This window comes from Leptodactylus fuscus (genome assembly GCF_031893055.1).
Source record: "Leptodactylus fuscus isolate aLepFus1 chromosome 5 unlocalized genomic scaffold, aLepFus1.hap2 SUPER_5_unloc_1, whole genome shotgun sequence".
Lineage (NCBI taxonomy): Eukaryota > Metazoa > Chordata > Amphibia > Anura > Leptodactylidae > Leptodactylus > Leptodactylus fuscus.
Window position 1 is genome coordinate 939,034 of NW_027439806.1, and position 72,089 is coordinate 1,011,122.

The 72,089-nt window shown below is 50.9% G+C and overlaps 3 protein-coding genes across 3 annotated transcripts in view; 1 reads left to right on the plus strand and 2 right to left on the minus strand.

The window, feature by feature from the left end:
• The first annotated feature begins 10,438 nt into the window (after positions 1-10,438).
• Positions 10,439-27,068, plus strand: LOC142186354 (insulin receptor substrate 1-like). The gene is made up of 4 exons (XM_075261183.1): positions 10,439-12,697; positions 20,172-20,464; positions 23,051-24,869; positions 26,981-27,068. Exons 1-4 carry the CDS (start codon positions 12,373-12,375, stop codon positions 26,986-26,988), a joined length of 2,445 nt encoding a protein of 814 aa, XP_075117284.1. The 5' UTR covers positions 10,439-12,372; the 3' UTR covers positions 26,989-27,068.
• Positions 27,069-35,034: 7,966 nt separating this feature from the next.
• Positions 35,035-44,571, minus strand: SAP25 (Sin3A associated protein 25). The gene is made up of 6 exons (XM_075261181.1): positions 44,539-44,571; positions 41,827-41,912; positions 41,645-41,724; positions 36,918-37,049; positions 36,576-36,670; positions 35,035-35,331 (listed from the first exon to the last, which is right to left on the minus strand). Exons 1-6 carry the CDS (start codon positions 44,569-44,571, stop codon positions 35,035-35,037), a joined length of 723 nt encoding a protein of 240 aa, XP_075117282.1.
• A 17,810-nt stretch (positions 44,572-62,381) lies between these two features.
• LRCH4 (leucine rich repeats and calponin homology domain containing 4) overlaps positions 62,382-72,089 on the minus strand; it is an 18,691-nt gene continuing 8,983 nt past the window's right edge. The window contains exons 9-19 of the mRNA XM_075261182.1: positions 71,855-71,958; positions 71,719-71,780; positions 70,622-70,762; positions 70,480-70,533; positions 70,262-70,310; positions 67,905-67,947; positions 67,732-67,812; positions 67,557-67,648; positions 67,302-67,439; positions 67,140-67,217; positions 62,382-63,236 (exon numbers count right to left, since the gene is read on the minus strand). Of these exons, the coding sequence (XP_075117283.1) occupies positions 63,003-63,236; positions 67,140-67,217; positions 67,302-67,439; positions 67,557-67,648; positions 67,732-67,812; positions 67,905-67,947; positions 70,262-70,310; positions 70,480-70,533; positions 70,622-70,762; positions 71,719-71,780; positions 71,855-71,958 (1,076 nt within the window). The 3' untranslated portion in view covers positions 62,382-63,002. The remainder of the gene's footprint in view (positions 63,237-67,139; positions 67,218-67,301; positions 67,440-67,556; positions 67,649-67,731; positions 67,813-67,904; positions 67,948-70,261; positions 70,311-70,479; positions 70,534-70,621; positions 70,763-71,718; positions 71,781-71,854; positions 71,959-72,089) is intronic.

A 72,089-nucleotide genomic window follows, 5' to 3' on the forward strand; every position in this document is an offset into this window, starting at 1 on the left:
ATAATAAGTGTGAGCAGTGTACACCCTGTATAATAAGTGTGAGCAGTGTACACCCTGTATAATAAGTGTGAGCAGTGTACACCCTGTATAATAAGTGTGAGCAGTGTACACCCTGTATAATAAGTGTGAGCAGTGTATACCCTGTATAATAAGTGTGAGCAGTGTACACCCTGTATAGTGAGTGTGAGCAGTGTACACCCTGTATAGTGAGTGTGAGCAGTGTACACCCTGTATAAGTGTGAGCAGTGTACACCCTGTATAATAAGTGTGAGCAGTGTACACCCTGTATAGTGAGTGTGAGCAGTGTACACCCTGTATAATAAGTGTGAGCAGTGTACACCCTGTATAGTGAGTGTGAGCAGTGTACACCCTGTATAATAAGTGTGAGCAGTGTACACCCTGTATAAGTGTGAGCAGTGTACACCCTGTATAGTGAGTGTGAGCAGTGTACACCCTGTATAATAAGTGTGAGCAGTGTACACCCTGTATAGTGAGTGTGAACAGTGTACACCCTGTATAATAAGTGTGAGCAGTGTACACCCTGTATAGTGAGTGTGAGCAGTGTACACCCTGTATAATAAGTGTGAGCAGTGTACACCCTGTATAATAAGTGTGAGCAGTGTACACCCTGTATAGTGAGTGTGAGCAGTGTACACCCTGTATAATAAGTGTGAGCAGTGTACACCCTGTATAATAAGTGTGAGCAGTGTACACCCTGTATAATAAGTGTGAGCAGTGTACACCCTGTATAATAAGTGTGAGCAGTGTACACCCTGTATAATAAGTGTGAGCAGTGTACACCCTGTATAATAAGTGTGAGCAGTGTACACCCTGTATAATAAGTGTGAGCAGTGTACACCCTGTATAATAAGTGTAAGCAGTGTACACCCTGTATAATAAGTGTGAGCAGTGTATACCCTGTATAATAAGTGTGAGCAGTGTATACCCTGTATAGTGAGTGTGAGCAGTGTACACCCTGTATAATAAGTGTGAGCAGTGTACACCCTGTATAATAAGTGTGAGCAGTGTACACCCTGTATAATAAGTGTGAGCAGTGTACACCCTGTATAATAAGTGTGAGCAGTGTACACCCTGTATAATAAGTGTGAGCAGTGTACACCCTGTATAATAAGTGTGAGCAGTGTACACCCTGTATAGTGAGTGTGAGCAGTGTACACCCTGTATAATAAGTGTGAGCAGTGTACACCCTGTATAGTGAGTGTGAGCAGTGTACACCCTGTATAGTAAGTGTGAGCAGTGTACACCCTGTATAATAAGTGTGAGCAGTGTACACCCTGTATAATAAGTGTGAGCAGTGTACACCCTGTATAATAAGTGTGAGCAGTGTACACCCTGTATAGTGAGTGTGAGCAGTGTACACCCTGTATAGTAAGTGTGAGCAGTGTACACCCTGTATAATAAGTGTGAGCAGTGTATACCCTGTATAATAAGTGTGAGCAGTGTACACCCTGTATAATAAGTGTGAGCAGTGTACACCCTGTATAATAAGTGTGAGCAGTGTACACCCTGTATAATAAGTGTGAGCAGTGTATACCCTGTATAATAAGTGTGAGCAGTGTACACCCTGTATAATAAGTGTGAGCAGTGTATACCCTGTATAATAAGTGTGAGTAGTGTACACCCTGTATAATAAGTGTGAGCAGTGTACACCCTGTATAGTGAGTGTGAGCAGTGTATACCCTGTATAGTGAGTGTGAGCAGTGTACACCCTGTATAGTGAGTGTGAGCAGTGTACACCCTGTATAATAAGTGTGAGCAGTGTATACCCTGTATAATAAGTGTGAGCAGTGTACACCCTGTATAATAAGTGTGAGCAGTGTATACCCTGTATAATAAGTGTGAGCAGTGTATACCCTGTATAATAAGTGTGAGCAGTGTATACCCTGTATAATAAGTGTGAGCAGTGTACACCCTGTATAATAAGTGTGAGCAGTGTACACCCTGTATAATAAGTGTGAGCAGTGTACACCCTGTATAGTGAGTGTGAGCAGTGTACACCCTGTATAATAAGTGTGAGCAGTGTACACCCTGTATAATAAGTGTGAGCAGTGTACACCCTGTATAGTGAGTGTGAGCAGTGTACACCCTGTATAGTGAGTGTGAGCAGTGTACACCCTGTATAATAAGTGTGAGCAGTGTATACCCTGTATAGTGAGTGTGAGCAGTGTACACCCTGTATAATAAGTGTGAGCAGTGTACACCCTGTATAATAAGTGTGAGCAGTGTACACCCTGTATAATAAGTGTGAGCAGTGTACACCCTGTATAATAAGTGTGAGCAGTGTACACCCTGTATAATAAGTGTGAGCAGTGTACACCCTGTATAATAAGTGTGAGCAGTGTACACCCTGTATAGTGAGTGTGAGCAGTGTACACCCTGTATAATAAGTGTGAGCAGTGTACACCCTGTATAGTGAGTGTGAGCAGTGTACACCCTGTATAGTAAGTGTGAGCAGTGTACACCCTGTATAATAAGTGTGAGCAGTGTACACCCTGTATAATAAGTGTGAGCAGTGTACACCCTGTATAATAAGTGTGAGCAGTGTACACCCTGTATAGTGAGTGTGAGCAGTGTACACCCTGTATAGTAAGTGTGAGCAGTGTACACCCTGTATAATAAGTGTGAGCAGTGTATACCCTGTATAATAAGTGTGAGCAGTGTACACCCTGTATAATAAGTGTGAGCAGTGTGTACCCTGTATAATAAGTGTGAGTAGTGTACACCCTGTATAATAAGTGTGAGCAGTGTACACCCTGTATAATAAGTGTGAGCAGTGTACACCCTGTATAGTGAGTGTGAGCAGTGTATACCCTGTATAGTGAGTGTGAGCAGTGTACACCCTGTATAGTGAGTGTGAGCAGTGTACACCCTGTATAATAAGTGTGAGCAGTGTACACCCTGTATAATAAGTGTGAGCAGTGTATACCCTGTATAATAAGTGTGAGCAGTGTATACCCTGTATAATAAGTGTGAGCAGTGTATACCCTGTTGTCACGGAGCAAAGGTATACGTCTTCCTCCGGATGGTCTTTTGAATCAACAGGGACGCAAGAGGTCGGGAGACAACAGCAATTTATTGTAATCCACAAAGTTAGTAGCCGGCGGCGGTCACATCAACCGTAATAACAATAAGTCCACAGAAGTCACAATCCAATGATAGCTTTGGTTCCTTGGTCCTGTAACTAAATTCTGGCTCTCTGCAGAGCTGTGCACAGGCCGGCTAACACATACTAACTGCTAGCTATATACTATATACTAAACTGTTACACCTATACCTGGGGGTGGGAAGGGCTGAGCCACAGATCCTTCCCCCCTCACCTATGCCAAGGAGAGCAGACTCCCTGTCTACTATGGACAATGCACCATCCAACATCTTCTTGGAGACACTGATCAGATTATCTCCACCCATTGTCCTCACTGGTCCTCACTAGTTAGAGGTATTTGCATACAATGTGCTAACACACTAGACCCGAATCAGCCAACTACACACTGATGTTTACAACAGGTTAGAGAATACATTCCACATGAAATATATATTACACATTGCCTATTGCCGGACTCTAACCATCCCGTGACAACCCCTCCCCCTCTCAAAACATGTGCATGACACAATTGGCCTACACAGGTAAATTGGGGAATGCACATCAGTCTCTATAGCTCATATGTCTTCCTGCCGGGATAACCCATCCGCGTTCTGGTGTTGGTTCCCTCGGCGGTACTGAATGGTAAAGTTGTAGGTTTGAAGGGCTGGCATCTGTCAGAAAATCCGGTGGATCCATGTTGGCTTCTCCCTGAGCTTGGCTTCGGGTCACTGCTCCCACAAAGTGGCACTGTAGATTTCCAACATCGTTGCCTAATAGAACATCGGCCGGCAGCCCGCTCATCACACCAATTGTGCATCGTTTTGGTCCATAACCATAGTCGAGTTCCACGGTAGCTTTAGGAATACGTCTTTGAGTACCCCCTGCCAACTTGATAGAAATGCCAGGACCCTCCTCTAGGGCCTCGGGTCGCACAACTCGGGGGTCCGCTATGTCACGGAGCAAAGGTATACGTCTTCCTCCGGATGGTCTTTTGAATCAACACGGACGCAAGAGGTCAGGAGACAACAGCAATTTATTGTAATCCACAAAGTTAGTAGCCGGCGGCGGCCACATCAACCGTAACAACAATAAGTCCACAGAAGTCACAATCCAATGATAACTTTGGTTCCTTGGTCCTGTAACTAAATTCTGGCTCTCTGCAGAGCTGTGCACAGGCCGGCTAACACATACTAACTGCTAGCTATATACTATATACTAAGACTGTTACACCTATATCTGTGGGGGGGAAGGGCTGAGTCACAGATCCTTCCCCCCTCACCTATACCAAGGAGAGCAGACTCCCTGTCTACTATGGACAATGCACCGTCCAACATCTTCTTGGAGACACTGATCAGATTATCTCCACCCATTGTCCTCACTGGTCCTCACTAGTTAGAGGTATTTGCATACAATGTGCTAACACACTAGACCCTAATCAGCCAACTACACATTGATGTATATAACAGGTTAGAGAATACATTCCACATGAAATATATATTACACATTGCCTATAGTATAGACTCTAACCATCCCGTGACAACCCCTCCCCCTCTCAAAACATGTGCATGACACAATTGGCCTACACAGGTAAATTGGGGAATGCACATCAGTCTCTATAGCTCATATGTCCTCCTGCCGGGATAACCCATCCGCGTTCTGGTGTTGGTTCCCTCGGCGGTACTGAATGGTAAAGTTGTAGGGTTGAAGGGCTGGCATCTGGCAGAAAATCCGGTGGATCCATGTTGGCGTCTCTCTGAGCTTGGCTTCGGGTCACTGCTCCCACAAAGTGGCACTGTAGATTTCCAACATCGTTGCCTAACAGAACATCGGCCGGCAGCCCGCTCATCACACCAATTGTGCATCGTTTTGGTCCATAACCATAGTCAAGTTCCACGGTAGCTTTAGGAATACGTCTCCGAGTACCCCCTGCCAACTTGATAGAAATGCCAGGGCCCTCCTCTAGGGCCTCGGGTCGCACAACTCGGGGGTCCGCTACCGTTAGGAAAGCTCCCGAGTCCCGGAATCCAACAACTGTTCGACCATCCAGTAGGACCTCCTGCAAGTGCTTCCGCTGAAGGTTTGCGGGATGTGTGGCAGAAGGCTGAATCCCATAGACCCCTGGAGGTGGAACAGATGGGTCATTCATGGGGTCATCTGGAAATGGGGCCAAACTTTCTGTCCTAGGAGTGGTTCCCAGGTAGTGAATAGGCCGGGATGCCACGGTGGCCCGTGCCCCCATGTTAACAGGGCAACTAGCTTGCAAATGTCCAGGCCGCCCGCACCCAAAACATCTGCGCTCTAGCATTCTTCCAGTAGGTCGTTGTCTAGGGACAGGGTTGTTCATAGCTGGAGGCCGATGGGCTGGGGCAAAGGTAGAGGGGGAATTGTAATCCTGAGGCCGGGCACGAAAGGTGGGTGGCTGGATGAAGGGTGTCTGGCGGACTGTGGTAGTTTTCCGCTCCTCTGCAAACAACCTCTTCCACTGCGGCTTGATGGTCAGGCCCTCATCTGCAAGAGAAGCAGCTTGCTCAACTGTGGCTGGGTTCCGTTCCAGCACCCACTCACGGATCTCAGCGGGGCACTGGGAAAAGAACTGTTCCTTAAGTATGACTTGGAGGATCTTATCAACTGTGACAGCCTCCTCTCCTTCTAGCCAGCGCTTGCATGCTTGCTTCAACTTGTGGGCGAACATGTGGAAGGAGCTTCCCCCATTGTAAGACAAAGAGCGGAACTGAACTCGGTAGGTCTCTGGAGTGACTGCATAATACTTCTGCACCGCTCTTTTAATGGCCTCATAGTCCCGCTGATCACTAGGGTCCATGGCTCTGAGAGCTTCCGCAGCCCCATCTCGTAGGTGCCCCACCAGATACCGGACCCAATCCTTCTCTGGGACTTCCATCAGGTGGCACTGGTGTTCGAAGTCCTGAAAATATCCATCAACATCCCCAGCCGCTTCATCAAAGGTCTTGAAGTGTTTATGGGAGACATATGGTGGTTCTCTCACTGTTGGGCTGGGGGTCGACGTTTGATTATAATTCCTCATAGTTATCTCAGCCATTCGCATTTCATGCGCCATTCTTTCCTTTTCATGCGCCATTCTCTGTTCCTCCTTCTCCGTTTCCTGAGCCCTCTGTAACGCTCTACTCCTTTGCTCTGCAGTTGCTCCTAGCCCCAGCACTGCCAATTCCTCCTCATACAAAACAACCCATCTGCTCTTTTGGGTCTGTACCTGCCACTCCCGTATCTCTCCAGTCTCCTGGGGGCAGCCCTCCTCATGGTCGCTTTGCAGGGTCATCTCCTCCAGTGCCTCGATCAGTTGCTCTTTCGTTCTTCCCTGGTAACTCAGGTTTAGTTCCCGGGCCCTTACTTGTAGACTTGCCATAGTCCAGTTCCTGTATTCTGAGGTTGTGGCTCCATTAATCGCTGCGCTGCTGTAGTCCATCTCGCTGTCCGCTGTTGATCCCACCGCTGCCAACCAGTTGTCACGGAGCAAAGGTATACGTCTTCCTCCGGATGGTCTTTTGAATCAACACGGACGCAAGAGGTCGGGAGACAACAGCAATTTATTGTAATCCACAAAGTTAGTAGCCGGCGGCGGCCACATCAACCGTAACAACAATAAGTCCACAGAAGTCACAATCCAATGATAACTTTGGTTCCTTGGTCCTGTAACTAAATTCTGGCTCTCTGCAGAGCTGTGCACAGGCCGGCTAACACATACTAACTGCAAGCTACAACTATATACTAAGACTGTTACACCTATATCTGTGGGGGGGGAGGGCTGAGTCACAGATCCTTCCCCCCTCACCTATACCAAGGAGAGCAGACTCCCTGTCTACTATGGACAATGCACCGTCCAACATCTTCTTGGAGACACTGATCAGATTATCTCCACCCATTGTCCTCACTGGTCCTCACTAGTTAGAGGTATTTGCATACAATGTGCTAACACACTAGACCCTAATCAGCCAACTACACATTGATGTATATAACAGGTTAGAGAATACATTCCACATGAAATATATATTACACATTGCCTATAGTATAGACTCTAACCATCCCGTGACACGCTACCGTTAGGAAAGCTCCCGAGTCCCGGAATCCAACAACTGTTCGGCCATCCAGTAGGACCTCCTGCAAGTGCTTCCTCTGAAGGTTTGCGGGATGTGTGGCGGAAGGCTGAATCCCATAGACCCCTGGAGGTGGAACAGATGTGTCATTCATGGAGTCATCTGGAAATGGGGCCAAACTTTCTGTCCTAGGAGTGGTTCCCAGGTAGTGAATAGGCCGGGATGCCACGGTGGCCCGTGCCCCCATGTTAACAGGGCAACTAGCTTGCAAATGTCCAGGCCGCCCGCACCCAAAACATCTGCGCTCTAGCATTCTTCCAGTAGGTCGTTGTCTAGGGACAGGGTTGTTCATAGCTGGAGGCCGATGGGCTGGGGCAGGGGTAGAGGGGGAATTGTAATCCTGAGGCCGGGCACGAAAGGTGGTTGGCTGGCTGAAGGGTGTCTGGCGGACTGTGGTAGTTTTCCGCTCCTCTGCAAACAACCTCTTCCACTGCGGCTTGATGGTCAGGCCCTCATCTGCAAGAGAAGCAGCTTGCTCAACTGTGGCTGGGTTCCGTTCCAGCACCCACTCACGGATCTCAGCGGGGCACTGGGAAAAGAACTGTTCCTTAAGTATGACTTGGAGGATCTTATCGACTGTGACAGCCTCCTCTCCTTCTAGCCAGCGCTTGCATGCTTGCTTCAACTTGTGGGCGAACATGTGGAAGGAGCTTCCCCCATTGTAAGACAAAGAGCGGAACTGAACTCGGTAGGTCTCTGGAGTGACTGCATAATACTTCTGCACCGCTCTTTTAATGGCCTCATAGTCCCGCTGATCACTAGGGTCCATGGCTCTGAGAGCTTCCGCAGCCCCATCTCGTAGGTGCCCCACCAGATACCGGACCCAATCCTTCTCTGGGACTTCCATCAGGCGGCACTGGTGTTCGAAGTCCTGAAAATATCCATCAACATCCCCAGCCGCTTCATCAAAGGTCTTGAAGTGTTTATGGGAGACATATGGTGGTTCTCTCACTGTTGGGCTGGGGGTCGACGTTTGATTATAATTCCGCGTAGTTATCTCAGCCATTCGCATTTCATGCGCCATTCTTTCCTTTTCATGTGCCATTCTCTGTTCCTCCTTCTCCGTTTCCTGAGCCCTCTGTAATGCTCTACTCCTTTGCTCTGCAGTTGCTCCTAGCCCCAGCACTGCCAATTCCTCCTCATACAAAACAACCCATCTGCTCTTTTGGGTCTGTACCTGCCACTCCTGTATCTCTACTGTCTCCTGGGGGCAGCCCTCCTCATGGTCGCTTTGCAGGGTCATCTCCTCCAGTGCCTCGATCAGTTGCTCTTTCGTTCTTCCCTGGTAACTCAGGTTTAGTTCCCGGGCCCTTACTTGTAGACTTGCCATAGTCCAGTTCCTGTATTCTGAGGTTGTGGCTCCATTAATCGCTGAGCTGCTGTAGTCCATCTCGCTATCCGCTGTTGATCCCACCGCTGCCACCAGTTGTCACAGAGCAAAGGTATACGTCTTCCTCCGGATGGTCTTTTGAATCAACAGGGACGCAAGAGGTCGGGAGACAACAGCAATTTATTGTAATCCACAAAGTTAGTAGCCGGCGGCGGTCACATCAACCGTAATAACAATAAGTCCACAGAAGTCACAATCCAATGATAGCTTTGGTTCCTTGGTCCTGTAACTAAATTCTGGCTCTCTGCAGAGCTGTGCACAGGCCGGCTAACACATACTAACTGCTAGCTATATACTATATACTAAACTGTTACACCTATACCTGGGGGTGGGAAGGGCTGAGCCACAGATCCTTCCCCCCTCACCTATGCCAAGGAGAGCAGACTCCCTGTCTACTATGGACAATGCACCATCCAACATCTTCTTGGAGACACTGATCAGATTATCTCCACCCATTGTCCTCACTGGTCCTCACTAGTTAGAGGTATTTGCATACAATGTGCTAACACACTAGACCCGAATCAGCCAACTACACATTGATGTATATAACAGGTTAGAGAATACATTCCACATGAAATATATATTACACATTGCCTATAGTATAGACTCTAACCATCCCGTGACACCTGTATAATAAGTGTGAGCAGTGTATACCCTGTATAATAAGTGTGAGCAGTGTACACCCTGTATAATAAGTGTGAGCAGTGTACACCCTGTATAATAAGTGTGAGCAGTGTACACCCTGTATAGTGAGTGTGAGCAGTGTACACCCTGTATAATAAGTGTGAGCAGTGTACACCCTGTATAATAAGTGTGAGCAGTGTACACCCTGTATAGTGAGTGTGAGCAGTGTACACCCTGTATAGTGAGTGTGAGCAGTGTATACCCTGTATAGTAAGTGTGAGCAGTGTATACCCTGTATAGTGAGTGTGAGCAGTGTACACCCTGTATAATAAGTGTGAGCAGTGTATACCCTGTATAGTGAGTGTGAGCAGTGTACACCCTGTATAATAAGTGTGAGCAGTGTACACCCTGTATAATAAGTGTGAGCAGTGTACACCCTGTATAATAAGTGTGAGCAGTGTACACCCTGTATAGTGAGTGTGAGCAGTGTACACCCTGTATAATAAGTGTGAGCAGTGTACACCCTGTATAATAAGTGTGAGCAGTGTACACCCTGTATAATAAGTGTGAGCAGTGTACACCCTGTATAATACGTGTGAGCAGTGTACACCCTGTATAATAAGTGTGAGCAGTGTACACCCTGTATAATAAGTGTGAGCAGTGTACACCCTGTATAGTGAGTGTGAGCAGTGTACACCCTGTATAATGAGTGTGAGCAGTGTACACCCTGTATAATAAGTGTGAGCAGTGTACACCCTGTATAATAAGTGTGAGCAGTGTATACCCTGTATAATAAGTGTGAGCAGTGTACACCCTGTATAATAAGTGTGAGCAGTGTACACCCTGTATAATAAGTGTGAGCAGTGTACACCCTGTATAGTGAGTGTGAGCAGTGTACACCCTGTATAGTGAGTGTGAGCAGTGTACACCCTGTATAATAAGTGTGAGCAGTGTACACCCTGTATAGTGAGTGTGAATAGTATTCTGTATAGTGAGTGTGAGCAGAGTGCTTGCAGCGTGTGTGTATTACACGTGTGTTACATATGGAGGCAGTCTCTGGCAGGGTGCAGTGTACACACACACACACACACACACACACACACTGGGTGTTGCTGCACTTGCAGGCTGGACGGTGAAGCTGCTGCCTTTAGGACCCTGGGCTGCCTGTCATTCAGCTGCTGTCTGACCATGGGAGGGGATTGCAGAAAACAAGTTTAGTTCAGCTGCTGTGTGTGCAGTGTCTGCCCCTGTCCTCCCCTGCTGCCCCCCACACCCATACAATGTGCCCGACACCTGAAGTGCTGCCATGCCTGCCCTGAAGATAAAGCCTGCAGCCCCCTCCTCACCCAGGGGTCCCCCACTGCTGCTGCATGAAGACTGAGCCCCCTGCATGGAAGGAGCAGCCTGCCCTGCAAGGATCCAGGTATTTGCTCCCCCCACCCCCTGTGTGCCAGGGCAGATGGACAGCACTAACCCCTGATCCAACAGGCCAAAGGACAAGCGGAGTGCCAGAGCCCAGCCTGCAGCATGCCAGCCCCCAGCCCTGAGCTGCAGCAGGGGTAAGGGGGGGACGGAGCAGCCAGTGCCAGCAGCCAGCGCCATCCTGTAAGGACACATGTGCAGAGCATGAAGCAGCGGTATGTGGGGCTGAGGCCTAGCCTTTACATGGATGCAGCCCTGTTACAGTGTAGCAGCTGCTCTCCTCTCTAGCTCTGCTACATCGCTCAAGCCTTGGGAAAAATAACATTTTTTTTTTTTTTTTTGTTCAAAAACTTGAATGTGACTTTTCTGTGCCTGTTTTTTGGCTGCTTCACTCAGTAACGCCTCCTGTCAGACGGCAGATTTATTTCTGTCCCCGTCTCGCTTTTTTTTTTTTCCGTATTTTCGAGCAAAGTTGTATTTTCTTGTTGCGTTTTTTTTTTTTCTCAGGTTTTCGGGTGCATTGTGACTTTTTTTTTTTGCGGTCTGACCTAGTCTAGTTTTCTAGTGGGACAGATGGGGAACGCTTTGCACACTTGCATTTAAACATCGCCTTACTTGCAAAGAATGTTTTATGCTGAAGCTGCAAATTTTTTTTTAAAGTGGTAGCGACCTATTTTTTTTTTTATTTTTTTTTTTTCTCCCCTCTCAGGTAATATCTGCCCCGACTTCTAAGCCGCCGGTCACTGCGCGCCGCGAACCATTTCAGTATTTCCAAAGATTTCTCTCCGATCCTCGTCTGATTTTGCGTTTCTAGATTGTGCCTTCTCCCGGCGGCGCTCCGGACGGTCAATCATTAACCAATTACGGCACCTTCACAAAGGGGACTTTTTTTTTTTTTTTCTTCTGCTTCATTATTTGCACATTTTTTACGCGTCTAGGACATAGAAATTAAAAATTATTATAAAAAAAAAATATATATATATGCACTATTTTTTTTTTTTAATTTTGGAGTTTTTTTGCTTGAAATTTTAAATATTTTTTTGTGGGGTTTTTTTTTTCTTGGAACTTCAGGGAGTTGCGGAGACAAACGTCGAGCTTGTTTGTTTCTTTACATTGAATTGATCACTTTTTCTTGGAAGACGAGTCAAGGGGAAAAAAAAAAAAAAAACCTTGTGAATTAAAGTGGCCATTGTTTAGGGCGATCCATTCATTGCCTTTAAGCGGTGCGTTGCACAAGAAGGACTCGCTAATACCTGCCCCGAGGCGCCAGGGCGCTGCTGCCTTGTGAAATTTCTTCTGGCACATGATAGAATAAGGAAATTCACCTAGATTTTTTTTAAAAAAATTATAGAATTTTGAATTTAATTTCTCCGACAAAAAATATTTTTCAGAAATTGCGCACATTTTGGGGTCTAAAGAAGCAAAACAGCACTTTGTAAAGCCAGGAATGTATTTTTTCTCTTTCCCGTGTCGCGGTCAGACGTGGTAGTATAATACCTGCGGCGGGGCGCAGCGCTCTGTAGAAGGTGGCACTGGAAAATTAGGAACATAAGTGTTATCAGGGACGAGGCCAGAGCGGAGAATGTATTAAAGGAATTGGTACTTTGTATAAGGACGTTGTAGCAGAATTTATTATTTTTTTTATTTTTTGGACATGAAATTTAAAAACTAATACCAAAAAACGACAACTTGCTGCACCGACCATGGACGACGTGAAGAAGTGCGGGTATCTCCGCAAGCAGAAGTCAATGCGCAGGAGGTTTTTCGTTCTGCGTAGCGCTGGCTCTCGGGGTCCGGCTCGACTGGAGTACTATGAAAATGAGAAGAAGTTCCGTCTTGGGGACGGCTCCGGGGGGCCACGAGGTACGATCGTCCTAGAGGAGGCCTTCGGGGTCAACAAAAGAGCGGACGCCAAGAGAAGACACCTCCTGATGCTGTATACACGGGACGGCGGTCTGTGCGTGTCTACTGATGGAGAAGAGGAGCAGGACGCCTGGTATCAAGCCATACAAGAACTCCAAGCCCAGGGTAATGACATGGGATACAGGGCCTCCATGTCTGACTGTGTACACAGCAAATCTGCTGAGCCATGAGCAACTCCCACTCCAGACATGGAGGAAGGGCGCAAAGCTATATACATAGTCTAGTGTAGCGGGGTCTGTGCTGTGTGTGTATAGGTCATGGTGTAGTGGGGTCTGGCCTGCGTGTGTATACAGGTCACAGTATGCCAGAAACTGGTCTGTGTGTATACAGGTCATGGTGTATTCGGGTCGGGATTGTCTGTGTATACAGGTCACCCTGTAGCAGAGTCTGGACTGTGCATATATACAGGTCACAGTGGTCTGTGTATACATGTCATGGTGTACCAAGGTCTGTGATGTATATACAGGTGATGTAGCGGGGGGTGTACTGTATATACAGGTGATGTAGCGGGGGGTGTACTGTATATACAGGTGATGTAGCGGGGTGTGTGCTGTATATACAGGTGATGGTGTAGCGGGGTGTGTGCTGTATATACAGGTGATGTAGCGGGGTGTGTGCTGTATATACAGGTGATGGTGTAGCGGGGGGTGTACTGTATATACAGGTGATGTAGCGGGGGGTGTACTGTATATACAGGTGATGTAGCGGGGTGTGTGCTGTATATACAGGTGATGGTGTAGCGGGGTGTGTGCTGTATATACAGGTGATGTAGCGGGGTGTGTGCTGTATATACAGGTGATGTAGCGGGGTGTGTGCTGTATATACAGGTGATGGTGTAGCGGGGTGTGTACAGTATATACAGGTGATGGTGTAGCGGGGTGTGTGCTGTATATACAGGTGATGGTGTAGCGGGGTGTGTACAGTATATACAGGTGATGTAGCGGGGTGTGTGCTGTATATACAGGTGATGTAGCGGGGTGTGTGCTGTATATACAGGTGATGTAGCGGGGTGTGCGCTGTATATACAGGTGATGGTGTAGCGGGGTGTGTACAGTATATACAGGTGATGGTGTACCAAGGTCTGTGATGTATACACAGGTGATGTAGCGGGGTGTGTGCTGTATATACAGGTGATGTAGCGGGGTGTGTGCTGTATATACAGGTGATGTAGCGGGGTGTGTGCTGTATATACAGGTGATGTAGCGGGGTGTGTGCTGTATATACAGGTGATGTAGCGGGGTGTGTGCTGTATATACAGGTGATGGTGTAGCGGGGTGTGTACTGTATATACAGGTGATGGTGTAGCGGGGTGTGTACTGTATATACAGGTGATGGTGTAGCGGGGTGTGTGCTGTATATACAGGTGATGGTGTAGCGGGGTGTGTGCTGTATATACAGGTGATGGTGTAGCGGGGTGTGTGCTGTATATACAGGTGATGGTGTAGCGGGGTGTGTACTGTATATACAGGTGATGTAGCGGGGTGTGTGCTGTATATACAGGTGATGTAGCGGGGTGTGTGCTGTATATACAGGTGATGTAGCGGGGTGTGCGCTGTATATACAGGTGATGGTGTAGCGGGGTGTGTGCTGTATATACAGGTGATGTAGCGGGGTGTGTGCTGTATATACAGGTGATGGTGTAGCGGGGTGTGTGCTGTATATACAGGTGATGTAGCGGGGTGTGTGCTGTATATACAGGTGATGGTGTAGCGGGGTGTGTGCTGTATATACAGGTGATGTAGCGGGGTGTGTGCTGTATATACAGGTGATGGTGTAGCGGGGTGTGTGCTGTATATACAGGTGATGGTGTAGCGGGGTGTGTGCTGTATATACAGGTGATGGTGTAGCGGGGTGTGTGCTATATATACAGGTGATGGTGTAGCAGGGTGTGTGCTGTATATACAGGTGATGGTGTAGCGGGGTGTGTACTGTATATACAGGTGATGTAGCGGGGTGTGTACTGTATATACAGGTGATGGTGTAGCGGGGTGTGTGCTGTATATACAGGTGATGGTGTAGCGGGGTGTGTGCTGTATATACAGGTGATGGTGTAGCGTGGTGTGTGCTGTATATACAGGTGATGGTGTAGCGGGGTGTGTGCTGTATATACAGGTGATGGTGTAGCGGGGTGTGTGCTGTATATACAGGTGATGGTGTAGCGGGGTGTGTGCTGTATATACAGGTGATGTAGCGGGGTGTGTGCTGTATATACAGGTGATGTAGCGGGGTGTGTACTGTATATACAGGTGATGTAGCGGGGTATGTGCAGTATATACAGGTGATGGTGTAGCGGGGTGTGTGCTGTATATACAGGTGATGGTGTAGTGGGGTGTGTACTGTATATACAGGTGATGGTGTAGCGGGGTGTGTGCTGTATATAAAGGGGGTGTAGCGGGGTATGTGCTGTATATACAGGTGATGGTGTAGCGGGGTGTGTACAGTATATAAAGGGGGTGTAGCAGGGTGTGCGTTGTATATACAGGTGATGGTGTAGCGGGGTGTGTGCTGTATATACAGGTGATGTAGCGGGGTGTGTACTGTATATACAGGTGATGGTGTAGCGGGGGGTGTACTGTATATAAAGGGGGTGTAGCGGGGTGTGCGCTGTATATACAGGTGATGGTGTAGCGGGGTGTGTGCTGTATATACAGGTGATGTAGCGGGGTGTGTGCTGTATATACAGGTGATGGTGTAGCGGGGTGTGTGCTGTATATACAGGTGATGGTGTAGCGGGGTGTGTGCTGTATATACAGGTGATGGTGTAGCGGGGTGTGTGCTGTATATACAGGTGATGGTGTAGCAGGGTGTGTGCTGTATATACAGGTGATGGTGTAGCGGGGTGTGTGCTGTATATACAGGTGATGTAGCGGGGTGTGTACTGTATATACAGGTGATGGTGTAGCGGGGTGTGTGCTGTATATACAGGTGATGGTGTAGCGGGGTGTGTGCTGTATATACAGGTGATGGTGTAGCGTGGTGTGTGCTGTATATACAGGTGATGGTGTAGCGGGGTGTGTGCTGTATATACAGGTGATGGTGTAGCGGGGTGTGTGCTGTATATACAGGTGATGGTGTAGCGGGGTGTGTGCTGTATATACAGGTGATGTAGCGGGGTGTGTACTGTATATACAGGTGATGTAGTGGGGTGTGTACTGTATATACAGGTGATGTAGCGGGGTATGTGCAGTATATACAGGTGATGGTGTAGCGGGGTGTGTGCTGTATATACAGGTGATGGTGTAGCGGGGTGTGTGCTGTATATACAGGTGATGTAGTGGGGTGTGTACTGTATATACAGGTGATGGTGTAGCGGGGTGTGTGCTGTATATAAAGGGGGTGTAGCGGGGTATGTGCTGTATATACAGGTGATGGTGTAGCGGGGTGTGTACAGTATATAAAGGGGGTGTAGCGGGGTGTGCGTTGTATATACAGGTGATGGTGTAGCGGGGTGTGTGCTGTATATACAGGTGATGTAGCGGGGTGTGTACTGTATATACAGGTGATGGTGTAGCGGGGTGTGTACAGTATATAAAGGGGGTGTAGCGGGGTGTGCGCTGTATATACAGGTGATGGTGTAGCGGGGTGTGCGCTGTATATACAGGTGATGTAGCGGGGTATGTACAGTATATACAGGTGATGGTGTAGCGGGGTGTGCGTTGTATATACAGGTGATGGTGTAGCGGGGTGTGTGCTGTATATACAGGTGATGGTGTAGCGGGGTGTGTACAGTATATAAAGGGGGTGTAGCGGGGTGTGCGCTGTATATACAGGTGATGGTGTAGCGGGGTGTGTACAGTATATAAAGGGGGTGTAGCGGGGTGTGCGCTGTATATACAGGTGATGTAGCGGGGTGTGTACTGTATATACAGGTGATGGTGTAGCGGGGTGTGTACAGTATATACAGGTGATGGTGTAGCGGGGTGTGTGCTGTATATACAGGTGATGGTGTAGCGGGGTGTGTACAGTATATAAAGGGGGTGTAGCGGGGTGTGTGCTGTATATACAGGTGATGGTGTAGCGGGGTGTGTACAGTATATAAAGGGGGTGTAGCGGGGTGTGCGCTGTATATACAGGTGATGGTGTAGCGGGGTGTGTGCTGTATATACAGGTGATGGTGTAGCGGGGTGTGTACAGTATATACAGGGGGTGCTGTCTGCTGTACGGCCGCTCGCCCTCTCCTTGTACGTTACACCCGCTCGCCCTCTCCTTGTACGTTACACCCGCTCGCCCTCTCCTTGTACGTTACACCCGCTCGCCCTCTCCTTGTACGTTACACCCGCTCGCCCTCTCCTTGTACGTTACACCCGCTCGCCCTCTCCTTGTACGTTACACCCGCTCGCCCTCTCCTTGTACGTTACACCCGCTCGCCCTCTCCTTGTACGTTACACCCGCTCGCCCTCTCCTTGTACGTTACACCCGCTCGCCCTCTCCTTGTACGTTACACCCGCTCGCCCTCTCCTTGTACGTTACACCCGCTCGCCCTCTCCGTGTACGTTACACCCGCTCGCCCTCTCCGTGTACGTTACACCCGCTCGCCCTCTCCGTGTACGTTACACCCGCTCGCCCTCTCCGTGTACGTTACACCCGCTCGCCCTCTCCGTGTACGTTACACCCGCTCGCCCTCTCCGTGTACGTTACACCCGCTCGCCCTCTCCGTGTACGTTACACCCGCTCGCCCTCTCCGTGTACGTTACACCCGCTCGCCCTCTCCGTGTACGTTACACCCGCTCGCCCTCTCCGTGTACGTTACACCCGCTCGCCCTCTCCGTGTACGTTACACCCGCTCGCCCTCTCCGTGTACGTTACACCCGCTCGCCCTCTCCGTGTACGTTACACCCGCTCGCCCTCTCCGTGTACGTTACACCCGCTCGCCCTCTCCGTGTACGTTACACCCGCTCGCCCTCTCCGTGTACGTTACACCCGCTCGCCCTCTCCGTGTACGTTACACCCGCTCCCGCTGTCCTGAGGAGCTGACACTCATTAGGCCCAAAAGCCTGACTTCTGGTTGTCATAGTAACCAAACCTGCATCTTCCAGCGGTGTGTATCCATGGTGACCATGGCGTCACTATGCTTGTTTTTCCTGCAGAGCGTCACACCCTTAACCCTTCTTTTCCAGCATAGCCTTGATTTACATGCAGCAGAAAGGACAGAATGGTCTGCAGATGTGCAGAGAGGTCAGTGGTGTAATAATCTGCAGGACACATCACTATGTAACAGGAGGTAGAGGAGCGATGCTCTGCAGATCTGTAGAGGTTGGTTGTAAATGTGTGGTGCAGGATTGCCACCTGTCGTGGCGTATTGTAGAGTGGCGTTGTGGTGCAGAGTGTCACATCATATCATACAATTATTGGGACAATTATACACTTATTGTGTGGTGTCACAGGGTGCAGTGGGGTGTCACAGGGTGCAGTGGGGTGTCACAGGGTGCAGTGGGGTGTCACAGGGTGCAGTGTCACAGGGTGCAGTGTCACAGGGTGCAGTGTTACAGGGTGCAGTGGGGTGTCACAGGGTGCAGTGGGGTGTCACAGGGTGCAGTGGGGTGTCACAGGGTGCAGTGGGGTGTCACAGGGTGCAGTGGGGTGTCACAGGGTGCAGTGGGGTGTCACAGGGTGCAGTGGGGTGTCACAGGGTGCAGTGGGGTGTCACAGGGTGCAGTGGGGTGTCACAGGGTGCAGTGGGGTGTCACAGGGTGCAGTGGGGTGTCACAGGGTGCAGTGGGGTGTCACAGGGTGCAGTGGGGTGTCACAGGGTGCAGTGGGGTGTCACAGGGTGCAGTGTCACAGGGTGCGATGTTACACCTTTACATACAATAAATGAAATCTCTTTGTTGTTGCCCATAGCGACCAATCATGGCACAGCTGTAATTTTGTACCAGCAGAATACGACATATAAGCTGTGCTGTGATTGGTTGCTATGGACAACAACAAAAAGATTTCCAAATATGTCCCAAATATGTCTCAGTAACTGTATGTAAAGGTACCGCACCGCGACACTGCACCGCAACATGACACCGCACCGCGACACTGCACCGCAACATGACACCGCACCGCGACACTGCACCGCAACATGACACCGCACCGCGACACTGCACCGCAACATGACACCGCACCGCGACACTGCACCGCAACATGACACCGCACTGTGACACTGCACCGCAACATGACACCGCACCGCGACACTGCACCGCAACATGACACCGCACCGCGACACTGCACCGCAACATGACACCGCACCGCGACACTGCACCGCAACATGACACCGCACCGCGACACTGCACCGCAACATGACACCGCACCGCGACACTGCACCGCAACATGACACCGCACCGCGACACTGCACCGCAACATGACACCGCACCGCGACACTGCACCGCAACATGACACCGCACCGCGACACTGCACCGCAACATGACACCGCACCGCGACACTGCACCGCAACATGACACCGCACCGCGACACTGCACCGCAACATGACACCGCACCGCGACACTGCACCGCAACATGACACCGCACCGCGACACTGCACCGCAACATGACACCGCACTGTGACACTGCACCGCAACATGACACCGCACCGTGACACTGCACCGCAACATGACACCGCACCGCGACACTGCACCGCAACATGACACCGCACCGCGACACTGCACCGCAACATGACACCGCACCGTGACACTGCACCGCAACATGAAACCGCACCGTGACACTGCACCGCAACATGAAACCGCACTGTGACACTGCACCGCAACATGACACCGCACCGCGACACTGCACCGCAACATGACACCGCACCGCGACACTGCACCGCAACATGACACCGCACCGCGACACTGCACCGCAACATGACACCGCACCGCGACACTGCACCGCAACATGACACCGCACCGCGACACTGCACCGCAACATGACACCGCACCGCGACACTGCACCGCAACATGACACCGCACCGCGACACTGCACCGCAACATGACACCGCACCGCGACACTGCACCGCAACATGACACCGCACCGCGACACTGCACCGCAACATGACACCGCACCGCGACACTGCACCGCAACATGACACCGCACCGCGACACTGCACCGCAACATGACACCGCACCGCGACACTGCACCGCAACATGAAACCGCACCGCGACACTGCACCGCAACATGAAACCGCACTGTGACACTGCACCGCAACATGAAACCGCACTGTGACACTGCACCGCAACATGAAACCGCACCGTGACACTGCACCGCAACATGAAACCGCACTGTGACACTGCACCGCAACATGACACCGCACCGTGACACTGCACCGCAACATGAAACCGCACCGCGACACTGCACCGCAACATGAAACCGCACTGTGACACCCTGTAACACCGCACCGTGACACCGCACTTTGACCCCACACCGCGCTACATCGTACTGCACCCTGTGATACACCGCGCCATGAGACACCCGGCAACACCACACCATGACACCACACCCGCACCACAGGGTCTGCCCCATTTTACAGCTGCATGAGGTAGAGCTGCGCTGTGATTGGTCGCTCCTTGTTCTGCTTGCTCATGTCCTGCATTCTCTTCCACAGCTCGCTCCCTCTCCACCCCTACAGAAGATGGCGCCACCTGGCCAGGTCCACCTTTCCGAGAGGTCTGGCAGGTGAGCCTGCGCCCCCGTGGCCTGGGCCAGACACGTAACCTCTCTGGTGTGTATCGCCTCTGCCTGACAGAACGCACCATGAGCCTCCTGCGCCTGCGCTGCGACACCCCGTCCGTCACCCTCCAGCTCATGAACGTCCGACGCTGCGGCCACTCAGACAACTACTTCTTTGTGGAGGTTGGAAGGTCAGCGGTCACCGGGCCAGGAGAGCTGTGGATGCAGGTAAGAGCGGCGCCAGAGGGAGGGCTAGATATGGGGCTACTAACATACCGCCATTACTGAGCATGTGCGGGGCTAGATATGGGGCTACTAACATACCGCCATTACTGAGCATGTGCGGGGCTAGATATGGGGCTACTAACATACCGCCATTACTGAGCATGTGCGGGGCTAGATATGGGGCTACTAACATACCGCCATTACTGAGCATGTGCGGGGCTAGATATGGGGCTACTAACATACCGCCGTTACTGAGCATGTGCGGGGCTAGATATGGGGCTACTAACATGCTGCCGTTACTGAGCATGTGCGGGGCTAGATATGGGGCTACTAACATACCGCCATTACTGAGCATGTGCGGGGCTAGATATGGGGCTACTAACATGCTGCCATTACTGAGCATGTGCGGGGCTAGATATGGGGCTACTAACATGCTGCCGTTACTGAGCATGTGCGGGGCTAGATATGGGGCTACTAACATGCTGCCGTTACTGAGCATGTGCGGGGCTAGATATGGGGCTACTAACATGCTGCCGTTACTGAGCATGTGCGGGGCTAGATATGGGGCTACTAACATGCTGCCATTACTGAGCATGTGCGGGGCTAGATATGGGGCTACTAACATACCGCCATTACTGAGCATGTGCGGGGCTAAATATGGGGCTACTAACATACCGCCATTACTGAGCATGTGCTGGGCTAGATATGGGGCTACTAACATACCGCCATTACTGAGCATGTGCGGGACTAGATATGGGGCTACTAACATGCTGCCATTACTGAGCATGTGCGGGGCTAGATATGGGGCTACTAACATACCGCCATTACTGAGCATGTGCGGGGCTAGATATGGGGCTACTAACATGCTGCCATTACTGAGCATGTGCGGGGCTAGATATGGGGCTACTAACATACCGCCATTACTGAGCATGTGCGGGGCTAGATATGGGGCTACTAACATGCTGCCATTACTGAGCATGTGCGGGGCTAGATATGGGGCTACTAACATGCTGCCATTACTGAGCATGTGCGGGGCTAGATATGGGGCTACTAACATACCGCCATTACTGAGCATGTGCAGGGCTAAATATGGGGCTACTAACATGCTGCCATTACTGAGCATGTGCTGGGCTAGATATGGGGCTACTAACATACCACCATTACTGAGCATGTGCGGGGCTAGATATGGGGCTACTAACATACCGCCATTACTGAGCATGTGCGGGGCTAGATATGGGGCTACTAACATGCTGCCGTTACTGAGCATGTGCGGGGCTAGATATGGGGCTACTAACATGCTGCCATTACTGAGCATGTGCGGGGCTAGATATGGGGCTACTAACATGCTGCCGTTACTGAGCATGTGCGGGGCTAGATATGGGGCTACTAACATACCGCCATTACTGAGCATGTGCGGGACTAGATATGGGGCTACTAACATGCTGCCGTTACTGAGCATGTGCGGGGCTAGATATGGGGCTACTAACATGCTGCCGTTACTGAGCATGTGCGGGGCTAGATATGGGGCTACTAACATGCTGCCGTTACTGAGCATGTGCGGGGCTAGATATGGGGCTACTAACATGCTGCCGTTACTGAGCATGTGCGGGGCTAGATATGGGGCTACTAACATACCGCCATTACTGAGCATGTGCGGGGCTAGATATGGGGCTACTAACATACTGCCATTACTGAGCATGTGCGGGGCTAGATATGGGGCTACTAACATGCTGCCATTACTGAGCATGTGCGGGGCTAAATATGGGGCTACTAACATACCGCCATTACTGAGCATGTGCGGGGCTAGATATGGGGCTACTAACATACCACCATTACTGAGCATGTGCGGGGCTAGATATGGGGCTACTAACATACCGCCATTACTGAGCATGTGCGGGGCTAGATATGGGGCTACTAACATACCGCCATTACTGAGCATGTGCAGGGCTAAATATGGGGCTACTAACATGCTGCCGTTACTGAGCATGTGCTGGGCTAGATATGGGGCTACTAACATGCTGCCGTTACTGAGCATGTGCGGGGCTAGATATGGGGCTACTAACATACTGCCATTACTAAGCATGTGCGGGGCTAGATATGGGGCTACTAACATACTGCCATTACTGAGCATGTGCGGGGCTAGATATGGGGCTACTAACATGCTGCCATTACTGAGCATGTGCGGGGCTAAATATGGGGCTACTAACATACCGCCATTACTGAGCATGTGCTGGGCTAGATATGGGGCTACTAACATGCTGCCATTACTGAGCATGTGCTGGGCTAGATATGGGGCTACTAACATACCGCCGTTACTGAGCATGTGCGGGCCTAAATATGGGGCTACTAACATACCGCCATTACTGAGCATGTGCTGGGCTAGATATGGGGCTACTAACATACCGCCATTACTGAGCATGTGCGGGGAGTATAACATTGGGAGAGGGAGGAGGGGGATGTCCCATTAGTTCCCGGGATGATGGCCGGTCATTACAAGGCCATAGTGGTCATCTGTTTGGTCCCGCGGGGGAGAGCGGGCCGGTAGAGGCAGATACTTTTTGATGGCGGACACTCTTGTCCCTCTTGCAGGTGGATGACTCTGTTGTGGCGCAGAACATGCATGAAACCATCCTGGAAGCCATGAAGTCTCTGAGTGAAGAGTTTCGTCCTCGGACCAAGAGTCAGTCCCTGTCCTCCACCCCCATCACTGTCCCCTCCCGACGTCACTTACCAAACCCCCCTCCACCTAGTCAAGTTGGTTTGTCCCGTAGATCTAGGATGGAGGTCCCGGTGGACAGCCCAGCCCCAAAACCTCGTGATCAGAGTCCACACTCGCAGGAAGAGGATGAAGAGAAGCGTCTCCGGGGCGAGGCCGGGCTCCCTCCTGTGGACTACGGCTCGGCCTCCTCCGATGAGTACGGCTCCAGCCCCGGATTTGAGCCACCAACGTTTCTGCCACCATCACCAATGACTGAAACCAATTACATCTCCATGGCGCACCTACGAAGGAGACCCCAAACGTTAGAGCTCGTGTCTCCACCATCTAGTGAGGACAACGGAGGGCGACTTGCTAAGTTAGAAAGTGAGGACAACTACGCCATGATGGGGAAGTGCGAGCCGCGTCAAGACGCCAGCTACATGCCCATGTTACCAGGCAGCAGGTCCTCCCAAGACTATGTGCCCATGACCCCCAACAGCATCTCGCCCCCCGCCCCTATAGAAATGGCCGGCTACGTCATGATGTCACCTCTCGGGAGCTGTTCTCCTGAGGGGGTGAGCTGGCCACCTTCTGGGGAGATGTCAGCAGGCAGCACTGACAGTCAAGCGTCCGATTACATGAACATGTGGCCACTGAGCCGCTCCGCCTCTAGTACACCGCCACCACCCACAGACAGCCTGCTGTACTCTGCCCACCAGCCCACCAGGATCCCGGCCTCCTACCGATCTCTGCCCCGTTCCTACAAGATGGACTCTCTCCCTACGTCTCATCACTCCTCCTCCGACAGTCTAGAAGAAGTGACTAGCGCCAAGATCCGGAGACCGCTGAGTATGTCGGTAGACACGTGGCGGGCCAACACACTGCCTGGAAACTACCGCAGACCACCTAGTCCTGGCGAGTACGTCAGCATCCATTATAGGTGTAAGCCAGAGAAGATAACCAGGAAGGACGACCCCTATCAGGCGGAGTACATCACTATGGACACCCAAAGCTACTATCACCATGTGCCAAATGGGGACTACACCCACATGACATTCGAGCCAGAGACCCCACTCTCTTATGCCAAGATGGCAGCCAGGCCTGAGAAGAAACCCACCACAGAGAACATGGACGGAAAACTGCCAAAACCCATGGTGGAGAAGACACCATGGACACAGTCCGCCATGGAGAAGTCGTCCACGGAGAGGAACTACCGGCCGGCTGTCACCAATGAGAAGAACTTCTGGCCCATTGAGCCCTCAGATGTGTACGGTGCCAGTGCCAAGGGCCTGGGAGAGTCCACCACAGGCGAGGACAAAATCGTGGTGGCCCGATCCTGCTCTGAAGACACTGCCGTGAAGGGGCTCCTGGCCGCGGTATCGGGGTGTCACCTCTACAAGGGCTCAGAACAACGGGGGAAGTTCTCCAGGACGGAGGCTCCTGCCAGGACCAGACACTGCTCCGATGGGGCTACTCTCACTCCACTCAATGGTATTCGTCCTTCAGTGGAAGAGTCCGGACTCAACTACATAGACCTGGACCTGGCCAAAGACGTTGGAGCTACTGCCCCCCTGCCTGCAATGGTAGGATCCAACGTAGTGCCCGCCCTGAAGATGGGGAGCCTGGCACCAAGTCCATGCATCAACACCTATGCCAGCATCGACTTCCACATGTCCGGAGAACTGAGGCGAGGAAGCCGAGACGAAACAGGTACTGACAAAGGGGTGGTGTAGCCGTATGTGATCTGTGGTGTTACATAGGACTGCCGGTGACATCTACTACATTACATAGGACTGCCGGTGACATCTACTACATTACATAGGACTGCCGGTGACATCTACTACATTATCTGTGGTGTTACATAGGACTGCCGGTGACATCTACTACATTACATAGGACTGCCGGTGACATCTACTACATTACCTGTGGTGTTACATAGGACTGCCGGTGACATCTACTACATTATCTGTGGTGTTACATGGGACTGCCGGTGACATCTACTACATTACATAGGACTGCCGGTGACATCTACTACATTATCTGTGGTGTTACATAGGACTGCCGGTGACATCTACTACATTATCTGTGGTGTTACATGGGACTGCCGGTGACATCTACTACATTACATAGGACTGCCGGTGACATCTACTACATTATCTGTGGTGTTACATGGGACTGCCGGTGACATCTACTACATTACATAGGACTGCCGGTGACATCACTACATTATCTGTGGTGTTACATGGGACTGCCGGTGACATCTACTACATTACCTGTATATAGAGAGTTATCACTGTGTTATCTGTGGTGTTACATAGGACTGCCGGTGACATCTACTACATTACCTGTATATAGAGAGTTATCACTGTGTTATCTGTAGTGTTACATAGGACTGCCGGTGACATCTACTACATTACCTGTATATAGAGAGTTATCACTGTGATATCTGTGGTGTTACATAGGACTGCCGGTGACATCTACTACATTACATAGGACTGCCGGTGACATCTACTACATTACATAGGACTGCCGGTGACATCTACTACATTATCTGTGGTGTTACATAGGACTGCCGGTGACATCTACTACATTACATAGGACTGCCGGTGACATCTACTACATTACCTGTGGTGTTACATAGGACTGCCGGTGACATCTACTACATTATCTGTGGTGTTACATAGGACTGCCGGTGACATCTACTACATTACATAGGACTGCCGGTGACATCTACTACATTACCTGTGGTGTTACATAGGACTGCCGGTGACATCTACTACATTATCTGTGGTGTTACATGGGACTGCCGGTGACATCTACTACATTACATAGGACTGCCGGTGACATCTACTACATTATCTGTGGTGTTACATAGGACTGCCGGTGACATCTACTACATTATCTGTGGTGTTACATGGGACTGCCGGTGACATCTACTACATTACATAGGACTGCCGGTGACATCTACTACATTATCTGTGGTGTTACATAGGACTGCCGGTGACATCACTACATTATCTGTGGTGTTACATGGGACTGCCGGTGACATCTACTACATTATCTGTGGTGTTACATGGGACTGCCGGTGACATCTACTACATTACCTGTATATAGAGAGTTATCACTGTGTTACCTGTGGTGTTACATAGGACTGCCGGTGACATCTACTACATTACCTGTATATAGAGAGTTATCACTGTGTTATCTGTGGTGTTACATAGGACTGCCGGTGACATCTACTACATTACCTGTATATAGAGAGTTATCACTGTGATATCTGTGGTGTTACATAGGACTGCCGGTGACATCTACTACATTACATAGGACTGCCGGTGACATCTCCTACATTATCTGTGGTGTTACATAGGACTGCCGGTGGCGTATACACGCCCGGTTCTGATACATCTGGTGCAGTGATTTCGGATGTGACCGCTTTCGCCTGTTCTGTGTTACATTTTGCTGTGATTTCTGGGGGCGGCCGTTCTGATTTTCCGCTGCTGATCGGTACTCGCCGCCCCCTCCTGGCCTTGACCACCAGCAGAGGTGTCGCTTCTATGTGTCAGCAGCAGCTGATAAGGGGGAGTTATGTCCTGCAGTGAGTGACCCCCTCGCTCCCTCACCCAAGTACATGGCTCTGGGCGGAGCTTCTAAAGCCCCTCCTCCCTGCATTTATAACACAGAATTTGGTCTTTAGTGAAAGCTCCACCCTTATCCCCATTCACTATTATCGCCCCGCCCCTCCGCTGATAAAGAATTTACATCTCTTTAAATGTACATTTTTGGATGGATTTTAATGGATTTCTGTCTTTTTATTTCCACAGAATGTTGACAGTGGTGAGGGAAGATGTCGCCGCCTCCTGCTGTACCCCAACTCCTCCTCCTCCCCGCCTTCTCCCCTTCCCCCAACTCCTCTCCCTCTTGCTTTTTCCCTGCCGCCTCCTCCTTCTCTCCCCGACTCCTCCTCTCCCGCCTCTGCTTCCTCTGTTTTCTGCTTCTCTCCCCCGCCGCCACCTCCTCCTCTCCCGCCTCTGTTTCCTCTGTTTTCTGCTTCTCTCCCCTGACTCCTCCTCTCCCGCCTCTGCTTCCTCTGTTTTCTGCTTCTCTCCCCCGCCGCCACCTCCTCCTCTCCCGCCTCTGCTTCCTCTGTTTTCTGCTTCTCTCCCCCGCCGCCACCTCCTCCTCTCCCGCCTCTGTTTCCTCTGTTTTCTGCTTCTCTCCCCTGACTCCTCCTCTCCCGCCTCTGCTTCCTCTGTTTTCTGCTTCTCTCCCCCGCCGCCACCTCCTCCTCTCCCGCCTCTGCTTCCTCTGTTTTCTGCTTCTCTCCCCCGCCGCCACCTCCTCCTCTCCCGCCTCTGCTTCCTCTGTTTTCTGCTTCTCTCCCCCGCCGCCTCCTCCTCCTCTCCCGCCTCTGCTTCCTCCTCCTTCTACTTCTCTCCCCTGCCCCCGTCTTCTGTTTCTCTCTCCTCCTCCTCTCCTGCCTCTGCTCCTCCTTCTTCTCTCCCCCGCCGCCTCCTCCATCTTCTGCTTCTCTCCCCTGCCTCCTCCTCCTCTCTCGCCGCCTCCTTCTACTTGTCTCCCCCGCCACCTCCTCCTCCATCTTCTGCTTCTCTCCCCCGCCGCCTCCTCCTCTTTCTGCTTCTCTTCCCCGCCTCCTCCTCTCTCGCCGCCTCCTTCTCTCTCGCTGCCTCCTCCTCCTCTCTCGCCGCCGCCGCCTTCAGCTTCTCTCCCCCGCCACCTCCTCCTCCACCACCAATAAATTTCCGTTCATATTTGCACTTTGTCCACATCTCACAAGTGACGCAAAATATCAGAACTGGACGAAACAGAAGTAATCTTGTGCCTTTTCCCCGTATCGCGGGATTATTGCAAACCTAACGCTGAATCGTTGCCATAGTGACCGCGACGTCATTAATGAGGAGTCGTCAGCAACAAGGACAGAGACATCCGTGAGGACATTAACCCCGATGTTACCGGAGCAACCGCCAAATGTCACCCCCCGAAGGAAGGAAAGAAAAGCAACAGCTCCACTTTCAAAATGGCTTCTTTGCGTTCCTTTCGTCCATATTTAGGACTCACAAAATGGTGTCAGCACAAGCTGCGCAGACTCCCGTAGGTACGATGTCGTCGTTGTCAGGAAATGACAACCACACAAAATGGCTGCTCTCATATTCCCTGCGCTAGGGGCGGGGTCAAAGGTGTCGAAAGGGATTTACAGTGTTTTACCAAAACCTCACTGTGTGCGGCGCGGCCCCCGTGTGTGGGGCGGCGGCGGTGGCGGCCATTTAGTGAGTGGAGCCCTCTGGTGCTTTACTAGTTGTAGCATTGACTTCACTGCGAGGTACGAGGCACCGGCCGCCTCCTCACGGCATCGCCATCCACAAAATGGCCGTCAGGAGCGCAGCCGTGCTCGAAGCGTGTGTGTGTTCTGTCCGTTTTAGGTGAATTTTGGGAAATAATGAAATCTAAGTTTATGAAGATGATATAATAATAATATATGTAGAGTATTATCGCCGCCATCTCTGGGGGAGAGCGGGGGGTTAGAACTCATCTCTGTCCTGGGTCAATAATATAAGCTGGTCCCCCCCCCCTTATATTGTGTGTAAATGGAACATTCCAAGTGCTGATTGGGGGTGGGACAAATCTGAGCCAATGAGAATGTTCGCCTGCCATAAGCTTGTCCTGTGTTTTGGTTTGTAGATATTCTCCATGGCAACGCCTAAGCTCCGCCCTTCATGAAGGGTTTGCAAAATGGCTGCTGTCGGCGAAGCGGCCGAATCACAGGAGAAGGCAGTGTATAAGCTATGTCTAAATAAAGTGTCTGAACAGCAACCACACCGCCATCTTGTGTCCTGTATACAACCGGGGAGAGAGTGCTGCTGCTCTCTGGTGTCAGCCATACCAGCAAGAAGGGAGACCTCCATATTATATAGTAGTGATAGAAGGGGCGGGGCTGTGACTACCTCTCAGACATGCTATATACAGGGGGCGGGGCTGTGACGACCTCTCAGACATGGTATATACAGGGGGCGGGGCTGTGACTACCTCTCAGACATGCTATATACAGGAGGCGGGGCTGTGACTACCTCTCAGACATGCTATATACAGGGGGCGGGGCTGTGACGACCTCTCAGACATGGTATATACAGGGGGCGGGGCTGCGACTACCTCTCAGACATGATATATACAGGGGGCGGGGCTGCGACTACCTCTCAGACATGATATATACAGGGGGCGGGGCTGCGACTACCTCTCAGACATGATATATACAGGGGGCGGGGCTGTGACTACCTCTCAGACATGATATATACAGGGGGCGGGGCTGCGACTACCTCTCAGACATGATATATACAGGGGGCGGGGCTGCGACTACCTCTCAGACATGCTATATACAGGGGGCGGGGCTGTGACTACCTCTCAGACATGATATATACAGGGGGCGGGGCTGTGACTACCTCTCAGACATGGTATATACAGGGGGCGGGGCTGTGACTACCTCTCAGACATGCTATATACAGGGGGCGGGGCTGTGACTACCTCTCACACATGATATATACAGGGGGCGGGGCTGTGACTACCTCTCACACATGATATATACAGGGGGCGGGGCTGTGACTACCTCTCAAACATGCTATATACAGGGGGCGGGGCTGTGACAACCTCTCAGACATGGTATATACAGGGGGCGGGGCTGTGACTACCTCTCAGACATGGTATATAGAGGGGGCGGGGCTGTGACTACCTCTCAGACATGGTATATAGAGGGGGCGGGGCTGTGACTACCTCTCAGACATGGTATATAGAGGGGGCGGGGCTGTGACTACCTCTCAGACATGATATATACAGGGGGCGGGGCTGTGACTACCTCTCACACATGATATATACAGGGGGCGGGGCTGTGACTACCTCTCAGACATGATATATACAGGCTGGTTGTCAGTAATAGGGGGCGGGGCTGTGACAACCTCTCAGACATGCTATATACAGGGGGAGGGGCTGTGACTACCTCTCAAACATGATATATACAGGGGGCGGGGCTGTGACTACCTCTCAGACATGGTATATACAGGGGGCGGGGCTGTGACTACCTCTCAGACATGGTATATACAGGGGGCGGGGCTGTGACTACCTCTCAGACATGGTATATACAGGGGGCGGGGCTGTGACTACCTCTCAGACATGATATATACAGCTGGTTGTCAGTAACAGGGGGCGGGGCTGTGACTACCTCTCAGACATGCTATATACAGGGGGAGGGGCTGTGACTACCTCTCAGACATGCTATATACAGGGGGCGGGGCTGTGACTACCTCTCAGACATGCTATATACAAGGGCGGGGCTGTGACAACCTCTCAGATATGGTATATACAGGGGGCGGGGCTGTGACTACCTCTCAGACATGGTATATAGAGGGGGCGGGGCTGTGACTACCTCTCAGACATGGTATATAAAGGGGGCGGGGCTGTGACTACCTCTCAGACATGATATATACAGGGGGCGGGGCTGTGACTACCTCTCAGACATGATATATACAGGGGGCGGGGCTGTGACTACCTCTCACACATGCTATATACAGGGGGCGGGGCTGTGACTACCTCAGACATGATATATACAGGGGGAGGGGCTGTGACTACCTCTCAGACATGATATATACAGGGGGCGGGGCTGTGACTACCTCTCAGAATTGCTATATACAGGGGGCGGGGCTGTGACAACCTCTCAGACATGGTATATACAGGGGGCGGGGCTGTGACTACCTCTCAGACATGGTATATAGAGGGGGCGGGGCTGTGACTACCTCTCAGACATGGTATATAGAGGGGGAGGGGCTGTGACTACCTCTCACACATGATATATACAGGGGGCGGGGCTGTGACAACCTCTCAGACATGCTATATACAGGGGGCGGGGCTGTGACTACCTCTCAGACATGGTATATACAGGAGGCGGGGCTGTGACTACCTCTCAGATATGATATATACAGGGGGCGGGGCTGTGACTACCTTTCACACATGATATATACAGGGGGCGGGGCTGTGACAACCTCTCAAACATGATATATACAGGGGGCGGGGCTGTGACTACCTCTCAAACATGATATATACAGGGGGCGGGGCTGTGACTACCTCTCAGACATGATATATACAGGGGGCGGGGCTGTGACTACCTCTCAAACAAGATATATACAGGGGGAAGGGCTGTGACTACCTCTCAGACATGATATATACAGGGGGCGGGGCTGTGACTACCTCTCAGATATGATATATACAGGGGGCGGGGCTGTGACTACCTTTCACACATGATATATACAGGGGGCGGGGCTGTGACTACCTCTCAAACATGCTATATACAGGGGGCGGGGCTGTGACTACCTTTCACACATGATATATACAGGGGGCGGGGCTGTGACTACCTCTCAAACATGCTATATACAGGGGGCGGGGCTGTGACTACCTCTCAAACATGATATATACAGGGGGCGGGGCTGTGACTACCTCTCAGACATGATATATACAGGCTGGTTGTCAGTAACAGGGGGCGGGGCTGTGACAACCTCTCAGACATGCTGTATACAGGGGGCGGGGCTGTGACAACCTCTCAGACATGATATATACAGGGGGCGGGGCTGTGACTACCTCTCAGACATGCTATATACAGGGGGCGGGGCTGTGACTACCTCTCAGACATGGTATATACAGGGGGCGGGGCTGTGACTACCTCTCAGACATGCTATATACAGGGGGCGGGGCTGTGACTACCTCTCAGACATGGTATATAGAGGGGGCGGGGCTGTGACTACCTCTCAGACATGATATATACAGGGGCGGGGCTGTGACAACCTCTCAGACATGGTATATACAGGGGGCGGGGCTGTGACTACCTCTCAGACATGGTATATAGAGGGGGCGGGGCTGTGACTACCTCTCAGACATGATATATACAGGGGGCGGGGCTGTGACTACCTCTCAGACATGCTATATACAGGGGGCGGGGCTGTGACTACCTCAGACATGATATATACAGGGGGCGGGGCTGTGACTACCTCTCACACATGCTATATACAGGGGGCGGGGCTGTGACTACCTCAGACATGATATATACAGGGGGAGGGGCTGTGACTACCTCTCAGACATGATATATACAGGGGGCGGGGCTGTGACTACCTCTCAGAATTGCTATATACAGGGGGCGGGGCTGTGACAACCTCTCAGACATGGTATATAGAGGGGGCGGGGCTGTGACTACCTCTCAGACATGGTATATAGAGGGGGAGGGGCTGTGACTACCTCTCAGACATGATATATACAGGGGGCGGGGCTGTGACAACCTCTCAGACATGATATATACAGGCTGGTTGTCAGTAACAGGGGGCGGGGCTGTGACAACCTCTCAGACATGCTATATACAGGGAGCGGGGCTGTGACTACCTCTCAGACATGGTATATACAGGAGGCGGGGCTGTGACTACCTCTCAGATATGATATATACAGGGGGCGGGGCTGTGACTACCTTTCACACATGATATATACAGGGGGCGGGGCTGTGACAACCTCTCAGACATGATATATACAGGCTGGTTGTCAGTAACAGGGGGCGGGGCTGTGACAACCTCTCAGACATGCTATATACAGGGAGCGGGGCTGTGACTACCTCTCAGACATGGTATATACAGGAGGCGGGGCTGTGACTACCTCTCGGACATGCTATATACAGGGGGCGGGGCTGTGACTACCTTTCACACATGATATATACAGGGGGCGGGGCTGTGACTACCTCTCAAACATGATATATACAGGGGGCGGGGCTGTGACTACCTCTCAAACATGATATATACAGGGGGCGGGGCTGTGACTACCTCTCAGACATGATATATACAGGGGGCGGGGCTGTGACTACCTCTCAGATATGATATATACAGGGGGCGGGGCTGTGACTACCTTTAACACATGATATATACAGGGGGCGGGGCTGTGACTACCTCTCAAACATGCTATATACAGGGGGCGGGGCTGTGACTACCTCTCAAACATGATATATACAGGGGGCCGGGCTGTGACTACCTCTCAGACATGATATATACAGGGGGCGGGGCTGTGACTACCTCTCAGACATGATATATACAGGCTGGTTGTCAGTAACAGGGGGCGGGGCTGTGACAACCTCTCAGACATGATATATACAGGGGGCGGGGCTGTGACTACCTCTCAGACATGCTATATACAGGGGGCGGGGCTGTGATAACCTCTCAGACATGGTTTATAGAGGGGGCAGGGCTGTGACTACCTCTCAGACATGATATATACAGGGGGCTGGGCTGTGACAACCTCTCAGACATGATATATACAGGGGGCGGGGCTGTGACTACCTCTCACACATGCTATATACAGGGGGCGGGGCTGTGACTACCTTTCACACATGATATATACAGGGGGCGGGGCTGTGACTACCTCTCAAACATGATATATACAGGGGGCGGGGCTGTGACTACCTCTCAAACATGATATATACAGGGGGCGGGGCTGTGACTACCTCTCAGACATGATATATACAGGGGGCGGGGCTGTGACTACCTCTCAGATATGATATATACAGGGGGCGGGGCTGTGACTACCTTTAACACATGATATATACAGGGGGCGGGGCTGTGACTACCTCTCAAACATGCTATATACAGGGGGCGGGGCTGTGACTACCTCTCAAACATGATATATACAGGGGGCCGGGCTGTGACTACCTCTCAGACATGATATATACAGGGGGCGGGGCTGTGACTACCTCTCAGACATGATATATACAGGCTGGTTGTCAGTAACAGGGGGCGGGGCTGTGACAACCTCTCAGACATGATATATACAGGGGGCGGGGCTGTGACTACCTCTCAGACATGCTATATACAGGGGGCGGGGCTGTGATAACCTCTCAGACATGGTTTATAGAGGGGGCAGGGCTGTGACTACCTCTCAGACATGATATATACAGGGGGCTGGGCTGTGACAACCTCTCAGACATGATATATACAGGGGGCGGGGCTGTGACTACCTCTCAGACATGATATATACAGGGGGCGGGGCTGTGACTACCTCTCAGACATGATATATACAGGCTAGTTGTCAGTAACAGGGGACGGGGCTGTGACAACCTCTCAGACATGCTGTATACAGGGGGCGGGGCTGTGACTACCTCTCAGACATGGTATATAGAGGGGGTGGGGCTGTGACTACCTCTCAGACATGATATATACAGGGGGCGGGGCTGTGACTACCTCTCAGACATGGTATATAGAGGGGGCGGGGCTGTGACTACCTCTCAGACATGATATATACAGGGGGCGGGGCTGTGACTACCTCTCAGACATGATGTATACAGGGGGCGGGGCTGTGACTACCTCTCAGACATGGTATATAGAGGGGGCGGGGCTGTGACTACCTCTCAGACATGATATATACAGGGGGCGGGGCTGTGACTACCTCTCAGACATGGTATATACAGGGGGCGGGGCTGTGACTACCTCTCAGGTCCTGTATCTCTTGCATGTGTTGCTTCTCTGGCTCCTCCCCTATGTTCTCCTCTTTGTCCAGGACCCCTCCCCCGCCCGCCATGTTGTCTCTGTATATATATCTGTAGTTATGTGTTCCATACCCTACTATATATAGCGCTCTGGGATTGGGGGATGGGCTGTCCTGTCTCCTCAGTATATATTTGTTATGCCGCCGCCGCCGCCGCCGCAGAGAAGACTCAGACAGGATTATATTTTGATGGTTCTTGTTTCCTCCCCACCTGCAGGGGGCGCTGTGGCCGGTGACATATAGTATCAGCCCAACCTAGTGTCCAGCACAGAGAGTTGCAGGGATGGAAGACCAAGTACATAAACACAACTTAGAAATACAAGTGGGCGGAGCCGGTGCACTCATGTCCACAGGGCGGGGGGGCAGAATCAGATAAACACAAGAGGGCGCCAGCCGCCTCCAGCTCCAATGTGTTAGAAGGACCCGGACTGGCAAACAGGGGAGAACATTCAGGCTGTAAGGGAGGAGGGTCCACTGATCCCCCAATATCTGAGGGGTCCCCCAAAGCTTCTTCCTCATCACTCATAGGATCGTCCTCATAGCTGGAGGGGAATATACAGGAAGACATGATGGGAGGCGGAGTCTGAAGACGGAAGTCGCGAAATACCTGCAAGGAGAAGACATCATTAGTGCCCCGCCCCCTGCAATGTGATACAGACAGGAGGAGCTATGAGCCTGCCCCGCCCCCTGCAATGTGATACAGACAGGAGGAGCTATGAGCCTGCCCCGCCCCCTGCAATGTGATACAGACAGGAGGAGCTATGAGCCTGCCCCGCCCCCTGCAATGTGATACAGACAGGAGGAGCTAGGCGCCTGCCCCGCCCCTGGAAGGGTGATACAGAAGAGGAGCTATGAGCCTGCCCCGCCCCCTGCAATGTGATACAGACAGGAGGAGCTATGAGCCTGCCCCGCCCCCTGCAATGTGATACAGACAGGAGGAGCTAGGCGCCTGCCCCGCCCCTGGAAGGGTGATACAGAAGAGGAGCTATGAGCCTGCCCCGCCCCCTGCAATGTGATACAGACAGGAGGAGCTATGAAACTGCCCCGCCCCTACAGGGTGATACAGAGGAGGAGCTAGGTGCCTGCCCCGCCCCTGGAAGGGTGATACAGAGGAGGAGCTATGAAACTGCCCCGCCCCTACAGGGTGATACAGAAGAGGAGCTATGAGCCTGCCCCGCCCCCTGCAATGTGATACAGAGGAGGAGCTATGAGCCTGCCCCGCCCCTACAGGGTGATACAGAGGAGGAGCTATGCGCCTGCCCCGCCCCCTACAGGGTGATACAGAGGAGGAGCTATGAGCCTGTCCCGCCCCTACAGGGTGATACAGAGGAGGAGCTATGAGCCTTCCCCGCCCCCTGCAGGGTGATACAGAGGAGGAGCTATGAGCCTGTCCCGCCCCTACAGGGTGATACAGAGGAGGCGCTATGAGCCTGCCCCGCCCCTACAGGGTGATACAGAGGAGGAGCTATGCGCCTGCCCCGCCCCTGGAAGGGTGATACAGAGGAGGAGCTATGTGCCTGCCCCGCCCCCTACAGGGTGATACAGAGGAGGAGCTAGGAGCCTGCCCCGCCCCTACAGGGTGATACAGAGGAGGAGCTATGCGCCTGCCCCGCCCCCGGAAGGGTGATACAGAGGAGGCGCTATGAACCTGCCCCGCCCCCTGCAGGGTGATACAGAGGAGGAGCTATGACCCTGCCCGGCCCCTACAGGGTGATACAGAGGAGGAGCTATGAGCCTGCCCCGCCCCTACAGGGTGATACAGAGGAGGAGCTATGACCCTGCCCGGCCCCTACAGGGTGATACAGAGGAGGAGCTATGAACCTGCCCCGCCCCTATCAGGGTGACACTTACCTCCAGACTTTCAGGTGTCATGCAGTTATACACCCGTTGTCCCGGTGACAATAAGGGATCGGTATAGAAATATTCTCCGCAGTTTGCAGGGATTCCTGGTGGAAGGAGGATGTTGGTGATTGTAGTACAGTCCATGGTGGTGCGTCACATGATCATACAGTGGGAGGAGTCAACCACAAGTATTGTCACATGATTTGTTGTATGAAAAAAACTAAACCGATCACATGACAACAGCCATCCAATAGTGTGTGCACCTCGCTAGTCACATGGCTGAAGGTTTGTCACAGTGTGCTCAGTCTACACTGAGGTGGCGCCCCCTGGGGCCGGAGACATTAAACTTACCTTCCTCCCTCCTCTGCTGCATCTCCCGGGTCTCCAGGTTCTGCTGAATGGCGACCGCAGTGTAATAATCCTCAAACGTGGGGTGAAAGAGAACGCGAGATATGAGGAGAGGCCGAGGGGTCGTATCCAAACCTAGAAGGAAGCAGAAGTCATCATCAATGTCTCCTCCACCGTTAGTATCGTCTCCTCCACCGTTAGTATCGTCTCCTCCACCGTTAGTATCGTCTCCTCCACCGTTAGTATCTCCTCCACCATTAGTATCTCCTCCACCATTAGTATCGTCTCCTCCACCATTAGTATCTCCTCCACCATTAGTATCGTCTCCTCCACCATTAGTATCTCCTCCACCGTTAGTATCTCCTCCATCGTTAGTATCGTCTCCTCCATCGTTAGTATCGTCTCCTCCATCGTTAGTATCGTCTCCTCCACCGTTAGTATCGTCTCCTCCACCGTTAGTATCTCCTCCACCATTAGTATCTCCTCCACCATTAGTATCGTCTCCTCCACCATTAGTATCTCCTCCACCATTAGTATCGTCTCCTCCACCATTAGTATCTCCTCCACCGTTAGTATCTCCTCCACCATTAGTATCTCCTCCACCATTAGTATCGTCTCCTCCACCATTAGTATCTCCTCCACCATTAGTATCGTCTCCTCCATCGTTAGTATCGTCTCCTCCACCGTTAGTATCGTCTCCTCCACCATTAGTATCTCCTCCACCGTTAGTATCGTCTCCTCCATCGTTAGTATCGTCTCCTCCACCGTTAGTATCGTCTCCTCCACCGTTAGTATCGTCTCCTCCACCATTAGTATCTCCTCCACCATTAGTATCGTCTCCTCCACCATTAGTATCTCCTCCACCATTAGTATTGTCTCCTCCACCATTAGTATCTCCTCCACCGTTAGTATCGTCTCCTCCATCGTTAGTATCGTCTCCTCCACCGTTAGTATCGTCTCCTTCATCGTTAGTATCGTCTCCTCCACCGTTAGTATCGTCTACTCCACCGTTAGTATCGTCTCCTCCACCGTTAGTATCGTCTCCTCCACCGTTAGTATCGTCTGCTCCACCGTTAGTATCGTCTGCTCCACCGTTAGTATCGTCTCCTCCACCGTTAGTATCGTCTGCTCCACCGTTAGTATCGTCTGCTCCACCGTTAGTATCGTCTCCTCCACCGTTAGTATCGTCTCCTCCACCGTTAGTATCGTCTCCTCCACCGTTAGTATCGTCTCCTCCACCGTTAGTATCGTCTCCTCCACCGTTAGTATCGTCTGCTCCACCGTTAGTATCGTCTCCTCCACCGTTAGTATCGTCTCCTCCACCGTTAGTATCGTCTCCTCCACCCTTAGTATCGTCTGCTCCACCGTTAGTATCGTCTGCTCCACCGTTAGTATCGTCTCCTCCACCGTTAGTATCGTCTCCTCCACCGTTAGTATCGTCTCCTCCACCGTTAGTATCGTCTCCTCCACCGTTAGTATCGTCTCCTCCACCCTTAGTATCGTCTGCTCCACCGTTAGTATCGTCTGCTCCACCGTTAGTATCGTCTGCTCCACCGTTAGTATCGTCTGCTCCACCGTTAGTATCGTCTCCTCCACCGTTAGTATCGTCTCCTCCACCGTTAGTATCGTCTCCTCCACCGTTAGTATCGTCTCCTCCACCCTTAGTATCGTCTGCTCCACCGTTAGTATCGTCTGCTCCACCGTTAGTATCGTCTCCTCCACCGTTAGTATCGTCTCCTCCACCGTTAGTATCGTCTCCTCCACCGTTAGTATCGTCTCCTCCACCGTTAGTATCCTCTCCTCCACCGTTAGTATCCTCTCCTCCACCGTTAGTATCGTCTGCTCCACCGTTAGTATCGTCTCCTCCACCGTTAGTATCGTCTGCTCCACCGTTAGTATCGTCTCCTCCACCCTTAGTATCGTCTCCTCCACCGTTAGTATCGTCTGCTCCACCGTTAGTATCGTCTCCTCCACCGTTAGTATCGTCTGCTCCACCGTTAGTATCGTCTCCTCCACCGTTAGTATCGTCTCCTCCACCGTTAGTATCGTCTCCTCCACCGTTAGTATCGTCTCCTCCACCGTTAGTATCGTCTGCTCCACCGTTAGTATCGTCTGCTCCACCGTTAGTATCGTCTCCTCCACCGTTAGTATCGTCTCCTCCACCGTTAGTATCGTCTCCTCCACCGTTAGTATCGTCTGCTCCACCGTTAGTATCGTCTGCTCCACCGTTAGTATCGTCTCCTCCACCGTTAGTATCGTCTGCTCCACCGTTAGTATCGTCTGCTCCACCGTTAGTATCGTCTCCTCCACCGTTAGTATCGTCTGCTCCACCGTTAGTATCGTCTGCTCCACCGTTAGTATCGTCTGCTCCACCGTTAGTATCGTCTCCTCCACCGTTAGTATCGTCTGCTCCACCGTTAGTATCGTCTCCTCCACCGTTAGTATCGTCTGCTCCACCGTTAGTATCGTCTGCTCCACCGTTAGTATCGTCTCCTCCACCGTTAGTATCGTCTGCTCCACCGTTAGTATCGTCTCCTCCACCGTTAGTATCGTCTCCTCCACCGTTAGTATCGTCTGCTCCACCGTTAGTATCGTCTGCTCCACCGTTAGTATCGTCTGCTCCACCGTTAGTATCGTCTCCTCCACCGTTAGTATCGTCTCCTCCACCGTTAGTATCGTCTGCTCCACCGTTAGTATCGTCTGCTCCACCGTTAGTATCGTCTGCTCCACCGTTAGTATCGTCTGCTCCACCGTTAGTATCGTCTCCTCCACCGTTAGTATCGTCTCCTCCACCGTTAGTATCGTCTGCTCCACCGTTAGTATCGTCTGCTCCACCGTTAGTATCGTCTCCTCCACCGTTAGTATCGTCTCCTCCACCTTTAGTATCGTCTCCTCCACCGTTAGTATCGTCTCCTCCACCGTTAGTATCGTCTCCTCCACCCTTAGTATCGTCTCCTCCACCGTTAGTATCGTCTCCTCCACCGTTAGTATCGTCTCCTCCACCGTTAGTATCGTCTCCTCCACCGTTAGTATCGTCTCCTCCACCCTTAGTATCGTCTCCTCCACCGTTAGTATCGTCTGCTCCACCGTTAGTATCGTCTCCTCCACCGTTAGTATCGTCTCCTCCACCGTTAGTATCTCCTCCACCGTTAGTATCGTCTCCTCCACCGATAGTATCGTCTCCTCCACCGTTAGTATCGTCTGCTCCACCGTTAGTATCGTCTGCTCCACCGTTAGTATCGTCTGCTCCACCGTTAGTATCGTCTCCTCCACCGTTAGTATCGTCTCCTCCACCCTTAGTATCGTCTCCTCCACCGTTAGTATCGTCTGCTCCACCGTTAGTATCGTCTGCTCCACCGTTAGTATCGTCTGCTCCACCGTTAGTATCGTCTCCTCCACCGTTAGTATCGTCTGCTCCACCGTTAGTATCGTCTGCTCCACCGTTAGTATCGTCTGCTCCACCGTTAGTATCGTCTCCTCCACCGTTAGTATCGTCTGCTCCACCGTTAGTATCGTCTCCTCCACCCTTAGTATCGTCTCCTCCACCGTTAGTATCGTCTCCTCCACCGTTAGTATCGTCTGCTCCACCGTTAGTATCGTCTCCTCCACCCTTAGTATCGTCTCCTCCACCGTTAGTATCGTCTCCTCCACCGTTAGTATCGTCTCCTCCACCGTTAGTATCCTCTCCTCCACCGTTAGTATCGTCTGCTCCACCGTTAGTATCGTCTCCTCCACCGTTAGTATCGTCTCCTCCACCCTTAGTATCGTCTCCTCCACCGTTAGTATCGTCTGCTCCACCGTTAGTATCGTCTGCTCCACCGTTAGTATCGTCTGCTCCACCGTTAGTATCGTCTCCTCCACCGTTAGTATCGTCTGCTCCACCGTTAGTATCGTCTGCTCCACCGTTAGTATCGTCTGCTCCACCGTTAGTATCGTCTCCTCCACCGTTAGTATCGTCTGCTCCACCGTTAGTATCGTCTCCTCCACCCTTAGTATCGTCTCCTCCACCGTTAGTATCGTCTCCTCCACCGTTAGTATCGTCTGCTCCACCGTTAGTATCGTCTCCTCCACCCTTAGTATCGTCTCCTCCACCGTTAGTATCGTCTCCTCCACCGTTAGTATCGTCTCCTCCACCGTTAGTATCGTCTGCTCCACCGTTAGTATCGTCTCCTCCACCCTTAGTATCGTCTCCTCCACCGTTAGTATCGTCTCCTCCACCGTTAGTATCGTCTGCTCCACCGTTAGTATCGTCTCCTCCACCGTTAGTATCGTCTGCTCCACCGTTAGTATCGTCTCCTCCACCGTTAGTATCGTCTGCTCCACCCTTAGTATCGTCTCCTCCACCGTTAGTATCGTCTCCTCCACCGTTAGTATCGTCTCCTCCACCGTTAGTATCCTCTCCTCCACCGTTAGTATCGTCTCCTCCACCGTTAGTATCGTCTCCTCCACCGTTAGTATCGTCTGCTCCACCGTTAGTATCCTTCCTTTTTTGGCGAGCGGTATTTTCCTGACACGGTTTCTGCCGCGGCGCCCCCTCCAGACAATCCCTCCGGACTTGGCCGTTCATTTGGCCGCATTTTGGTCCAGGTTCTCACGCGGTTTCCTGCATCAAAATCTGGACCAAAAAACTACGTGTGAACTAACCCTTAGTATCGTCTCCATCACAAGCAGAAGAGCGCAGCTGCAGTGTAAAGCATGGCATCTGTCACTATAAAGCTGCAGACACTCACCTGAAGGCTCCGACCAGAGGGGGGAAGCGTTACAGTGTGTCAGTGACTGGGACTGATGGGCTGAAGCTTCATCTGTAGGGCTGAGAGAACAGAGCAGGGCCTGAGGTTAAGCGAGGCTCCCGCACAGCAGATAGGGGGCGCACACCCCAAACCTATCACTTCCTGTCAGCGGGTGACCTCACCTGTGGTCCTCATCTCCAGAGAGCTCTTCATCTTCATCCTCCTCATCCTCTATGGACTCACAGTCTGAGTGGTCACAGCAATGGACCTACAGGGAAGTCACAGCCATCAGCCATGTGCTGCCATCTAGTGCTCACACAGCAGAATGCAGCTCCATATAATACACACTGTCTGCACTGAGGAGTCGCACTGCTCTCCTGAAATACTCTGCGCTCCTACACAGCAACCCCCAGTCACCTGAGGGAACACTGCTCCAATATCATGTCTATAAACCCCTCCCCTAATAACCTGACCGCGCAGCCCCTCCCCCTGTGACCTGACCGCACAGCCCCTAACCTTAATGACCTGACCATACTGCCCCTCCCCCTATGACCTGACACCACAGCCCCCCACTCTAATAAACCTGACCACACTGCCCCTCCCCCTATGACCTGACACCACAGCCCCCCACTCTAATAACCTGACTACACTGCCCCTCCCCCTATGACCTGACACCACAGCCCCCCACTCTAATAACCTGACCACACTGCCCCTCCCCCTATGACACCACAGCCCCCCACTCTAATAACCTGACCACACTGCCCCTCCCCCTATGACACCACAGCCCCCCACTCTAATAACCTGACCACACTGCCCCTCCCCCTATGACACCACAGCCCCCCACTCTAATAACCTGACTACACTGCCCCTCCCCCTATGACACCACAGCCCCCCACTCTAATAACCTGACTACACTGCCCCTCCCCCTATGACACCACAGCCCCCCACTCTAATAACCTGACCACACTGCCCCTCCCCCTATGACACCACAGCCCCCCACTCTAATAACCTGACCACACTGCCCCTCCCCCTATGACCTGACACCACAGCCCCCCACTCTAATAACCTGACCACACTGCCCCTCCCCCTATGACACCACAGCCCCCCACTCTAATAACCTGACTACACTGCCCCTCCCCCTATGACACCACAGCCCCCCACTCTAATAACCTGACCACACTGCCCCTCCCCCTATGACCTGACACCACAGCCCCCCACTCTAATAACCTGACCACACTGCCCCGCCCCCTATGACACCACAGCCCCCCACTCTAATAACCTGACTACACTGCCCCTCCCCCTATGACCTGACACCACAGCCCCCCACTCTAATAACCTGACTACACTGCCCCTCCCCCTATGACCTGACACCACAGCCCCCCACTCTAATAAACCTGACCACACTGCCCCTCCCCCTATGACACCACAGCCCCCCACTCTAATAAACCTGACCACACTGCCCCTCCCCCTATGACACCACAGCCCCCCACTCTAATAAACCTGACCACACTGCCCCTCCCCCTATGACACCACAGCCCCCCACTCTAATGACCTGACTACACTGCCCCTCCCCCTATGACACCACAGCCCCCCACTCTAATAACCTGACTACACTGCCCCTCCCCCTATGACACCACAGCCCCCCACTCTAATAACCTGACTACACTGCCCCTCCCCCTATGACACCACAGCCCCCCACTCTAATAAACCTGACCACACTGCCCCTCCCCCTATGACACCACAGCCCCCCACTCTAATAAACCTGACCACACTGCCCCTCCCCCTATGACACCACAGCCCCCCACTCTAATAACCTGACTACACTGCCCCTCCCCCTATGACCTGACACCACAGCCCCCCACTCTAATGACCTGACTACACTGCCCCTCCCCCTATGACCTGACACCACAGCCCCCCACTCTAATAACCTGACTACACTGCCCCTCCCCCTATGACACCACAGCCCCCCACTCTAATAACCTGACTACACTGCCCCTCCCCCTATGACACCACAGCCCCCCACTCTAATAACCTGACTACACTGCCCCTCCCCCTATGACACCACAGCCCCCCACTCTAATAACCTGACTACACTGCCCCTCCCCCTATGACACCACAGCCCCCCACTCTAATAACCTGACCACACTGCCCCTCCCCCTATGACCTGACACCACAGCCCCCCACTCTAATAACCTGACCACACTGCCCCTCCCCCTATGACACCACAGCCCCCCACTCTAATAACCTGACTACACTGCCCCTCCCCCTATGACACCACAGCCCCCCACTCTAATAACCTGACTACACTGCCCCTCCCCCTATGACACCACAGCCCCCCACTCTAATAACCTGACCACACTGCCCCTCCCCCTATGACACCACAGCCCCCCACGCTAATAACCTGACTACACTGCCCCTCCCCCTATGACACCACAGCCCCCCACTCTAATAACCTGACTACACTGCCCCTCCCCCTATGACCTGACACCACAGCCCCCCACTCTAATAACCTGACCACACTGCCCCTCCCCCTATGACACCACAGCCCCCCACTCTAATAACCTGACTACACTGCCCCTCCCCCTATGACACCACAGCCCCCCACTCTAATAACCTGACTACACTGCCCCTCCCCCTATGACCTGACACCACAGCCCCCCACTCTAATAACCTGACTACACTGCCCCTCCCCCTATGACACCACAGCCCCCCACTCTAATAACCTGACTACACTGCCCCTCCCCCTATGACACCACAGCCCCCCACTCTAATAACCTGACTACACTGCCCCTCCCCCTATGACACCACAGCCCCCCACTCTAATAACCTGACTACACTGCCCCTCCCCCTATGACACCACAGCCCCCCACTCTGCCCCCTCAGTGGTCTCTCACCTGGGCTGCACCTCCCTCCATGTTTCCAGCCATCACTTACTATCTCAGCAGTGCAGTTCCCCGCAGTGACGCCAGGGGGCGGTGCGGTATATAAAGGTATTTAGGAGAGTTGTCTCTCAGCCATAGAGCCCTCTGGCGGCGCCTCCTGGTACTGCCTTCTATAGGCCCTGCTATAATGTCAGTATACTGCCCCCTGGAGTACAGAGAAGTATATAGGAGGTCTAATGCTGTGTGTATAGTGGTCTATAGGGGCTTTACTGTTCTTCTTCACCAGTCAGTAGGTTCAACGCTCTGTAGGTGTCATCTATAACAGACTACCTGCTCAATATATATATATATATATATATATATATATACTGTATACAGGTTACTGCTGCATGTCTGCCAGTCTCGGGGATGTTTTCTGCCTCACCTTACCCCAGTATATAGGCTCAGTGCTCTGTAGGTGCCAGTCTATAGGAGCTTTACATCTCTGCCAGTCTATGCCAGCGTTCCCCAAACTATGTGAGGCGTTATTCAGGTCAGAGATTCTGTAGGGAGCCCGGGACATACGTTACCTAAAACCTACATAGGAGCCAAAGCTAATGAGCCGTATTAACGATGGGGGATTTCTAGCGAATTGATATTAGATATTACATTTTCTATAACTTTATTCAAACAGTTTTCTTTTTCAGTCTCAGTTCGAAAATGAGGAACTCAACATAGAAAGAAAACCGAAAGTCCTGAGAACGAGAATCCTAGATATGAAATCTTAGAAAACTTAACGACTTCATTTTAATGTGAAGAATGAGGGTCTGTGTCAGTGGTGGCTCCTACTGGAGGGTCTGTGTCAGTGGCGGCTCCTACTGGAGGGTCTGTGTCAGTGGCGGCTCCTACTGGAGGGTCTGTGTCAGTGGTGGCTCCTACTGGAGGGTCTGTGTCAGTGGCGGCTCCTACTGGAGGGTCTGTGTCAGTGGCGGCTCCTACTGGACGGTCTGTGTCAGTGGCGGCTCCTACTGGAGGGTCTGTGTCAGTGGCGGCTCCTACTGGAGGGTCTGTGTCAGTGGCGTCTCCTGCCGGAGGGTCTGTGTCAGTGGCGGCTCCTACTGGAGGGTCTGTGTCAGTGGCGGCTCCTACTGGAGGGTCTGTGTCAGTGGCGGCTCCTACTGGAGGGTCTGTGTCAGTGGCGGCTCCTACTGGAGGGTCTGTGTCAGTGGCGGCTCCTACTGGAGGGTCTGTGTCAGTGGCGGCTCCTACTGGAGGGTCTGTGTCAGTGGCGGCTCCTACTGGACGGTCTGTGTCAGTGGCGGCTCCTACTGGAGGGTCTGTGTCAGTGGCGGCTTCTACTGGACGGTCTGTGTCAGTGGCGGCTCCTACTGCACGGTCCGTGTCTGTTATGGCTCCTACTGGAGGGTTCGTGTCGGTGGCGGCTCCTACTGGAGGGTCTTTGTCGGTGGCGGCTCCTACTGGAGGGTCTGTGTCAGTGGCGGCTCCTACCGGAGGGTCCGTGTCAGTGGCGCCTCCTACTGGAGGGTCTGTGTCAGTGGCGGCTCCTACCAGAGGGTCCGTATAAGTGGCGTCTCCTGCCGGAGGGTCTGTGTCAGCGGTGGCTTCTACCGGAGGGTCTGTGTCAGTGGCGGCTCCTACTGGAGGGTCTGTGTTAGTGGTGGCTCCTACTGGAGGGTCCGTATCAGTGGTGGCTCCTACTGGAGGGTCCTTGTCAGTGGCGACTCCTACTGGAGGGTCTGGTTCAGCGGCCGCTCCTACTGGAGGGTCTGTGTCAATAGCGGCTCCTACTGCACAGTCTGTGTCAATGGCGGCTCCTACGGGAGGGTCTATGTCAGTGGCGGCTCCTACCGGAGGGTCCGTGTCAGTGGCGGCTCCTACTGGAGGGTCTGTGTCAGTGGTGGCTCCTACTGGAGGGTCCGTATCAGTGGCGACTCCTACTGGAGGGTCTGTGTTAGTGGGGGCTCCTACTGGAGGGTCCGTATCAGCGGTGGCTCCTACTGGAGGGTCTGTGTTAGTGGGGGCTCCTACTGGAGGGTCCGTATCAGTGGTGGCTCCTACTGGAGGGTCTGTGTCAGTGGTGGCTCCTACTGGAGGGTCTGTGTTAGTGGGGGCTCCTACTGGAGGGTCCGTATCAGTGGTGGCTCCTACTGAATGGTCTGTGTTAGTGGGGGCTCCTACTGGATGGTCTGTGTTAGTGGGGGCTCCTACTGGAGGGTCTGTGTCAATAGCGGCTCCTACTGCACAGTCTGTGTCAATGGCGGCTCCTACGGGAGGGTCTATGTCAGTGGCGGCTCCTACCGGAGGGTCCGTGTCAGTGGCGGCTTCTATCGGATGGTCCGTGTCAGTGGCGGCTCCTACTGGAGGGTCTGTGTCAGTGGTGGCTCCTACTGGAGGGTCCGTATCAGTGGCGACTCCTACTGGAGGGTCTGTGTTAGTGGGGGCTCCTACTGGAGGGTCCGTATCAGCGGTGGCTCCTACTGGAGGGTCTGTGTTAGTGGGGGCTCCTACTGGAAGGTCCGTATCAGTGGCGGCTCCTACTGGAGGGTCTGTGTTAGTGGGGGCTCCTACTGGAGGGTCCGTATCAGTGGTGGCTCCTACTGGAGGGTCTGTGTCAGTGGTGGCTTCTACTGGATGGTCTGTGTCAGTGCCGGCTCCTACTGGAGGGCCTGTGTCAGTGGCGGCTCCTACTAGAGGGCCTGTGTCTGTGACGGCTCCTACTAGAGGGTCCGTGTCGGTGGCGGCTCCTACTGGAGGGTCTGTGTCAGTGGCGGCTCCTACTGGAGGGTCCGTGTCGGTGGCGGCTCCTACTGGAGGGCCTGTGTCAGTGCCGGCTCCTACTGGAGGGCCTGTGTCTGTGACGGCTCCTACAGGAGGGTCTGTGTCAGTGGCGGCTCCTACAGGAGGGTCTGTGTCAGTGGCGGCTCCTACTGGAGGGTCTGGGTCAGCGGCAGCTCCTACTGGAGGGTCTGTGTCAATAGCAGCTCCTACTGCACGGTCTGTGTCAGTGGCGGCTCCTACCGGAGGGTCCGTATCAGTGGCAGCTCCTAGTGGAGGGTCTGTGTCAATAGCGGCTCCTACTGCACGGTCCGTGTCAGTGGCGGCTCCTACCGGAGGGTCCGTATCAGTGGCGGCTCCTACTAGAGGGTCTGTGTCAGTGGCGGCTCCTACTGCTTGATCTGTGTCAGTGGCGGCTCCTACTGGAGGGTCTGTGTCAGTGGTGGCTCCTACTGGAGGGTCTGTGTTAGTGGGGGCTCCTACTGGAGGGTCCGTATTAGTGGTGGCTCCTACTGGAGGGTCCGTATCAGTGGTGGATCCTACTGGACGGTCTGCGCCAGTGGCGGCTCCTACTGGAGGGTCTGCGTCAGTGGTGGCTCCTACTGGAGGGTCTGTGTCAGTGGCGGCTTTTACTGGAGGGTCTGTGTCAGTGGCGGCTTCTACTGGAGGGTCTGTGTCAGTGGCGGCTTCTACTGGAGGGTCTGTGTCAGTGTTGGCTCCTACTGGAGGGTCTGTGTCAGTGGCGGCTCCTACTGGAGGGTCCGTGTCGGTGGCGGCTCCTATCGGAGGGTCCGTGTCAGTGGCGGCCCCTACTGGAGGGTCTGTGTAAGTGGCCGCTCCTGCTGGAGGGTCTGTGTCAGTGGCGGCTCCAACTGGAGGGTCTGTGTTAGTGGGGGCTCCTACTGGATGGTCCGTATCAGTGGCGGCCCCTACTGGAGGGTCCGTATCAGTGGCGGCTCCTACTGATGGGTCTGTGTTTGTGGGGGCTCCTACTGGAGGGTCCGTATCAGTGGTGGCTCCTACTGGAGGGTCTGTGTCAGTGGCGGCTCCTACTGTACGGTCCGTGTCAGTGGTGGCTTCTACTGGAGGGTCTGTGTCAGTGGCAGCTCCTACTGGAGGGTCTGTGTCAGTGGCGGCTCCTACCGGAGGGTCTGTGTCAGCGGTGGCTCCTACTGCACGGTCTGTGTCAGTCGCGGCTCCTACTAGAGGGTCCGTATCAGTGGTGGCTCCCACTGGACGGTCCGTATCAGTGGCAGCTCCTACTAGAGGGTCTGTGTCAGTGGCGGCTCCTACTGGAGGGTCTGTGTCGGTGGCGGCTCTTCCTGGAGGGTCTGTGTCAGTGGTGGCTCCTACTGGAGGGTCCGTATCAGTGGTGGATCCTGCTGGACGGTCTGCGCCAGTGGCGGCTCCTACTGGAGGGTCTGCGTCAGTGGTGGCTCCTACTGGAGGGTCTGTGTCAGTCGTGGCTCCTACTGGAGGGTCTGTGTCAGTGGCGGCTTCTACTGAAGGGTCTGTGTCAGTGGTGGCTCCTACTGGAGGGTCTGTGTCAGTGACGGCTCCTACTGGAGGGTCCGTGTCGGTGGCGGCTCCTACTGGAGGGTCTGTGTCAGTGGTGGCTCCTACTGGAGGGTCTGTGTCAGTTGTGGCTCCTATTGGAGGGTCTGTGTTAGTTGGGGCTCCTACTGGAGGGTCTGTGTCAGTGGCGGCTCCTACTGGAGGGTCTGCGTCAGTGGTGGCTCCTACTGGAGGGTCTGTGTCAGTGGTGGCTCCTACTGGAGGGTCTGTGTCAGTGTCGGCTTCTACTGGAGGGTCTGTGTCAGTGGTGGCTCCTACTGGAGGGTCTGTGTCAGTGGCGGCTCCTACTGGAGGGTCCGTGTCGGTGGCGGCTCCTACTGGAGGGTCTGTGTCAGTGGTGGCTCCTATTGGAGGGTCTGTGTTAGTGGGGGCTCCTACTGGAGGGTCCGTATCAGTGGCGGCTCCTACTGGATGGTCTGCGTCAGTGGTGGCTCCTACTGGAGGGTCTGTGTCAGTGGTGGCTCCTACTGGATGGTCTGCGTCAGTGGTGGCTCCTACTGGAGGGTCTGTGTCAGTGGTGGCTCCTACTGGAGGGTCTGTGTCAGTGGCGGCTCCTACTGGAGGGTCCGTGTCGGTGGCGGCTCCTACTGGAGGGTCTGTGTCAGTGGCGGCTCCTACTGGAGGGTCCGTGTCGGTGGCGGCTCCTACTGGAGGGCCTGTGTCAGTGGCGGCTCCTACTGGAGGGTCCGTATCGGTGGCGGCTCCTACTGGAGGGTCCGTGTCGGTGGCGGCTCTTCCTGGAGGGTCTGTGTTGGTGGCGTCTCCTACTGGAGGGTCTGTGTCAGTGGCGGCTCTTACTGGAGGGTCCGTATCGGTGGCGGCTCCTACTGGAGGGTCCGTGTCGGTGGCGGCTCTTCCTGGAGGGTCTGTGTCGGTGGCGTCTCCTACTGGAGGGTCTGTGTCAGTGGCGGCTCTTACTGGAGGGTCTGTGTCAGTGGCGGCTCCTACCGGAGGGTCTGTGTCAGTGGCGGCTCCTACTAGAGCAGGGGTGGGCAATTAATTTTCCCATGGGGCCGCATAAGAAATTGAAACTATGCTAGAGGGCCGCGCCACGGCAAATTTAGCTTCAACCACTTCTACTTTGACTCCGCCCATTCCCAATCATCTTTCCAAATTCCCCCACAAAGTATAATCCTCCTACAGTCACCCGTACATTATATGCCCCCACATTATAATGTTCCCTTCCAACTGCCCCACAGTATTAGGTCCCTCCCCTGGTGCCCCAGTATAAACTGGGGGAAACTAGAGGGGACACGAAACTGGAGCAGCTGGAGGGGACATTAAACAGTGGGGGGTAGTTGGAGGGGATCAATAATTTGACAGCTGGAGCGGGACATGAAACTGGGGGCAACTAGAGGGGGACATTAAAATCGGGAAGCAGACATTAAACTGTAGGGGTAGCTGGAGGGTGACATTAAACTGGGGGCAACTAGAGGCAGACAGGTCCCCCTATAGCTTCCTCCACGGTTTAATGTCCCCCCAGTCTAAGTGCCCTCTTCATCTACCCCCAGTTTCATGTCCCCCCTCCATTTCTCCCTCAGTTTCACCTCCTCCTTTATTTGCCCCATTTCATGTCCCCCCCCCCCCGCCCCCCTCCGTCTGCCATCTCTGCCCTAGTATAACATTCCCCTTCAATCTCTGCCCCTAGGTTACTGAGACACACACACAGACACACACACACAGACACACACACACAGACACACACATACAGACACACACACAGACACACACATATAGACACACAGACACACACACACAGACACACAGACACACACATATAGACACACAGACACACACATACAGACACACACACACAGACACACACACACAGACACACACATACAGACACACACACAGACACACACATATAGACACACAGACACACACACACAGACACACAGACACACACATATAGACACACAGACACACACATACAGACACACACATACAGACACACACACACAGACACACACACACAGACACACACATATAGACACACAGACACACACATACAGACACACACACAGACAGACACATATAGACAGAGACACAATCTCCACGCTGCATCTCACCTTACATCTCAGTACCTTATGACACACACCACGTCTCCATCTTCTGCCGGCACTAAGACACGCCCCCTAGACACGCCTTAATAGACAAAGCTGTGTGGACCGGACTGAATCAGTCAGATGGCCGGATATGGCCCGGGGGCCGGGCTTTGCCCAGGTCTGTACTAGAGGGTCTACGTCAGTGGCGGAGATTAGTCTATAGGAGTCTCTCCCCTCATATACTGTAAGCCGTGGTGGTCCGGGCCCTCTACCCCCCTGTGCCAGTCATCACTGCTAGAATTATATATATGTCCTGTACCATATGTAATCCCCCAAATGTACAGCACCATGGGATTAATATAATAATGTACAGAGCACCATGGGATTAATATAATAATGTACAGCACCATGGGATTAATATAATAATGTACAGAGCACCATGGGATTAATATAATAATGTACAGAGCACCATGGGATTAATATAATAATGTACAGCACCATGGGATTACTATAATAATGTACAGAGCACCATGGGATTAATATAATAATGTACAGCACCATGGGATTAATATAATAATGTACAGAGCACCATGGGATTAATATAATAATGTACAGAGCACCATGGGATTAATATAATAATGTACAGAGCACCATGGGATTAATATAATAATGTACAGAGCACCATGGGATTAATATAATAATGTACAGAGCACCATGGGATTAATATAATAATGTACAGAGCACCATGGGATTAATATAATAATGTACAGAGCACCATGGGATTAATATAATAATGTACAGCACCATGGTATTAATATAATAATGTACAGAGCACCATGGGATTAATATAATAATGTACAGCACCATGGGATTAATATAATAATGTACAGAGCACCATGGGATTAATATAATAATGTACAGAGCACCATGGGATTAATATAATAATGTACAGAGCACCATGGGATTAATATAATAATGTACAGAGCACCATGGGATTAATATAATAATGTACAGAGCACCATGAGATTAATATAATAATGTACAGCACCATGGGATTAATATAATAATGTACAGAGCACCATGGGATTAATATAATAATGTACAGAGCACCATGCAATTAATATAATAATGTACAGAGCACCATGGGATTAATATAATAATGTACAGAGCACCATGGGATTAATATAATAATGTACAGAGCACCATGCAATTAATATAATAATGTACAGAGCATCATGGGATTAATATAATAATATACAGCACCATGGGATTAATATAATAATGTACAGAGCACCGTGGGATTAATATAATAATGTACAGAGCACCATGGGATTAATATAATAATGTACAGAGCACCATGAGATTAATATAATAATGTACAGCACCATGGGATTAAGATAATAATGTACAGAGCACCATGGGATTAATATAATAACGTGCAGAGCACCATGGGATTAATATAATAATGTACAGAGCACCATGGGATTAATATAATAATGTACAGAGCACCATGGGATTAATATAATAATGTACAGAGCACCATGGGATTAATATAATAATGTACAGAGCACCATGGGATTAATATAATAATGTACAGCACCATGAGATTAATATAATAATGTACAGCACCATGGGATTAATATAATAATGTACAGAGCACCATGGGATTAATATAATAATGTACAGAGCACCATGGGATTAATATAATAATGTACAGCACCATGGGATTAATATAATAATGTACAGCACCATGGGATTAATATAATAATGTACAGAGCACCATGGGATTAATATAATAATGTACAGAGCACCATGGGATTAATATACTAATGTACAGAGCACCATGGGATTAATATAATAATGTACAGAGGACCATGGGATTAATATAATAATGTACAGCACCATGGGATTAATATAATAATGTACAGAGCACCATGGGATTAATATAATAATGTACAGCACCATGGGATTAATATAATAATGTACAGCACCATGGGATTAATATAATAATGTACAGCACCATGGGATTAATATAATAATGTACAGAGCACCATGGGATTAATATAATAATGTACAGAGCACCATGGGATTAATATAATAATGTACAGCACCATGGGATTAATATAATAATGTACAGAGCACCATGGAATTAATATAATAATGTACAGAGCACCATGGGATTAATATAATAATGTATAGAGCACCATGGGATTAATATAATAATGTACAGAGCACCATGAGATTAATATAATAATGTACAGCACCATGGGATTAATATAATAATGTACAGAGCACCATGGGATTAATATAATAATGTACAGAGCACCATGGGATTAATATAATAATGTACAGAGCACCATGGGATTAATATAATGTACAGAGCACCATGGGATTAATATAATAATGTACAGAGCACCATGAGATTAATATAATAATGTACAGCACCATGGGATTAATATAATAATGTACAGAGCACCATGCAATTAATATAATAACGTACAGAGCACCATGGGATTAATATAATAACGTGCAGAGCACCATGGGATTAATATAATAATGTACAGAGCACCATGGGATTAATATAATAATGTACAGAGCACCATGGGATTAATATAATAATGTACAGAGCACCATGGGATTAATATAATAATGTACAGAGCACCATGGGATTAATATAATAATGTACAGAGCACCATGGAATTAATATAATATTGTACAGCACCATGGGATTAATATAATAATGTACAGAGCACCATGGGATTAATATAATAATGTACAGAGCACCATGGGATTAATATAATAATGTACAGAGCACCATGGGATTAATATAATAATGTACAGCACCATGGGATTAATATAATAATGTACAGAGCACCATGAGAGTAATATAATAATGTACAGCACCATGGGATTAATATAATAATATACAGAGCACCATGGGAGTAATATAATAATGTACAGAGCACCATGGGATTAATATAATAATGTACAGCACCATGGGATTAATATAATAATGTACAGAGCACCATGGGAGTAATATAATAATGTACAGAGCTCCATGGGAGTAATATAATAATGTACAGAGCACCATGGGATTAATATAATAATGTACATCACCATGGGATTAATATAATAATGTACAGAGGACCATGGGATTAATATAATAATGTACAGCACCATGGGATTAATATAATAATGTACAGCACCATGGGATTAATATAATAATGTACAGAGCACCATGGCATTAATATAATAATGTACAGAGCACCATGGGATTAATATAATAATGTACAGCACCATGGGATTAATATAATAATGTACAGAGCACCATGGGATTAATATAATAATGTACAGAGCACCATGGGATTAATATAATAATGTACAGAGCACCATGGGATTAATATAATAATGTACAGAGGACCATGGGATTAATATAATAATGTACAGCACCATGGGATTAATATAATAATGTACAGCACCATGGGATTAATATAATAATGTACAGCACCATGGGATTAATATAATAATGTACAGAGCACCATGGGATTAATATAATAATGTACAGAGCACCATGGGATTAATATAATAATGTACAGAGCACCATGGGATTAATATAATAATGTACAGAGCACCATGGGATTAATATAATAATGTACAGAGCACCATGAGATTAATATAATAATGTACAGCACCATGGGATTAATATAATAATGTACAGAGCACCATGGGAATAATATAATAATGTACAGCACCATGGGATTAATATAATAATGTACAGAGCACCATGAGATTAATATAATAATGTACAGCACCATGGGATTAATATAATAATGTACAGAGCACCATGGGATTAATATAATAATGTACAGAGCACTATGGGATTAATATAATAATGTACAGAGCACCATGCAATTAATATAATAATGTACAGCACCATGGGATTAATATAATAATGTACAGAGCACCATGGGATTAATATAATAATGTACAGAGCACCATGAGATTAATATAATAATGTACAGCACCATGGGATTAATATAATAATGTACAGCACCATGGGATTAATATAATAATGTACAGCACCATGGGATTAATATAATAATGTACAGAGCACCATGGGATTAATATAATAATGTACAGAGCACCATGCCATTAATATAATAACGTACAGAGCACCATGGGATTAATATAATAACGTGCAGAGCACCATGGGATTAATATAATAATGTACAGAGCACCATGGGATTAATATAATAATGTACAGAGCACCATGGGATTAATATAATAATGTACAGAGCACCATGGGATTAATATAATAATGTACAGCACCATGGGATTAATATAATAATGTACAGAGCACCATAGGATTAATATAATAATGTACAGCACCATGGGATTAATATAATAATGTACAGAGCACCATGGGTATAATATAATAATGTACAGAGCACCATGGGATTAATGGTGGAGGTCAATGGTGTTTTGGACTGAAAGAAACTGGACTTGTGTTCTATGCCACCCCACCTAGCAACCCCAGACCCTGACAATGAGGTTTACTTCTATATAGTGATAGGAAACATGCTGGTATAACCTGGGTATATACTGTATATAATTATATATGTACAGCCGGTATAACCTGGGTATATACTGTATATAATTCTATACGTACAGCCGGTATAATCTGGGTTTATACTGTATATAATTCTATATGTACAGCCGATATATCCTGGGTATATACTGTATATAATTCTATATGTACAGCCGGTATAACCTGGGTATATACTGTATATAATTCTATATGTACGGCCGCTATAACCTGGGTATATACTGTATATAATTCTATATGTACGGCCGCTATAACCTGGGTATATAATTATATATATACGGCCGCTATAACCTGGGTATATAATGTATATAATTATATATGTACAGCCGGTATAACCTGGGTATATAATTATATATGTACAGCCGCTATAACCTGGGTATATACTGTATATAATTATATATGTACGGCCGGTATAACCTGGGTATATATTGTATATAATTCTATATGTACGGCCGCTATAACCTGGGTATATAATGTATATAATTATATATGTACAGCCGGTATAACCTGGGTATATACTGTATATAATTATATATGTACAGCCGGTATAACCTGGGTATATACTGTATATAATTATATATGTACAGCCGGTATAACCTGGGTATATACTGTATATAATTCTATACGTACAGCCGGTATAATCTGGGTATATACTGTATATAATTCTATATGTACAGCCGATATATCCTGGGTATATACTGTATATAATTCTATATGTACAGCCGGTATAACCTGGGTATATACTGTATATAATTCTATATGTACAGCCGCTATAACCTGGGTATATACTGTATATAATTCTATATGTACGGCCGCTATAACCTGGGTATATACTGTATATAATTCTATATGTACGGCCGCTATAACCTGGGTATATAATTATATATATACGGCCGCTATAACCTGGGTATATAATGTATATAATTATATATGTACAGCCGGTATAACCTGGGTATATAATTATATATGTACAGCCGCTATAACCTGGGTATATACTGTATATAATTATATATGTACGGCCGGTATAACCTGGGTATATATTGTATATAATTCTATATGTACGGCCGCTATAACCTGGGTATATAATGTATATAATTATATATGTACAGCCGGTATAACCTGGGTATATACTGTATATAATTATATATGTACAGCCGGTATAACCTGGGTATATACTGTATATAAGTACAGCCGGAATAACCTGGGTATATACTGTATATAATTATATATGTACGGCCGCTATAACCTGGGTATATAATGTATATAATTATATATATACGGCCGCTATAACCTGGGTATATAATGTATATAATTATATATGTACAGCCGGTATAACCTAGGTATATAATTATATATGTACGTCTGTCTGTATCGCCCCGTCTCTATCTCTAGGATACAGACTGAGCGCCCACAACCTAGAGATAGAGACGGGGCGATACAGACAGACGTACAAGCCACGGGAGAAGAGACTGTGCCAGCACTGTGACCAGGGGGCCCTAGAAGACCAGACCCACTTCCTGCTACACTGCACCAAATACTCAGATATGAGGGCCGTCTACTACCAAAGACTCTCTGCCCACATCCCAGACTTCATATCTGCAGACGAGAAGAGGAAACTCTACATCCTACTGGGAGAAGAAGAGGCCACTGTGGAGATCGCTGCCCAATACGTGTCCAGCTGTCACCAAACAAGAGGAAGATGAGACTCCATGGACTGTTATATTTATCCCAATACACCCGCCCCACCCACCCCCACCCCCACCCACCCCCCCATATAGCAGTCACCAACGAAGAGGAAGATGAGACTCCATGGACTGTTATAACCGAACCCCCCCCCCCCCCCCCCCCCCCGATACCCACCACCCACCCAACTCCCCCCCCCCCACCCACCCACTTTACTAGCTTTGGCAATGCCAAATACCTATTCGGACGTGCCAATAAAGCATTTTTTGATTTGATTTGATGTACAGCCGGTATAATCTGGGTATATACTGTATATAATTCTATATGTACAGCCGATATATCCTGGGTATATACTGTATATAATTCTATATGTACAGCCGGTATAACCTGGGTATATACTGTATATAATTCTATATGTACAGCCGCTATAACCTGGGTATATACTGTATATAATTCTATATGTACGGCCGCTATAACCTGGGTATATACTGTATATAATTCTATATGTACGGCCGCTATAACCTGGGTATATAATTATATATATACGGCCGCTATAACCTGGGTATATAATGTATATAATTATATATGTACAGCCGGTATAACCTGGGTATATAATTATATATGTACAGCCGCTATAACCTGGGTATATACTGTATATAATTATATATGTACGGCCGGTATAACCTGGGTATATATTGTATATAATTCTATATGTACGGCCGCTATAACCTGGGTATATAATGTATATAATTATATATGTACAGCCGGTATAACCTGGGTATATACTGTATATAATTATATATGTACAGCCGGTATAACCTGGGTATATACTGTATATAAGTACAGCCGGAATAACCTGGGTATATACTGTATATAATTATATATGTACGGCCGCTATAACCTGGGTATATAATGTATATAATTATATATATACGGCCGCTATAACCTGGGTATATAATGTATATAATTATATATGTACAGCCGGTATAACCTAGGTATATAATTATATATGTACGTCTGTCTGTATCGCCCCGTCTCTATCTCTAGGATACAGACTGAGCGCCCACAACCTAGAGATAGAGACGGGGCGATACAGACAGACGTACAAGCCACGGGAGAAGAGACTGTGCCAGCACTGTGACCAGGGGGCCCTAGAAGACCAGACCCACTTCCTGCTACACTGCACCAAATACTCAGATATGAGGGCCGTCTACTACCAAAGACTCTCTGCCCACATCCCAGACTTCATATCTGCAGACGAGAAGAGGAAACTCTACATCCTACTGGGAGAAGAAGAGGCCACTGTGGAGATCGCTGCCCAATACGTGTCCAGCTGTCACCAAACAAGAGGAAGATGAGACTCCATGGACTGTTATATTTATCCCAATACACCCGCCCCACCCACCCCCACCCCCACCCACCCCCCCATATAGCAGTCACCAACGAAGAGGAAGATGAGACTCCATGGACTGTTATAACCGAACCCCCCCCCCCCCCCCCCGATACCCACCACCCACCCAACTCCCCCCCCCCACCCACCCACTTTACTAGCTTTGGCAATGCCAAATACCTATTCGGACGTGCCAATAAAGCATTTTTTGATTTGATTTGATGTACAGCCGCTATAACCTGGGTATATACTGTATATAATTATATATGTACGGCCGGTATAACCTGGGTATATATTGTATATAATTCTATATGTACGGCCGCTATAACCTGGGTATATAATGTATATAATTATATATGTACGGCCGGTATAACCTGGGTATATACTGTATATAATTATATATGTACGGCCGGTATAATCTGGGTATATGCTGTATATAATTATATATGTACGGCCGGTATAATCTGGGTATATACTGTATATAATTATATACGTACAGCCGGTATAACCTGGGTATATACTGTATATAATTATATACGTACAGCCGGTATAACCTGGGTATATACTGTATATAATTATATATGTACGGCCGGTATAATCTGGGTATATACTGTATATAATTATATATGTACAGCCGGTATAACCTGGGTATATACTGTATATAATTATATACGTACAGCCGGTATAACCTGGGTATATACTGTATATAATTATATATGTACAGCTGGTATAACCTGGGTATATACTGTATATAATTATATATGTACAGCTAGCATTATATACCACTAGAAAGCTAACAGTGCATTGAGTTCATACTGTTGGTTTCCCAGTATTTACCCCCGTGCTGGAGATATTGGTCTCGTGAATTTCTGCACTGATATCTCCCCACTGTCAGCAGGGCTAGCCTCACAGCCTGGCATCTTCGCTGACGTTTGAGACACTTCCTGACAGTATTCTTCCATAGACATGTACTGTCTGGGGGGAGGGGATGGATGTAAGGTCCGCCCCTCTGACCGTGCGAAGATATCTCCAGCACATAGTGGGAAGCCGACACTGCGCTGACCTCATTATTCATCTGATTATGGAGCTCGATCACGTTGCACCAGTTCACACTCGTAGTTATATTGTGATTGGTAAAACATGGCTTTATTTACATGTATGTAACATGGGAAGGAGGATATCACATATGGATTGTATGACGGGGTTTGGCACATTATAAGCATCAACTATAGCGCTGTAGAGTGTGACCTATGTAATATCTATATGATACATTCCTGTTATATTCCTGCGCCCCAACCGGGGTATCACATGTACTGCCCTCCATGGTCCGTGGTCTGCCCCTGCCCCTGAGGTCAATGACATCTACGGAGAACAGATAACGCACAGATCTGGGGTACCCTGGATATCATTGGTGCAGCCGTCTGTGCCCCAAAGTCATTGATAGGAGCCCAACAGTCGTCTATTCTAGATACGGGCGCTACAGTCGTCTATTCTTGATACGGGCGCTACAGTTGTCTACTCTAGATACGGACACTACAGTCGTCTATTGTAGATACGGGCGGTGCGGTCGCCTATTGTACATACGGGCGCTACAGTCGTCTATTCTAGATACGGGCGCTACAGTCGTCTATTCTAGATACGGACACTACAGTCGTCTATTGTAGATACGGGCAGTGCGGTCGCCTATTGTACATACGGGCGCTACAGTCGTCTATTCTAGATACGGGCGCTACAGTTGTCTATTCTAGATACGGGCACTACAGTCTATTCTATATACGGGCGCAACAGTCGTCTATTCTAGATACGGGCGCTATGGTCGTCTCTTCTATATACGGGCGCTACAGTTTATTCTAGATACGGGCGCAACAGTCGTCTATTCTAGATACAGGCGCTACAGTCGTCTATTCTAGATACGGGCGCTACAGTTGTCTATTCTAGATACGGGCGCAACAGTCATCTATTCTACATATGGGAGCTACAGTCTATTCTATATACGGGCGCAACAGTCGTCTATTCTACGTACAGGTGCTACAGTCTATTCTAGCTACGGGCGCTACAGTCGTCTCTTCTATATACGGGCGCTACAGTCTATTCCAGATACGGGCGCTACAGTAGTCTATTCTATATAGGGGCGCTACAGTCTATTCTAGATACAGGCGCTAGTCGTCTATTCTACATACAGGTGCTAGTCGTCTCGTCTAGACAAGGGTGCTACAGTTGTCTATTCTAGATACGGGTGCAACAGTCATCTATTCTACATATGGGAGCTACAGTCGTCTTTTCTACATATGGGCGCTACAGTCGTCTATTCTACGTACAGGCGCTACAGTCTATTCTAGCTACGGGCGCTACAGTCGTCTCTTCTATATACGGGCGCTACAGTCTATTCCAGATACGGGCGCTACAGTAGTCTATTCTATATAGGGGCGCTACAGTCTATTCTAGATACAGGCGCTAGTCGTCTATTCTACATACAGGTGCTAGTCGTCTCGTCTAGACAAGGGTGCTACAGTTGTCTATTCTAGATACAGGTGCTACAGCCGTCTATTCTATATAGGGGCACTACAGTCTATTCTAGATACAGGTGCTACACTCGTCTCATCTAGACAAGGGTGCTAGTCGTCTCTTCTATATACGGGCGCCACAGTCTATTCCAGATACAGGTGCTACAGTAGTCTATTCTATATAGGGGCACTACAGTCTATTCTAGATACAGGCGCTAGTCGTCTATTCTACATACAGGTGCTACAGTCGTTTCTTCTAGATACGGGCGCTACAGTCGTCTATTCTACATACAGGCGCTACAATCGTCTATTCTTCATACCATCCGACACAAATGACACCCACAGACCCAAGCCCAGTGGTGCCACCCTAGATGATAAGACATAACACCCTCCATTGTCTATTCTTGGTGCGGGCACTACAGTCGTCTGGTCTTGGTCACTACAGTCACCTTGTCTTGCAGGGACACTACATGTAACACCTCTCCTTCCCTGCAGGCCTGATCAGCCATAACCCCGTGCAGGTTCATGTAATGTAAGACGACGACATCTTCCTCAGTGGCTCCGGCTCGTCTTCACCACAAGTTGAGGTCACGGTTTGGGGGATTTTGGACTGTACTGGATCAGCGACTGCACCGTCACATACAGGCGGCCTAACCCTTCACCTTCCAGGATGTCATGAGGAGAACAGACGTCGTCCTGGGAGGGAGAGGAAGGAGGACGGGACGAAGGCCAGGAGGAATCGGGGAGGTGGGAAGACACGGCGGAGGGGAACATAAGAGTGTTAGGACAGGGACGTGATGGGCGGAGGTCAGTATAGAGGAGGACATTACACACAGGAGAGTTAATGAAACAGGGAAACAGAGAAAGAGATCGGTGAATCATGGTGAGCGATGACATCATGTACTGGCTCATTACATCATACCTTAGGTTAGGGTGGATCTTCAGGAACATTCACATCCGGAGCGGTAATACCCTCATTGTCCTGGCAGAGGGCGCCCTAATGTATCTGTCTGACAGTAAAGAATGAGACTCCTACCGAAAGGATAAGAGACCTGCGGGACCCCCCACCCCACTCCAGCAATGGGGGTCCTGTGCCTCACCCATGTTCTTCTCTATGGATGGGGGGTCCTTATATACCCCAGGGGTGTAATGTGAGGTGGGTGATTAGTACAGGAAGCCCCTCCCCCCCATTAACCAGGTTTGAAGTGTAACATTTGACGCGAGCCCCTCCTTGTAGTTCCCTCCCCTCCCCCACACAATCAGGCAGGTCGCGGTCACTTATATTGGGGTTTAATCATAAATATAACTTACTGTACAGTGCAGCTTATTGATCATCAGTGTATTCCTGGCTGTATACAGCGAGTGTGTACATCTATATACAGTGCATATATAAATAGAAGGGGTGTGGCTAGAGCTCAGGCACTTTATATAGGCTACGTCCTATACAATATATTACTAATACTTCTCTATAAAGCAGATCCCTATACAATATACATATATATCTATCTAGACTTGGCTCAGGCACTCGTGGGAGATGCTGCGTTAGATGGGGGAGGGTAACGGGCAACCCTGAGGAGCTCGATCAGTCATATACCGAGCTGCCCCCTACCCCCCAGGAGGAGGGGGTATTAATATAAGGCAGCAGAGTGGCCCCCTCGCCGCAGCCGGGCACTTGGTGGGTCTTTTATTTGGCGTTTAGGAGACTTTCGTTGGCCGGAGCACATGGACAGATAAGGCACGCAGGTCGGGGGTCTTGCATAGAGGTCCATCCACAGAGTGAGGGGGGTTGTGGCCCCGGCCGTATACCTGTATACCTTGGCCTGCTCTTCCCGACAGGCACTAAAGTGACAGGAGTAGTGTATGAGCGGTGGTCCCTGAACCCAGCGGACAAGGCCCTACGAGGGACACATCCGGCTGTAGGCGACATATAGGATCAGCATTAGCAGAGTGTAGAACAGCAGGAAGCCATGGTGCCGATAAAGCAGCTGCAGGACCGGCTGAGACACCGCCGACGCCACCGCCTCCCCGCCGTGACCAGGCGCTTCTCCGGACAGCAGAGAGGACACCGTCCTGAGGACATCATGTGGACGCTCCCCTCCCAGGATGTCACAGGCCGAGCACAGGTCTCGCTACACAGGACAGAAGGACAAGCGGAAAACCGAGGAGGAGGAGGACGGACACCGGGAGACGAGGAGGGGGAGGAGGAGGAGGACGGACACCGGGAGACGAGGAGGGGGAGGAGGAGGAGGACGGACACCGGGAGACGAGGAGGGGGAGGAGGAGGAGGACGGACACCGGGAGACGAGGAGGGGGAGGAGGAGGAGGACGGACACCGGGAGACGAGGAGGGGGAGGAGGAGGAGGACGGACACCGGGAGACGAGGAGGGGGAGGAGGAGGAGGACGGACACCGGGAGACGAGGAGGGGGAGGAGGAGGAGGACGGACACCGGGAGACGAGGAGGGGGAGGAGGAGGAGGACGGACACCGGGAGACGAGGAGGGGGAGGAGGAGGAGGACGGACACCGGGAGACGAGGAGGGGGAGGAGGAGGAGGACGGACACCGGGAGACGAGGAGGGGGAGGAGGAGGAGGACGGACACCGGGAGACGAGGAGGGGGAGGAGGAGGAGGACGGACACCGGGAGACGAGGAGGGGGAGGAGGAGGAGGACGGACACCGGGAGACGAGGAGGGGGAGGAGGAGGAGGACGGACACCGGGAGACGAGGAGGGGGAGGAGGAGGAGGACGGACACCGGGAGACGAGGAGGGGGAGGAGGAGGAGGACGGACACCGGGAGACGAGGAGGGGGAGGAGGAGGAGGACGGACACCGGGAGACGAGGAGGGGGAGGAGGAGGAGGACGGACACCGGGAGACGAGGAGGGGGAGGAGGAGGAGGACGGACACCGGGAGACGAGGAGGGGGAGGAGGAGGAGGACGGACACCGGGAGACGAGGAGGGGGAGGAGGAGGAGGACGGACACCGGGAGACGAGGAGGGGGAGGAGGAGGAGGACGGACACCGGGAGACGAGGAGGGGGAGGAGGAGGAGGACGGACACCGGGAGACGAGGAGGGGGAGGAGGAGGAGGACGGACACCGGGAGACGAGGAGGGGGAGGAGGAGGAGGACGGACACCGGGAGACGAGGAGGGGGAGGAGGAGGAGGACGGACACCGGGAGACGAGGAGGGGGAGGAGGAGGAGGACGGACACCGGGAGACGAGGAGGGGGAGGAGGAGGAGGACGGACACCGGGAGACGAGGAGGGGGAGGAGGAGGACGGACACCGGGAGACGAGGAGGGGGAGGAGGAGGACGGACACCGGGAGACGAGGAGGGCGGACACCGGGAGACGAGGAGGGGGAGGAGGAGGACGGACACCGGGAGACGAGGAGGGGGAGGAGGAGGACGGACACCGGGAGACGAGGAGGGGGAGGAGGAGGACGGACACCAGGAGACGAGGAGGGAGAGGAGGAGGACGGACACCAGGAGACGAGGAGGGGGAGGAGGAGGACGGACACCAGGAGACGAGGAGGGGGAGGAGGAGGACGGACACCAGGAGACGAGGAGGGGGAGGAGGAGGACGGACACCAGGAGACGAGGAGGACGGACGCCAGGAGACGAGGAGGAGGACGAACGCCAGGAGGAGGGGGACGGACACCAGGAGACGAGGAGGAGGACGGACGCCAGGAGACGAGGAGGAGGACGGACACCAGGAGACGAGGGGGAGGAGGACGGACACCAGGAGACGAGGGGGAGGAGGACGGACACCAGGAGACGAGGAGGAGGAGGACGCACACCAGGAGACGAGGGGGAGGACGCACACCAGGAGACGAGGAGGACGGACACCAGGAGACGAGGAGGACGGACACCAGGAGACGAGGAGGACGGACACCAGGAGACGAGGGGGAGGAGGAGGACGGACACCAGGAGACGAGGGGGAGGAGGAGGACGGACACCAGGAGACAAGGAGGAGGAGGACGGACACAAGGAGGAGAGGAGGAGGAGGACGGACACCAGGAGACGAGGAGGAGGAGGACGGACACCAGGAGACGAGGAGGAGGAGGACGGACACCAGGAGACGAGGAGGAGGAGGACGGACACCAGGAGACGAGGGGGAGGAGGAGGACGGACACCAGGAGACAAGGAGGAGGAGGACGGACACCAGGAGACAAGGAGGAGGAGGACGGACACAAGGAGGAGAGGAGGAGGAGGACGGACACCAGGAGACGAGGAGGAGGAGGACGGACACCAGGAGACGAGGAGGAGGAGGACGGACACCAGGAGACGAGGAGGACGGACACCAGGAGACGAGGAGGAGGAGGACGGACACCAGGAGACGAGGAGGACGGACACCAGGAGACGAGGAGGACGGACACCGGGAGACGAGGAGGACGGACACCAGGAGACGAGGAGGACGGACACCAGGAGACGAGGAGGAGGAGGGAGGACGGACACCAGAAAACAAGGAGGAGGATGGACAGGAGGAGACAGGAAAGAGGAACCAACAGAAGACACAGGAGGAGAAATAGGAGGAGGACACACAGAGACAGGGAGGAGGAGTAGAGGAGGGCACACACAAACAAGGAGACCATGTGGACAAGGGCAGAAGACACACAGAGGCCGGGAGGAGGAGAAATAGAAAGATGACACAAACAGGAGCAGAAGGGAAAGGAAAGTGACAAAATGTAAGAGAATTAGGGAAAAGAAAAGAAATAAAAAGAGAGAGAGAGAGAGAGAGCGGTTACTACACGGAGCTTCAGCACAACAACAGTCTGCAGCACAAGCAGAGGAATAATATCGTGTCATAGACCATAAAAGGAAGAAGAACCAATAGTATACAGAGAGGACGTGCACCAGTAATGGACAGCTATAGAGCAGGCAGGACCAGTGCACCAGTAATGGACAGCTATAGAGCAGGCAGGACCAGTGCACCAGTAATGGACAGAGCAGGCAGGACCAGTGCACCAGTAATGTACAGCTATAGAGCAGGCAGGACCAGTGCACCAGTAATGGACAGCTACAGAGCAGGCAGGACACGTGCACCAGTAATGTACAGCTATAGAGCAGGCAGGACCCGTGCACCAGTAATGGACAGAGCAGGCAGGACCAGTGCACCAGTAATGTACAGCTATAGAGCAGGCAGGACCAGTGCACCAGTAATGGACAGCTACAGAGCAGGCAGGACACGTGCACCAGTAATGTACAGCTATAGAGCAGGCAGGACCCGTGCACCAGTAATGGACAGAGCAGGCAGGACCAGTGCACCAGTAATGTACAGCTATAGAGCAGGCAGGACCAGTGCACCAGTAATGGACAGCTACAGAGCAGGCAGGACACGTGCACCAGTAATGTGCAGCTATAGAGCAGGCAGGACCCGTGCACCAGTAATGTACAGCTATAGAGCAGGCAGGACCCGTGCACCAGTAATGTGCAGCTATAGAGCAGGCAGGACCCGTGCACCAGTAATGGACAGCTATAGAGCAGGCAGGACCCGTGCACCAGTAATGTGCAGCTATAGAGCAGGCAGGACCCGTGCACCAGTAATGTACAGCTATAGAGCAGGCAGGACCCGTGCACCAGTAATGTGCAGCTATAGAGCAGGCAGGACCCGTGCACCAGTAATGTACAGCTATAGAGCAGGCAGGACCCGTGCACCAGTAATGTGCAGCTATAGAGCAGGCAGGACCCGTGCACCAGTAATGGACAGCTATAGAGCAGGCAGGACCCGTGCACCAGTAATGGACAGCTATAGAGCAGGCAGGACCCGTGCACCAGTAATGGACAGCTATAGAGCAGGCAGGACCCGTGCACCAGTAATGTGCAGCTATAGAGCAGGCAGGACACGTGCACCAGTAATGTGCAGCTATAGAGCAGGCAGGACACGTGCACCAGTAATGTACAGCTATAGAGCAGGCAGGACACGTGCACCAGTAATGTACAGCTATAGAGCAGGCACCAACAGTGGAAGGTGATTTATGGGTTACACCAGATATTCAGCCCAGGACCATGTATAGAGCAGATCACGTGCATAGATTACCTCGGGGACTCCCAATTTCCGGCAGGCTTCCAGGAAACTGTCCACATTCTTCCGACACTTCACAAGGTTGAGTTTAGGCTGGAAAAAAAAAAAAAGGGGGGGGGGTATAAATGTGGGCAGGGGGCAGCGTTGCCAACCTGACTAACATGGCGGTCATCTTACCACAGCGGGCGAGGGCACGTTGATGATGGGGATGGTGCGCGGACGTAGATGGTTGAGCAGCTGGCACAGGGTGACTCCATTAGACAGCGCCTCGCAGAGCGGATCCTCCAGGGTGACGTTCAGATGGGATTCAATGAGCTGACGGAAGAGAAGGCGACGATTACGTGACAGCGCGAGAGGAGAAGCGGCGGCGTCTGACTACACAAACATGGCGCCCAGGCTGGGGACAGACATCATGGCGTCGGCGCTGCTTACCTTACGTAATTGTGCTACTGCGGACTTCTCATCTGTACGAGGAAGGGAACATCGTAACCGGACAGGACTCCCCGCCGAACCCTGCTCCGAACCTACGGAGGTCATGAAGGGTCACATAGACAGGAGGCCCCATAAACCCGGACCCTGCACCCTGCATGGGGGTCAGGACACTCACCTGGAGCGCCCCGCATGGCGCCTCGAGAGCAGGAACGGAAAAGGAAACTGTTGGGTTTGTGCGCTGCAGCGGCGGAAGAATCTGCGAGGGAGAGACAGAGAGGGACGGGTGAGGGGAGCGCAAAACGGCGGAGGCAAGATGGGGCCGGACACAGAGGACACCGCGCACCGTACCTGAGGGGGGCGACAGCGGCTTCAAGACATCCGTCTGACTACCCTGCACAAATACATCAGGACAGGCAGGGGTTAATAATGTCAGGACAAGGGATGAAAGATCTCCTGTATACAACATATATATACCTGTATATAACACCGCTCCGGTATATGTCTCCTCTATATAACACCACTCCGGTATACATGTCCTCTATATAATCCTGTATATCTCCTGTATATAACATATATATACCTGTATATAACACCGCTCCGGTATACATGTCCTCTATATAATCCTGTATATAACACCGCTCTGGTATATGTGTCCTCTATATAATCCTGTATATAACACCGCTCCGGTATACATCTCCTCTATATAACACCACTCCGGTATACATGTCCTCTATATAATCCTGTATATAACACCGCTCCGGTATATGTCTCCTCTATATAACACCACTCCGGTATACATGTCCTCTATATAATCCTGTATATAACACCACTCCGGTATACATGTCCTCTATATAATCCTGTATATAACACCGCTCCGGTATACATCTCCTCTATATAACACCACTCCGGTATACATGTCCTCTATATAATCCTGTATATAACACCGCTCCGGTATATGTCTCCTCTATATAACACCACTCCGGTATACATGTCCTCTATATAATCCTGTATATAACACCGCTCCGGTATACATGTCCTCTATATAATCCTGTATATAACACCGCTCCGGTATACATCTCCTCTATATAACACCACTCCGGTATACATCTCCTCTATATAATCCTGTATATAACACCACTCCGGTATACATGTCCTCTATATAATCCTGTATATAACACCGCTCCGGTATATGTCTCCTCTATATAATCCTGTATATAACACCACTCCGGTATACATCTCCTCTATATAATCCTGTATATAACACCGCTCCGGTATATGTCTCCTCTATATAACACCGCTCCGGTATACGTGTCCTCTATATAATCCTGTATATAACACCGCTCCGGTATACATGTCCTCTATATAATCCTGTATATAACACCGCTCCGGTATATGTCTCCTCTATATAATCCTGTATATAACACCGCTCCGGTATACATCTCCTCTATATAATCCTGTATATAACACCACTCCGGTATACATGTCCTCTATATAATCCTGTATATAACACCGCTCCGGTATATGTCTCCTCTATATAATCCTGTATATAACACCACTCCGGTATACATCTCCTCTATATAATCCTGTATATAACACCGCTCCGGTATATGTCTCCTCTATATAACACCGCTCCGGTATACATGTCCTCTATATAATCCTGTATATAACACCGCTCCGGTATACATCTCCTCTATATAATCCTGTATATAACACCGCTCCGGTATATGTCTCCTCTAGATAACACCGCTCCGGTATACATCTCCTCTATATAACACCGCTCCGGTATATGTGTCCTCTATATAATCTTGTATATAACACCACTCCGGTATAGGTCTCCTGTATATAATCCTGTATATAACACCACTCCGGTATACATCTCCTCTATATAACACCGCTCCGGTATATGTGTCCTCTATATAATCTTGTATATAACACCGCTCCGGTATATGTCTCCTCTATATAATCCTGTATATAACACCACTCTGGTATACATCTCCTCTATATAATCCTGTATATAACACCACTCCGGTATATGTCTCCTCTATATAACACCGCTCCGGTATACATCTCCTCTATATAATCCTGTATATAACACCGCTCCGGTATATGTCTCCTCTATATAACACCGCTCCGGTATATGTGTCCTCTATATAATCTTGTATATAACACCACTCCGGTATAGGTCTCCTGTATATAACACCGCTCCGGTATAGGTCTCCTGTATATAACACCGCTCCGGTATAGGTCTCCTGTATATAACACCGCTCCGGTATATGTCTCCTCTAGATAACACCGCTCCGGTATACATCTCCTCTATATAACACCGCTCCGGTATATGTGTCCTCTATATAATCTTGTATATAACACCACTCCGGTATAGGTCTCCTGTATATAACACCACTCCGGTATACATCTCCTCTATATAATCCTGTATATAACACCGCTCCGGTATATGTCTCCTCTATATAACACCGCTCTGGTATATGTGTCCTCTATATAATCCTGTATATAACACCGCTCCGGTATATGTCTCCTCTATATAACACCGCTCTGGTATATGTGTCCTCTATATAATCTTGTATATAACACCACTCCGGTATATGTCTCCTGTATATAACACCGCTCCGGTATACATCTCCTCTATATAACCCCCCCTCTCCCCTCCGGTATATAGTGGGGTACATATGGGGGTCTGGGGCACTCACCTGACTCCGCCCTCTGTTCCAGCCTTCTGAGGAGACGGCGACTGGTGAACTACAAGGTGAAGGAGAGAATGGCGGTCACTGACACACTGTAACGCTGTGGTCTGGGGGGGCTTGTAGAGGATTTTGGTACATTAGCACAACTGTACGGTTAGGGGCGGAGTCAGAGCCATCAGTCATGTGACCGTAGGAGGCCTGGCAGCGCCCCCTATCAGGCTTACCTGGCAGCTTCATTGTGACTCTGGGCTGGGGGGCAGGGCTGGGGTCTCTGCAGGCTGAAATAATAGAAAACACAAAGGTGAGAGGGCAGAAACAAGCTCCACCCACTCCTGTCCTGGAAACACTCTGTGCTGCTGTGGTCACCTCTCTCTGCGGTCCACGGACGGCCTGCGCAGGACGTCCTGCTGCTGCTGGAGTTGCTGCTGCCGCTCTCTCTCTTTCCAGATCTGCAGGGTCTCCGGCCGGCGCCGCTCGTCTGTGACCGGAGGGGGGGAGGGCTCCGACCTGCGAGGACATGACAGGATGTGAGCGCAACGTAAACCGCACAAGACACGCAAAGAACGCACAGGACTGCAAAAAAACAGCGCAACCCTCGGGATCCACTCTAGTAATCTACTGACCTCACCCCTCACAGGGATCCACTCTAATAATCTACTGACCACACTCCTCACAGGGATCCACTCTAATAATCTACCGACTCCCCCACCTCACAGGGATCCACCCTAATAATCTACTGACCTCACCTCTCACAGGGATCCACCCTAATAATCTACTGACCACACCCCTCACAGGGATCCACTCTAATAATCTACTGACCCCACCCCTCACAGGGATCCACTCTAATAATCTACTGACTCCCCCACCTCACAGGGATCCACTCTAATAATCTACTGACCTCACCTCTCACAGGGATCCACCCTAATAATCTACTGACCACACCCCTCACAGGGATCCACCCTAATAATCTACTGACCACACCCCTCACAGGGATCCACTCTAATAATCTACTGACCCCACCCCTCACAGGGATCCACTCTAATAATCTACTGACTTCCCCACCCCACAGGGATCCACTCTAATAATCTACTGACTTCCCCACCCCACAGGGATCCACTCTAATAATCTACTGACTCCCCCACCTCACAGGGATCCACCCTAATAATCTACTGACCACACCCCTCACAGGGATCCACTCTAATAATCTACTGACTCCCCCACCCCACAGGGATCCACCCTAGTAATTTACTGACCCCACCCCTCACAGGGAGCCACTCTAGTAATCTACTGACTCCCCCACAGGGATCTACTCTAGTAATCTACTGACTCCCCCACCCCCACAGGGATCTACTCTAGTAATCTACTGACTCCCCTTCCCCCCTCGTCCCATTTACATGTGATGATATGAGGAGGTGCCGGTCACCCATAAGACCTCATTGTGTCAGCGCCCCCTAGAGACTCACCCGCTCACCAGAGTTCGGTCCTCCGGCCGAGGTGTGGAGTGTGAGTCTGGCCTCCTCTTCTCCTGTAACAGAGGACACAGTGACAGGCGGAGTAACAGAGGGCCAGGGTGTATAATACACACCCCACACTGCTCACCTGTGGGGTGGCCATGATGTGTAGGCCGGGGTCTGACCTCGCGTCCTCCTCTTCCTCGTTGGTGCTACTGTCTATAAAATCCGCCATCTCGCTCTCTCCATTCACTGCAAAACAAACCAGGAACTCAAACAGGACGGAGAGCGGCGGCGACTACCCCGAGCCCGCAGGCGACACGGACACTGCCAGTAAGGGGGGACCCAAGAGCAATCCTTAGTACACGTCATACAGTGGCTGA

Bases quoted from the DNA above. Each gene is read 5' to 3' on its own strand.
- LOC142186354 (XM_075261183.1), top strand. From the start codon at position 12,373: ATGGACGACGTGAAGAAGTGCGGGTATCTCCGCAAGCAGAAGTCAATG. The intron at 12,698-20,171 runs GTAATGACATGG...TCTCTTCCACAG, and splicing joins ACAAGAACTCCAAGCCCAGG to CTCGCTCCCTCTCCACCCCT. The intron at 20,465-23,050 runs GTAAGAGCGGCG...TCCCTCTTGCAG, and splicing joins CAGGAGAGCTGTGGATGCAG to GTGGATGACTCTGTTGTGGC.
- SAP25 (XM_075261181.1), bottom strand. From the start codon at position 44,571: ATGGCTGGAAACATGGAGGGAGGTGCAGCCCAG. The intron at 36,671-36,917 runs GTAAGTTTAATG...TCCTTCCACCAG, and splicing joins GCAGCAGAGGAGGGAGGAAG to GAATCCCTGCAAACTGCGGA. The intron at 35,332-36,575 runs GTAAGTGTCACC...TTCTCCTTGCAG, and splicing joins TGACACCTGAAAGTCTGGAG to GTATTTCGCGACTTCCGTCT.